Source organism: Strix uralensis, chromosome 2 (assembly GCF_047716275.1).
Source record: "Strix uralensis isolate ZFMK-TIS-50842 chromosome 2, bStrUra1, whole genome shotgun sequence".
In the NCBI taxonomy this organism is placed as follows: domain Eukaryota; kingdom Metazoa; phylum Chordata; class Aves; order Strigiformes; family Strigidae; genus Strix; species Strix uralensis.
Genome location: NC_133973.1, coordinates 38683703 through 38755242, shown reverse-complemented (window position 1 = coordinate 38755242; position 71540 = coordinate 38683703). Strand labels below are relative to the sequence as shown.

General features: G+C 47.5%; 1 protein-coding gene across 1 annotated transcript; it reads right to left on the bottom strand.

The window, feature by feature from the left end:
- Nucleotides 1-51606: 51606 nt before the first annotated feature.
- On the bottom strand, nt 51607-54160 carry CRYAA (crystallin alpha A). Its single transcript, XM_074860914.1, has 3 exons — nt 53972-54160; nt 52905-53027; nt 51607-51816 (listed from the first exon to the last, which is right to left on the bottom strand). The coding sequence occupies exons 1-3, from the start codon at nt 54158-54160 to the stop codon at nt 51607-51609; spliced, it is 522 nt and encodes a 173-aa protein (XP_074717015.1).
- Between the last annotated feature and the right edge of the window lie 17380 nt (nt 54161-71540).

Sequence of the window (71540 nt, the reverse complement as noted above, 5' to 3'; positions counted from 1 at the left end):
TAATAAACTGAAACCCCAGATAAAATCTTTGTCCCTGCTTTTGCCTGGATGAACTAGAAAAGTGTGTCTTTCTTTTCAAGAGACAGTACTGCTACAGATTCATCTGTGCCCATATAGGCTGCAATTGGCTTCTTTGTTTCTTCTTTCAATTTCCCACAAATATAATCTATTACCAATGCCATGCTTTTCTTTTGTCAATATATTACTGGCCTTTATCAGCAAAGCTTTTACTGCAGCTCTCTCTGCTATGAGCTGGTGAATAAAGGTTAAAAAGACCAACCCCGAGCGTATCTGCGAATGTAGCTTGCATAATCAGGGAGCGCTGCTGGTGCAGGGCTTCACTGACGTAACTGGCTGGGGAAAATTACCGAGACGCCTGCTGAGGGACAGAAGTGACTAACTCTCATCAGCAGAGTCCCGGCTTCTGAAGGAGCTGCTGCTAAGGTGATGGGCTAAAATAGACCTGGAGGGAAGCTGTTTTTGAACAGCAAGGGCCTTTTTATTTATTTTTATAAAGAGCACTCTGTGCAGATTGCATGTGGACTCTTTGTGTGTCTCTGTAGAAATCAGAGGAATAAACAAACCTGGAAGCAACTGCTCGTGCTTGACATCCTTTTGTTGGCATTTATCAGCCCCTGGCAGGATCCACATGAGGTTCCCAAGGGCAGCTGAGACCTAGCCAGACTGCAGGCTGTCCCCCAGTCCTGCCTTAGATAAGCAGATCTGTCCTCCAGAGCACCACCCCACTCTTAAAGGGAGGCAAGAATTGTGGCCGAGAGCTTGCGTAAGGTGCCGGGAGCCATTAGCCACAGGTCACTTGCCTCCAGCCAGCTGCGTGCTGCTGAGGATGATGAGTGCTGCCTGAGGCTGTGCAGCAGTGCCTGACTGGAAGCCATGAGATCTCAAGGGTGAGGAGAGCCAGAGCAAAGCCCCGGTGAAAGCCCCACGAGTCCATCCAGGGCCAGGGCTTCAGGGTTTGACCCTTGATCTAATCCAGGAACAACCCCACTCACGTTACATGGGGTGTGCTGCACCTGTTCAGGGCTGAAAATGGGAAAAGTTAGTTTTCCAGCCTTGTCCCATGGCCTTTGCTCTTGGTGGTGGGTCAGGAGGGCCCTCCAATGTTTGCCACAGGGCAGGCAGGAGGAGCCAAGGAGAGTGGGAGTCCTTGGCTATGAGGTCCTCCAGTGCCAGTCTCCAAAGCAGGGGTGTCCCCACGCTGTACCAACCCTACAACCAGAGCTAAGGCACACCTCGACCCCTGGCCCTTGCAGGGGACCATGCTGGCAAGGTCTGCATCCATGCCGTGACTCCCAGCCCTGTGCCTGACCCTTTCACTCTTTGACTTCTGGGCTACAGATGTGCAACGACACTTTCTTGTCCAACACCGTGCAACTGAGAAAACCCATCTGGGCTGAAAGAAATAGGAAATCAGTCTATGTCTCATCCTCTGCCAAGGTGGAAGCCAGTTACAGACACAGAGCAGAAACCTCCTTCCCCGGTTTCCTCTGGAAAGGCAAAAGGGGCTGGACATAAGAAAAGCAGCATATCTGTGCCGCTGGAGCTGGTCACCATCAGGAGAAGGATGCCAGCTTGTCCCAGCTGCAAGAAGTAGCACTGGCTGCTCTTGGCTGTTGATAGTGGAGGCAGAGCATCTGCCCCAGTCCACCCAACAACTGGATGCCAGAACCGAGGGATATGGAGATATCTGAGGTGGGACACACTTGTGCTAAAAGGTACACTGCTGGCACAGTCAGAGCTTCACCTCTGCCAGGTGTCAATCACACAAGCAAGTGGGATTCAGTCACTGTCTAGCTCTGGCAAGACAGACAGAATGAGATCTGAGGCTGGACAGCCAGCCCAGGGAAGCCTGGAAACATTTCCAAGGCTTCATGATCTTCCTCCAGCTACTTAGGAGGCACAAATCTTTTGCACAAGCATTATCTGCAGTACTGAGCAGCATAACGAACAACCACTTTCTACCAAATCCTGTGCACAAACTACGTTACTACCACCATGTGTATGGAAGCTGTAGCTGTATTTGTAGAGTATTGGCTGTTGTAAATGTACCCACATAGGCTTTAAATCCATGCCTGGTTTTCTGATGATTAGTTTAACCAGTGCTAATTGGCTGAAAATGAATGAAGCTACTCATCAAATATTTCTCCCAATGAAATGTGCTTTTTTCCCCTCAGGCAGATCAAAAGGTGCCCAGGGAGGGAGAGAAAAGCCCCAGGAATTGAGGATAGCTCAAGCCATAGCCATGAGTCTGCAGGGAGCCCTAGGGAGCCTGGACGTGCCAGTCATAAGCCCAAGGGCTGCACAGCCCCTGGGAAGCCCTGGCCCCCTCTGTGTCCTGAGCAGTACCAGCTGTCAAAGCACCAAGAAGAGAGACATGGAGCTCTCTCGGTGAACCAGATCAAAACCAAGTTATCCCCACCAGATCTGTAGAGAAACAAAGACTCCTTCTATGCATCTCTACCTTGCATTCATGTAAATCTGATCTCTGCAGGGGAACTGGGAGCATCTCCTGAATGCATCACCATCCCCCATCCACAAGCAGGTAAGGCTGTGGGCAGACATGTGGTCATGGCTTTGCCCTTGATCCCACCACTTCTGTACCAGATCAGTGAGATGTTTTGCCTATTCAGAGTGCACACAGACATGTGCCAAACCACCAGTCTGGTTGGCATCCAGTTTAAGGCCAACCTGAGACCTTTTGCTGTCTGCCCATACACAGTAGCTTTCTCCTGTTAACATGCATGTAGCAAACATCTCTAAGCAAGATGCATACCATACCACAGAAAAATGGTGATTAAAAAGTAGCTTTGCTGGTGTTTCACAGTAGCAAGCAACACCAGCTTGTGCTGTGTTTTGTAAGAGGCTCTGAGAAGCGTATTCACGTGAAAGTGTGGGAAGTATGCGTCGTTGTGCCATGCTGTGATTGAGTTAAGATTTAATTGCTGAGATAACTCCCTCAAGTGAAACTGAAGTAGACAGGACTGAAAATTGTAAGTCAAAGACTTTTTTCCCCTCTTTATAATGGAATGATCTTTTCTACTTAGTTTTAACCCACCTGCTCTCAGGAGTGTGCAGAAACCACAAATTGGTGGAGAACTGGTGTTTTACAGGAATGTCACCAATCTGAAGGGTACCAAAGTCTGCCCAGATGTAAGTGTTTAGGCAGTGTCTGACTGCGTTTTGTGCTATGGACTAGGCAAAGGCTCAGAATTAGTGCACAGGGAAGTGCTGTGCTGCTACAGTCCTTCTGCATGACCTTGTGCTGACCATGTAACTCACTGTGTCTCATTTTCTGGAATAGCACCGCCCATCACTCAGATCTGCTGCAAGCTAACTTGGTAATTACTAGTAAGGTGGTTTAAGAAGCTGTGCTAGCATTCTAGAAAAAAAACACTATTGAAATTATTTCAAAGCTAAGCACCTCAGGCTGTCTGGAAATGGTTGTGCTGGGTTTGTGTGACAGGGTTTTTGGTAGCAGGGGAAGGGGGTACAGTGGTGGCCCCCTCTGAGAAGTTTCTCGAAATTCCCCCAGCTCCAAGTCAAACCTACCTTTGGCCAAGGCCAAGCCAATTAGTGACAGTGGCTGCACCTCTGCGATAAAGTATTTAAGAAGTGGAACCTAGGGGGTGTTGAGACTTGTGAGGAGGAGTTATGAGAAGGACACCTATGTGAACATCAGGGTCAGTGGAAGGAAGGAGAAGGAGGGAGGGGGGAAGGCACACCGGAGCAGACACCCCCTGTATCCCATGGTAAGACAGCAGGGCCGCCCCCCTGCCACCCATGGAGGTCACTGGTGGAGCAGAGGTCAATCTGTAGCCTGTGGATGGACCCCACACTGGAGCAGGTGGCTGCACTTAGAGGAGGCCAGGACTCTGAGGGAAGAAAAACCTCCCGCTGTTGTAGCTCAGCACTGGGAGGACTGCAGCATGTGGAGATGACCCATGCCAGAGCAGCATGAGAACGGCTGCGGCCCGTGGGAGGAACTCACACCGGAGAAAGTTCATGGAGGACTGTCTCCCATGAGAGGGGAGCCATGTGGAGCAGGGGAAGAATGCAGAAGAGTGCTCCCCCCACCTTTAGGAGGAACAAGTGGCAAACTGACTGCACCCCCCATCCCCTGCCCCCTGCAATGCTGGGGGAAGGAGGTAGGGATATCAGGAACAAAACTTTGCTCGGGAAGAAGAGAGGGGTAGGGGGAGGTGTCTGTAAGATGTGGTAACATTTCTCACTGTCCCACTCTGTCTGTTAAGTGGTTTTGTTAGTGTTTGAATTAAAGTGATGTCCTTTTTCTTCCCCTAATGAGTCTGTCTTTTGATCGTGACCATAATGATTGAATCATTCCTCCCTATCCTTATCTCAATTCCTGAGCCTTTTGCTTCATTTTCTCCTTCCCAGTGCTGGGGGAAAGGGTTGAGTGAATGGCTGTGTGGTGCTCAGTTTCCCTCTGGGCTCCAACCATGACATGGTTCAGGACAACAAAAATGGACTTTCATGATGTGGGGGCCCTTTAGGGCACAAGATTTAAGCTGGCTCAACAGTGAAGAAAGGATTTGTGAATGAGCATAGGTGTACTTCCCCCTGCACTGAAAAAGCTCTGCGATTGCTTCCTAGAAAACAGGTAGAAAGAGATTGCCATTTATTTACTATATCTAATGCCACTCCTTGTGCACCTCAGGGATGTTCCCATGCAGCGTGGAAATTCTCATCTGTTCTCAGGGCCTTGTACATCCAGATGACTGATATATGATCTACTCTGAAAAGGGAATATATATTAGGAGATATAATCCATAACAGCAAAAGTTTTCACCACTCTGTTTTTGGTTTTGTTTAAATTACACTCATCTTGGGGGCAATGTGATGAGAGGCAAAAAGATGAGGTTTTTAAAGAAATCACACTTCATCCTTCTCTCAAACAAGTGGCCTGGGTACGTGTCCCATCACAGCAGGTCTGGTTTTCCGCCCAGTTGCATCTCTGGGGGATGTTTTATGGGGGCAGATGGAGCTGGAAGCACAACCTTTAGGACTCCCATCCACCCACCCCTGCCAGCACCCACCTCTTTTGCTGTAGAGTTTGTGTGCCATACTTGGCATGGTTGATTTTTCCCAGGCTTCAAGTGGCAGTTCCCTTAGGGACAGCGGGAGGTATCCAGCTCGAATGCAGCATAACAAGAGAGAGCAACTGGCTGTAAGTAACTCCTAAACAAGATCAGGAGGGCCAGAACAGACAAAATGGATAGCACAAAGTTCATTTTCCATCAATATTAGTTCTCTATTGCTTACCCTCTCTTTCCCTACTTTCTTTGCACTTGGATACACAAGCACACTCTGTCATAAAAGAGTTTCAGAGCTCCAAAATGGGGAGGAGAAGGCAGCAGATTTTTTTCCCTTGCTTGAAGTTTTAAAGCCATCTCCATTGTGCCATCCAAAGGAGTTTTGAGTGTGGGAAAAAATAAAGATAATATTGCAAGAATATTCTGAACTGTAAGAATATTACACCCATAAAAATGCCATCCCAAGCTTATAAAACTTTAACAGCAGTAGTATTAAAAATGCAGAGGGGATCAACAGAGAGCAAAAGGGAGAGCAGTAAAGAAAAAAAGAACCTGGCAGGAGGAAATACACAAAAATATGTGGCTCAGCTCAGGTACTCTAGGCATTGGCCCAACATGAACTAAATACCCTGTCACTCCAGTGTGAACTTTTTGTCAGCAGCAGCTATTGGGGACAGCATGGGGCAAAGGGAAATGGGTGCAAATGCCTGGGATTTATGAGCTGAGAGAGAAGCAGAGAAAAAGAAAGAGCACATCAGGTCAAGCGGACAAGGATATCTCCAACCTGGTGCCCAGAAAGGACCACCATTTGCAATTGCAAGGTTGATAGCTGTGGCTTTTCATGAAGCCACCAAGCCTGAGACTGTGGAAGGGGACAGGAGAAGAACCAACATCATAGCGGGGAACAGGGAAGGAGAAAGACTGGGGAAAACGGTTGGGGTAGTCATGCACCAGTTCATCTGTCCTCCGCAAGAGAAAGGTGTTGGGACAAACTCTGCAGGAAGGATAGGGAAATACAAGATGACACATGATATATTGAACAAAGGCACTGATAGGTTTCCCAGCTGCAGTCTGTGCCTGACTTGCCTGAGTCAGGACATGGGGGAGACCAGGTCTACCTTGTTCCTTGTTGCCAAGCAGGAATATGTTCATTAAGATGAGGTGTCCTGAAGTAGATTTAGTCTGGGTCAAGAACCAGCTAATGGGTAGAAAACAGGCTGTGCTGAAAGGGGATTTAAAATTTGGCAGCTAGTTCCTGGTGGAGTTCATCAAGGAGCTGTCTTGGATGCTATCTTAATCCGTATTTTCTTTAAACAACCCTAGCAGAGAGAGCAGGAATGACGTGAAGTTGGGAGTCACTGCTAGAACTGATAAGGGTTGGAATATTATGTAAGAGGAGCCGTGTGCCCTTAAGGATGAGACTGAGACAAATGGGATGTAATTTAGCAGTAAAAAAATGCACCACCATGTACTTGGACACTAGAAACAAGAATTTCTGCTATATGCTGGCAGCTTATCCACAAAGCAGCAGAGATAGATCACTCAGGCATGAGATGGCTCTAAGCCACGAGCGTCTCACGGCTAAGAAAAGGCAAATGCAAACGGAGGCGGCATCAGCTAGAATATTTCCAGAGGGAAGGGCCTGGAGAGAGCTGTGCCAGGGGACAAGAACTCACTGAGACTTCAGCAGTGCTCGGGACTGTGCCCGAGCTGCTGGGACATCTCCTTGTGCCGGCTCAGGCCTCAGCCCTGCGCCCTGATGAACCCCAGGAGTTTCCTGCAGCTTGCGGGGCTGCATGGGGACCTGGCCACTCTCCATAATCCCTTCTTTTTCCAACATGTCCACTAAGAAGGGAGATGAGTTATTTAAGCTTGAGGATAATGCTGGTCATTGAGCAAATGCCTCTAAACTATTCCTGACTATGTTTAGACAAGAAATGACAAAATTAATGACTGCTGGAGGAATGAAATTCTGCAAAGGCTTTCCTGCAGGAATCCTAATAGCAAAGTGCTGCCTAGTTTTAAGCTGGAGCTTTGCAAGCCTGTGAAAGGGATTGCATAACATGACTACATGTGACAGAAGAAGATGCAACACAACAACATGGGAGATTCTGTCTGGTCCCATGATTTTAAACTCGTTATCTGTAAGCAAAGCTATAGAAATCGATAAAACAGGAGCATCCAGTTAGGCACTGCTATTAAATCTGCAGATGAATCATGGACAGTACTTTGGGGCAAATAAACAAGGTATGGCTTATTTCAGACTTGTCTTGAAAGCCCCACTCACGACCTGAAAATTTAGTCTCCAGGGCAAGGCAAGAAAAGGAAGCCAAGATAGACAAAGCCACTGCATCAAAATGCCTCCTTTGAAGGGCAGTGCAGATCTCTGCTGTACTCCTAAAAAGGCAATATCAGGACAGACACAGCACTTACCTGTCCCACAGGCTGAAGGGACCTCTATTCCTGACAGGTCTGCCCAGACTAGAAAGCCCCAAACCAGCCCATCCTCTTAATCCAACTCATTAGTCATTTAAGTGGGCAACAAATGAAGCCATAACAAGAATCTACCTGAATGCTACCTTCTTCTGTGGTCTGGCCTCAACACGAACACAAATTTTATGGTGCTCACCTGGAGTCAGTTGAAAACCATAAAAGTTCCTATCACACCCTTTTTAATCAAAATGACCAAGAGTCATGACCAAAATGACAGTGACCAACTTTACTCATCACTGCATACCCTGTGAATGAGTTGTGTCATGGTTTAACCCCAGCCAGCAACTAAGCACCACGCAGCTGCTTTCTCACTCCTCCCTCCTCCCAGCAGAATGGGGAGGAGAATCGAAAAAAAGTAGAACTCATGGGTTGAGATAAGAACAGCTTAATAACTAAAATAAAATATGATAACAATAATAAAATAATAATAATAAAATATAATAATAATAATAGTACTGAAAAAGGAATATAATAAAGAGAGAGAAATAAAAACCAGAAAAGACAAGTGATGCACCACCTGCTGACTGATGCCCAAGCAGTGATCTGTCCCTCATGGCCAACCTCCCCCAGTTTATGTACTGATCATGACGTTCTATGGTATGGAATCATTGGCTAGTTTGGGTCAGCTGTTCTGGCTGTGCTCTCTCCCAGGTTCTTGTGCACCTCCTCGCTGGCAGAGCATGGGAAACTGAAAAATCCTTAACTTGGGATAAGTGCTACTTAGCAACAACTAAAACACCTGTGTGTTATCAACATTGTTCTCCACTAAATCCAAAGCACAGCACTGTATCAGCTACTAGGAAGAAAATTATCCCAGCCAAAACCAGGACAGTTGGGAGGGCCAATGTGTATTAAGACAAGCAGGGTGGTCACCCCTCAGGATCAGCAGTGGCTGGAGGGTCCAAGCAGGTCTGTAGCAAGGGGAGCATCCCAAGGGCTATGGTGCATGTCTGCTATCCACAGGGCTGAGGTTTTGGGACATGCTGGGCTTGAGGTAAGCTGGCAGTGACTTGCCAGCCCCAGGCACATCGTCATTGTGCAGGCTGACAAAGCCACCAGCCCCTCTTTTCAGGGACCAAGTGGCACCGGGGGATTTGTCTGAGCAGACCTCCAGCTCTCCCAAGACTTTCTTCTCCAGGGGAGCAAGACCAGGCATCTGGTTAAAATCCTCACTGGTCCTTCCTTTTCCTACCATGTCTCATGCTTTGAGGGGTGCTTGCTGACGTGACAGCTCACCACTGTAAGATGTACCCACCCTGGAAATCATTTTGCCTCCTCAGGGGGCAGGGCAGACTGGAGTACAGAAACAAGAAGCAGGAGAACTTCTTAGACCCTCTCTCTAGCATTAAACCTGAAATGCAGGTGATGAAGGATCAGTTGCTGAACATCAGAGTACCCCCAGCACTCCATCCTGCAGCAGCTGGGAAGATGCAATGACCTCCAGTGAAAAGATGCAGACTAATTCCACTATCTTTGACCCTTTTAGAGGAATTTGGTTTTTTCCCTCAAGAGGGGAAGGATAGATTTAATGTCTAATGGTCAATTCACTCTGGCCTCTAGATTGCTTTTAAAGCACCAGTCCTGTGAGAATCCCTCACTTAAGTTTACCTCCTGCCCTCCTCAGTGCAATGCAGACTCCTCCAGCTCCTCACAGATCAACCTAACAGCCTGAAGTAACACTCCCTTCAGTGGTTTATCTTCTGCCAAACAAAAGCAAATCAAACCCCTTGTTCCTCGCTCAGGAAATGAGAGTGGTTCTGAATAAACTCTACGTGTCAACAGGCTCTGGCCCCGCTAAACCTGGCTGGAGGTATCAATAACTTCCTTGGTAGCTGGCTCCTCTTTTCCCATGGCAGAAGGACATGAACCGCATGGGATGGGCTAACTTGGGGAATGGGTCAGGGTCACCCCCAGCTGAGCTGGAGAGGTATAAAGCAACATACTCTGCTTTCCCAGAGGTGGCTGGGCTGTGGATTTCAGAGCTGGCCTCTTGCTCACACCAGGGGAAGCTTGAAATTGTAAGATGGCATGCAGCAAGTGCCAGCTAGCCAGATCTGCAGCTTACCGGTGAAGGGTATTTACAGATTTTGACTCTACTGGATTTTTAAGTACAGATAGGCTTTGACCATCTCTCAGAAAGGTTGATGGTCCCCTGCTGAGACCCTCTGCCTGGTGTGTAGGACACCAAGATCTGGGCCTGCATCTGAGCAGGGACATAAATTTTGTTCCTCCACATCCTGAGCAAGGGAAAGCTGCCAAGGAGGAGAGGCTGACCTGGGGTCTGGCTCTTCCCAGCCTGGCACATCCTGTTTTGTTCATCCTGAGCTCTAGCTGGCGAGGTGGGGAGGAGCTGTGTGGCACTAACAGGGTGGACCAAAAACTCAGGCAGTGCATTTTGCCCCTGGGGAGCCGCAGAGCGGGAGGGCAGGCAGGAGTCAAGATGTATGGGAGATCCAGCCCTGCGCCAGCCAAAACACAGACTACGCAGAAGCTCCTGCAAAGCCATCAGGCTTCAGCACGTGAAACAGCTCCCCAAGATGACAGGATGATGTTCCTGAAACCATCCAGACTTGTCAGGAACAGGGGAGTGTTCTGTGTCCCTGTGCCCCAGCCTGTGTTGCCTGGAGGAGGCCTTGGGTTTCATTGTTAATCTGCACAGAGTGGGTGTCAGACCCTCCCCAGGCCACAAGCCCCCACCTTTGGGGCAGGAGCCCCATTCCTTCAGCCAGGGTGGGGGTCACTTAGCTCCTGCAGACATCAGAGAGGCTTTAACTTCTTTCATGTGTTTTATTCGGGAAATAACAACCTGCCGGAGAGTCTTTTATCCTTTGTACATTCATTCCCTGCCCTCCCAGCTGTGATTTTCAGAAACACTGCTCTCTGCTCTTCCTGCTTGGGCAAGAAAGTTAACCAGAGTGGATGTTTCTCTTCCATCCATGATGATTGCCTTCAACCCTCAGGTAATTGCAGGTGGGCTTGGGCACCCACCTGAGAGTGCTGATGCGTGGTGACTGACAAAGCTTCTGATCCCTCTTCCACTTTTACATTTGACTTGGACTCACATGATGTCCTGATGCAAGAGACACACTGCATGGAAAAAAATCCACGTAGCTGCAATACGCCTCTCAGAAGTGAGCTGATCAGTCAGTCTAAAGGAATTCAATTTGTTCAGCTTGTCAGATGGAAAGTTGGGAGGTGACTTGACCATGGCTGACAACCCCCCTGGGAAGAGCTATGTGCCCAGTGGATCTGCTGCTCCAGCGAGAAGAGTCATGACATGATGCCGCAGCCGCGTGTGTGCCCGAGTGCCCAGGCAGGCCAGCTTGGATCAGGAATAAAGGCATACATTCACACCGTGAGGATAATTAACCACTTCAACAGCTTACCCAGGGACACGGCGCAATGGCTTGCAGCCTTTAAGTCAGGACTGACTGCCTTTCCCAAAGATTTATTAGATCTCCAATGAAAGTCCTGGGCTTGATGTACAAATCATGCTCTGTGTTAGATCAGGGGTCATGCTAGCCAACCGTAATGGCTCCTTCTGGCCTTGAAATTTATGGCTGGTGTCAGAACGACAAATAACTCCTCCAGCAGGCACTGGCACTACTGGAGGAGAGAGAGCTGTCAGGGCATGGCCATCTTCAAGGAGAGCGTGGCAGAAACACTGCCCAGGCAGACCCTTCGGCCCTGCATGTCTGCGTGGCAGAGGCCTGGCAGCCGTGGATGCTGTGCCGGGTAGCAGTGTGGGGACATGGCCGCCATCCTTCTCTGGGCTTACCACGGAGGGGGAGAGTCCTATGTGACCCAAAGCCCTCACTGAAACCAGGAGCGTGAGTTGTCAGAAGGAAAGGCATGATAAATGTTCTGCTTATCTTTTAGGCAGTCTTTGTTTTGCAAATGATGTTTAAAAAAAAAAAAAGTCTTCTGCCAATCCTGTTTTAATACTCTCACAGCACAAGGATCTGCGGCACCTCAGAAACCATCGTATGCTTTGGGATTGCACAGTGGGACTGGAGGGGGAAAGTCAGGCTCCTCCTTCCCCATCCTGCCTGTCCTTCCTCCCTTGCCTGAATACAAATGTCCATTTCCTAAGCGAGCCACTCCTCCCTCTTGTGCAGACACTTCCAGTTTTCTCTCCACGCAATGATTGCAGCAAAGGCTCTGCAAGGGGGAGGGGGAAATCTCTGTAAAATTATAACCCGGGGGTAAATCTTCAACAGGATCTGCACAGTTTTAGCCGTGCAATGTCATTTACATTAATGGGAATCATGCAGCTAAGTAAGTGTACTGGAAATACCCTGGTCCCCAGCTGCCCAGTCTAAATAATAATAATAAATAATAATAATTAATTAATAATAATAATAATAATAAACAAGCAAGGGGGAAAGGAACAAAAAGGTTCTGTTCTCCCACCACAGGAGGTCAAGAGAAGACCTATGACAGAAGAAGAGATGTCACTCGCTCCTCACCCATCACAGGGCAGGGCAGCAGGGAATAAGCATTCGTGATGCTGGGAGAAGGCCGGCAGCTTTCTGGGCATATGTTACTGTAAATTTGAAATTAGAGCCACCGAGGGGATGCAAAATGACAAATCCAGCTGCCGGTAGGGGTGCTGGCTGCCAGCAGAGTAAAATGTCAATTATTTACCATTTGCTAAAGGACACTGCCTTCTGCAGTCACGCTGAAACATGTGTGAAGCGCATCTTAATCCCTCCAGCATGTGGGCTGGCGGAGGCAGCCCCAGACCTTCCCTCCACTGGAGCAGGGCTTGGGGCTGGGGCATCCCAGTGTGACTCCTGGCCATGCTGGGGTGCAGCACTGCAGGAACAGCCAGAGCTGCCCTGGAGCATTGCCTGCCTGTGCTGGATCCCCCTAGGTCAGCCCCGATGGCCAGGGCAGAGAGCAGGGCTGCTAATCCCCTCAGAGGGGAGGGGCAGGGACGGGGGAGACACAGCTGGCACTGCCTTGCACCCCGTCTCATGAGACTGTGGTTTCCCCAGCGAGAGCAGTGAGCAGGCGGCACCCCGGCACCTGTCATGGTATGGGCACGGCATACCTGCGGTCGGATCCGGGCTGGGACCCATGCTTGGGACAGCCCCGGCTTCGATTGCTCCGCTTCTCCCATTGCAGCGGGATGTGCGGCTTGCAAAAGCAGCAGGGGAGAAATGGCAATCTGTAATTTGTGTGTGTAAATAAAACAGATGGTGAGGGTGTTTACATTAGCACTCACGTGGGAAATGCTTAGATTATCTTCCTTCTTTGCTAAATTAGGGCCAAATTTGGGCTGGGAGCATCGCTTTAAAAAAATCACTGTTCTTCCTGCTGTTGGCGAATGTGGGCTCCCGTGGAAATCTTTATTCATCAAAACTTTCCCCTGGTCTGACCAAAACCTTCTATATTTGGGCCCTGTCAAGTCAAGGCACTTCACAAGCGCTGGTGGCTGCTTAATCACAGGGCCCTCATGAGGTTCAGTCTTCCTAAATAAGTCATCAAGGCCATGAGTCATGTCACAGGTGGGCTCCACAGTGATTCAAAGATGAGATGCTCCATCCTGATTTATTTCATTATATCATTACCCTGAAGAAAACTCATTTAAAAGAAGTATTTTCAAGCCTTGCATCCCACCTCTTCCCCTTGAGCTGGCAGTCTACCCTTACTGACTCCTTGGACAGCCGGCCAGAGGAATGAGAGACACTACTCCACCATCTGGGCTTGAAGGGAAAGGTTTTAGTGGAGGTGTCACTTGACCTCCACTCACTTGCTGCCTACCCAGGCTTTCCTCCAAGAACTGGGCACGTGGCAAGGCTTTTCCCCAGCTGGCTGGGACAGCGTTTTCCTCTGGGGACTTGCAGCAGTCAGGCACAAAACGAGCACTGCTTCTTTGATGGTAAGCCAAAGGGGACGTATGAAACCCATATAAAACTATCTGTTGAAACGCCTTGGCTGAAGCGTTAATACCCCTGGTCCTGTGTCACCGCAAGAACAGCCACACATGATTGATGCTTGGCTGTTGGTATCGGTGGATCATTACTGCTGGCTGCAAGCAACTGTTTGAGAGCTGTTTGCACGCTCTCGGTATGCTCCGTGCACAGTGGATGAGGGTCGGGAGGAGTTTTACGGCCAAACTCCATACTTGTGAATGTTTAGGCAAGGGACTGGAAGTCTCGTGCCTGTCTGCAGTGCTGGGGTCTCAGGGACAGCAGCCCAGGAATATGGGCGTGCTGGCACCCTGCTCACCATGTGCACACCTCCATTTTTTTGAGCGCCACATGTAAGGTGAATGAAGTGAAGACATGAGCTTTCTGCATGCCCCAGTGAAGCAAAAATGCTCAGCTGTTCATTTTCTGGTCACGAGCACACAGTTTCTCCCTCTCTACTTATCAGACTGAGAGTAAAGGAAACATTTCCACCTTTAATCTGTTATCAGAAATATTAGTGATAACTCCTGTATCAGCATTTCTGGTGAAAGGTAAGGAACACCACACCCCAGCAAAACTATCTGGGAACTTGAAAAGAAAGGATTCTTGAGGTGAAGTCAACCTCTTCTGTTACAAAATAAACAGGCATTAAAATAACTCTATTTTATGCTGTGCGTGTCCATATCTGGAAGTGTGCATATGCATATGCAGAAAGATGAGACCAGTAAGATAAACAGCAGGGATAAATGTAACTCCTGGCTATCATCTAGGACTGCACCACAATCTGTGGGAATTTTATCACTGATTTCAGCATGGCTTTACCTGGTATTGTAGCAGCAGTTGTGACGTGGGAACTTTGTACTGCTGAAAAAGGAAAAACCTCAGCATAAGGACCTGGCACTTGCTTCTGGCCTTGGGAGGACCAAAGATGTCAGAAACTGCCGTAGAGCAGAATTCATTTTATAGCACTTGTATGACAGCTGCCATCTCCCAGTGAGACCTGCACACTTGGAGCCCAGGATGACTAAGTCAGCTGGCTTTGCAGGAGGTGAGATCGGAAAAATTGTTATGCTAAAAAAAAGTTAATACGGTAAAACTTCCCTGCAGATAGTTTTCAATGCACTGCAGGTGGCCTCCAGAGAAGCACAGGGAGCTGCTCTCTCAAAAGCAGGAGCAAGGAGCTCTCACGCTCCTCATGAGCAGGGCAGAGAGGAGCTGCACAATGCCGCATGAGGGCCAGGTGATATGGGTGAGCAGGTGGGGGACACCTGCATCCTCAAGGTGCCCCAACACACCGTTTTGCAGTAGCCTGGCAGAGATGCACCCCACAGCCCGATGTTTAGGCCTTGGTGGCAACACGGCAGGAAAGACAAAATGCCATGCTGAGGAAATCCAACATGTGCATGTCATCTCCCTACCTGACTGGCTCTAGCCTTTTTCTCCAGAGCAGTATCCTGCCCCTGGAGGGCTGCTGTCAAGCACCCCAGCAGGAAAAACACCCAGTTCCAGGGGAGAGGAGGGACCAAAGCACTTCTCCCCCTGCTCCCCTACATACCGTTTGTTTCTGTCAGAGTGGCCACATACTTTGAACTACATAAATTTTACTTGTAGACATTTCCAAACAGTGGTGGTCTTGAGCACAGAAAATTTCCTCTATTGTATTTTGACAGCAACCTGAAGCAAAACAACTCAAGAGCTAAGACAGTTCCCAGAGAACAAATGAACACCAGCACCGCTAGAAAAAGAAGTTTAATGGATCACGTGCTGCTGAGGCCTCTCAGGGTTTATACCTGTTCCTTACGCACCTCTGACATGACATCCCATGTGGGCTGTCCCCACTTGCCAGTGACACTACCACAGTCTTGTTCATTCCCCTTGTTCCCTTGCCAGCTGGGAAGATCACTGAATCTGTGAAGTAAGGAACAGGTCTCCTGTCTGAGACTTGTTTGTGCAAAAGGATAGATGGAAAAACCCATGTTTTGTTAAACAAACTTGGCCAGGGGAACATGGGAACCATGCAGAAGAGGGTGATCAATGGAAACAACCAGGACCTAAATGTACTCCAGGCCTAGTAGTGAAAGCTGCTGCTACCCTCACTGTGGTCCAGTTTCCCAACTAGAGCAGGTAAACTCCTGAAGGGTTGATCCGGATCAGGCCACGGTTCTTCAGGGCTTTCACAAGAGGCTCTTTGCTCATGGGAACTCTTTGGGAGGCAGGCAGGAGGCCATGGGGTGGTCCTTGGCAACATCTCTACAGAAGGGAGATGATCATCTGATCACCCCCGCAAAAGCTGAAGACAACTCCAGATACTGCTCTGGGGGTTCATGGCACCACTGACACAAGGGTGGAGAGGGCTGTGCCATGCACCACAAAGTTTAAGGGAGCTCTAGCCCCTTTGCTGCTTCCCTCCCCACTTTAACCAGCCAAGGGCAGCAAGATGTCCATATTCAGGCCAGTTAGCCACAATTTTCTTGACTATCCCACAAATTTTCTTGGTGTTTGATTCATCTGATTTCAGTAACAGTCTCTTTCTCACATAATCTCCTTATTTCGTATATGACAATGTTCCTTTTATATAATAATTCATGGGAGCAGTGGGCTCAGTAGTGTGAGGTGGCTCCCTGCTCTGACCCCTTGCTCCTCTCCTGCCCCATTGCCAAAGCCAAGTCTTGGCACCCATCAGTTCTGACTCACACCCAGGCTCGGAGTGGGCAGGCAGGCAGCATCCAAACGGCTATTGCCTTCGGTGAAATATCAAAGGTGAAAGGTTTGGCTATTGACTGCGAAACACACAGGCAATCTCACAACATTTGACTTTCTCCTGCTTTATATTGACTTTCGTTTTCTTGTTATGATAACAGGTAAGAAATCACCGCCTGTGTTTTCACAGAGACAGCTCTTCTGTCAATAGACCCCAGGTCTCCTGGTCTCCTCCTCCCTCCCTTTTCACAGATTAGCTTCTCACCGAAATGGAAAATTATCTTCAGACAATGTTGGCAGAGGCAAGGCTGACAGGAAGACAAATCAGATGGTAGGCATGAACCATAAATATTGTTAAACACTTACTTCAACTTGTGTTGCCTGACTTCTGGGAAATTATATAAAGTGTTAAAAAAACACAGCTGATGGTGAGTGTGTGTGTTAACGATGGCATGTCAAGAGCACAGTGTCATGTTTGCCTCTCTATATTGAAGTAACACATAGGCACTCCAGCAAAGAAGAACTGAAACTCACCAGGCAAGGGGTGCTCTCCATCAAAGACCAGCATCATATGGTTGGAGAATAGCTTCTATAGTAAAGGCAGGGACAAGAACAGGGAAATCACAGGTGCATTAAACAGTCACACGTGGGCTCAGAGTAATTGTTTCAGGAAAAAATAATTACAAATGTGGTAGTAAAGGAGGAAGATACATGAGTCAGCTGAAAGTCATTCAGCCGATCAAGTTAACCTCTATCTTTTACAGAATTAACTGATCTTAAAATGTTTTTAGGCCTATCCAAAAATGTCACTTCCATTAGAGGAAGGTGAAACAGTCAATGTTGTTGTACCAGTCACCTCTGAGAGTTCAACAGGAACATATAGGGCACATTGTTGGTCTTCCAGTGAAGTGACTTGACTCTGGCACTGGCACACAACAGACTTTTACAGTGACTTCCTTGCAGGAGGAAACTCAAAGACCTGATCTGATGCTTTTTTCTACATCTTCACACTGAATACAAGGGAAGAAGAGATTGTCTCCCTGTGTTGGCCTGCTTTTCTATAGTGAATGAATTAAGATAATCAGAAAAACATGTAGGCTAGAAGTTAGTTTTGAAGACTGAAGAGGTCCTAGAACTTTTTTCAAAGTGGTAAAGGAGACAGCAAGACTCACCCCCCCACCCCAGCTCCCAGCATCCATAGGCTACAACCTGGTAAATTTATTTATAGGCTTATACGACTTGGCTGTCTGTTGCAGCAGGGACATGAATTCAGCAGCCCAGAGTTCCTTTCACCTCTGTGCTTTGTATGTATCTCTAATACACAAAATAGTGATGGCTCTCAGAGCTTGTAAAAATACTTCTGTTAATCCATTAATAAATTCTGCTTAGTACTACTGCCCACAGTGTGGGATCTTAAAAGCTCTGCACTGCTGAGGTTTTCAGCGGGATGTTGTGTTCTGGGCTCAGACAACAGAAGGCAGCAAAACCTGTAAATGTCAAAGGTCATTCAGTTTTGCAGGACCTCAGCATTTCTGGGTTGACTGTCAGGGAAGAGCCTCCTTGATTCATAGACATTTTTATGAACTGAAACGACCCTGCTGAGTGGTCATATTTTCTCTAAGAACTGGGCTTGCTCTCTTTGTAAGAGATAATCAGACACTAGCAAGTGCCATCAAGGTGTAGAGGGGAAAGAGAGACCAGGAAAACTACATTACTTTTTAAAGAGAGCATGTAAATGGGCAAGATGGAAATCAGACACCTTGTCATTGCTTAAAATGCCTGCCTTTGAAACAAGAGAGCAACAAGAAAACTAGAGTTCAGTACTACTAAGCCCAGAATGACCTCTTCAGAAAGACACTCAAACTCAAATCCATTGCTGTCATAAGCTAAGCAAGGTAATGAATCATATTTTGCTAGGGAGACTCTATATTAGATAACTTTATTTTTCTAGGAAAGACATGTAGGAATTAAAAAACAGACAAATAAACCATGCTTTCAAGTGCACATTTTGATATGAAGGACAACAAACTCCAAACATAACTCTTTCACCTTTACTTACAGGTAGAGCCCTTTTTGTCTTTGTAGTGGCCTTTGCATCTATGCTCTCTGCTAACCTTCCTTCACACCTGGCAGAGTAACCTGTCTGCTGCCTCTGTTTCATTCTGCAAAGATAATACATATTCTTGATCCCTATTTTTGAAGAGCCCTTGAGAAAACATGTCTTGAAGGAGGAATAAAAAGCTATAGCAAAGGACTTCATTTTTAGGTAAATTCTTCTAAATCCTGCTTTCAGTTTATTACCCTGACAAAGAGTCTCTCAGTTGCAGAGCAGAGCCCTACGTCCCACAGGGGATATACTGAGGATTATCTACCCTGAAATGAAAGTCTGTTGACCTAGGGAAAACATTTCACTAAATAACAGCAGTTGTGAATTGAAGGGACCTGTGGGGTATTAGACACGGTGTAAAAGCAATTTGAGCAGAGTAAGAAAAATATGTGGAAATAGTTTTAGGCAGGAAAACTAGATAAAGTATGTAAATGAATACATTTGTGGTATGGGTAGAAGTTATGCAGGGGGAAAATACGCTCACTTTTCCACTGCTGCCCTCTGAAATGGCAACTACAGAGGTACTCCAACCTGAGCAGAGTCCCACAGCCTCTAAAGTGTGTTGTCACCCAGCAAGAGGTGACCTGGCCCTGCCACACTTCCCGCTCCCTGGCTCGTGGCTCTCAGGAGGACTCACTGTTCTCCGTGGATCCCAGGATGCTTCCTGCACTGCCAAGGCATCTCCCTGCCTGCAGTGTCCTGGAGGCGTCACTCTGCATTTCAGCCTCTCCATGGTTGTGCATTCGATCCCTGTCACATACCCCCAGATAACCCTGACTTGGCCAGGAGACTCCATGTTTTCAAGAAAATTATGAAGCCACGAATGCTTGAGCTATACCAAATTAAAATTAGAGGAAGGCAAAATCCATAAAAACTACTAGGCCTGAGCCTGTCTTCCCAGACCACAGCCCAGTGGAAATTTGGAACTGCTGGCAACCTTGGCTAAAGAGGTTTCAATGTTAACGAACCAAAGAGACAGGGTCCACAGCACTGTCCCAGCACTGTGACCCTCTCTCTTTGGTTCGCTAACATTAAGCACAGGAGCATGTAATTTCTGGGATCCCACATGGCCCCTGCACCACAGGAATGAAAGCATTTTTTCTGTTCTGAGGAGAGTTACGTAGACCCTGTTGCCTTTTCACCCTGCGTTACAGTGATAATCCAGCAGTTTTTATTACACAGAGAGTAAATTGGTTACTCTCAGGGTAAAGGAAAGTTTCTGAAGGGTGGCATCACAGAAGGAAAAATGGCAGGGGATCCACTAAGCTCAGTCTCCATGCTCATGGTGGGTTTTTTTTTAAATCCTGCATAAAACAGAAGGCGATGTGAAATATGTTATTGGATTGGGAAATATCTCTGTCAGGGAAATCTTTCAGTTGTTGAATAACTGTCCGAGACTGTGATGGAATTGCTACAGCCTGTCATACAAAATGAGGGTGGAAAAAAAGACCTTGACTCTTCTATGGAGTTTCTACAAATCCAGAGCTCAGCAGGTGCTCTGCTGTACCAGGCAATGTAAGTTACAATAGTGACAAAAGCTTTCAAAATTAACCAGTGATGTTCACACTCCTCAGGTTTTAGGGAGCTTCCTTCCAAGAGCCCTTTTTTTTGAATCCTGATTTTGTTTTCCAAACACAGCAGACTAGGGAGAAACAAACACCTCTGTGTGCTAGATGTTGGATACTAAAGGTTCTACAACTAATTGCTGAGCCTTGACCAGAGCTTTTTTTTTTAAAAAAAAAAAAAAAAGAGAAAGTAATTTGAAAAAGGGATGAGGCTGCAGTGCTGGTTACACCTCCCTGGCAAGGCAGGTGTAAGAAATACTGTTACGCCCCACTTCTCCAGACCAAGGACATATTATTGAACCCTCAGTTGCCCCAGTGCAACGGTTTGTGTGTGCATTGAATGCCCTCGGTTAGAAGGAACATACGCAAATGTGTCTTGGAGAATTCTGTATTTTGGGTTTAGGCAATGCAGTGTGATGCCTGCCCCACCAGCCCGTGCCATGGCCAAGCCATGGGATGTTCAGCAGTGGGGAAGGAAGGGTTTGGGAGGCGCAGGCCCCCCGAGGACGGTGCCGATCCCTGGGTGCTCCTCCAGCCCCACCTTCTCCAAGCTGCTTGTTGCTGTCCTTGCTGCACATCCTATTCGGGAGGATTTGCATGACTCAGCCAGGGATAAGTAGGAAAATGAATGTCATCATTTTGATCCAGTTAAAAATAATTTGTCTGGTGATTTCTCTCTATCCTGTGCTCCCCCCACTCCCCGCCCTTTTTTTTTTTTTTTTCTTTTTTTCTTGCAGAGGACTATTAACACATATTTAGGAAGGTAAATTGTCCCCTGAGTTAAATTAGCACCTGATCAGATGTGTGCAAAGTGCTAATTGCACTTGCAAGCAGAAACAACTGAAAACAAGCTTTTAAGGCTCCAGCAAGCAGGCATGAAAATTAAGGCCATCCCAGAGAAAGAGGAGCCTTTTCAGACAGCTGACTGCAATATTACTCAGTGATAAAAGTCAGACTGTTTCATCATGAACAAAGGGAGCAGAGGGGTAGTAATTTCTAAATAAGTATATCGGGCAGCTCTTTTGGCCCGCAGTCTCCACTTCCAGATAGGACAAAATTCTGCTTGAAGGGAGAAGGAGGTCCCTCTATTTGGTCCTAGGCATTAGGCACATGTATTTCTCACAGCCTGTGTAATCTCAGGAGCACTTCCTCGTGGAATAACGTTGGTTGCTTCTTGCACACCCACTCTCTCATTTCTGGTGGTCTCAGCAGGAGTCGTGCAGCAGGAGCTACGGGGAGGGCACAGGGCAAGGCAGCGCCTGCTGGGATGCCCCTGAAAGATAACAGAGGAAACTGCTAGGACCCTCCAACGCCCAGTTTCTAGCAGAACTAAATGTCTGCGTTTATTTAAAGAAATTGGATGGTTTGAAGGTAACCAGCTGTGGCTTTCTGAGAAGAAGAGTATCAAAGCTTTCACATGAGAGCCTCCTTCCAAGATGCAGCATGAGGGGAGAAGATGGCCCCATGCATTTAGGGGGCACATGATGTCACTGAGGACAGCAGAGATGCCCCTGGAGACAGGAGAGATGAAGGCTGCTGGTCCCAGAGGGATGGGGCACCCTGAAAGCCCGTGAGGCTGGATGTGCCATTCATTTGGGAAAGAAGGATGGGAGATCCCAGGTGCTACAGCAAGCCACTGTGGCATCACTGGGTTTTACTGAGACAGCAATTGCTCAAAAGTTGCTTTCTTTTCTCCCTCTTGTGCTCCTTCTAACAAACTGTAACTTTACATTAAGGAAAAAAAGAGCAGCATAAACCTTGGGAATATTCAATCAAATAACAATGAAAAAATGTTGTTTAGATTGCAAAGCCAAACACTCTGATCCAGTTAAAAATAATTTGTCTGGTGATTTCTCTCTGTGCTCCCCCCACTCCCCGCCCTTTTTTTTTTTTTTTCTATTTAGGTAGGCAGGGTGAAGGCTGCCTGCACAGCCTCCTCCTAGGTACACTTTATGAAACAGACTTATTTCTGTGAGTACTTAGGATTTTTTTCTCATCTTTAAATGTTTAGGATATACACTCAAATGTCTAAAGTTTGTGGTCACTCACACAAGCGTAGGTGTGGCATGTCCCACTACTTCCACCTTTCTCTTAATATCATTTTTGTGACTATCACTGGAGCCTCACACCTCTCTTTCCACCAGGAACAGCCAAAGCTTCCCTTTGTTTATTAAAGCAGAAAACTAAAATGGTCTTGTTAGCCACGTGGGACATAAACAGACTCCCCACTGATACCAGTGGCCACACAGAAGAGCTGCTTTTTGTGCCATCCTTACGGCAGTTAGTCTATATGATTGGGTTGATGCTTATGCATTTTTTTAGTCATACTTTCTCCTAATTTGCTTGCTTCAATAATTAGCCAAACAACATTAGTACTTCTCCCCCTCCAAGTAATCTTCACCTTTGTGCAGGAAGCATGCTAATTTGCCAGAAAGCTACACGACATTTGCATGTTTTTCCATCTAATTTGGCAGCATCGGCACTTACAGCAGGTGCGATGCTAATAAGGCAACTTGAGCAATCAGCCCAGGTAGAGATTTGTGGATTGCACAAGAATATGTTTGGAGTGTCTTTCCCTGTCTGTGCTCAGTGCTAATTATAGTTGGGAGAGCGGGGAAGGAGGGAAGCTGAGCAAGTAAAATGGGCTAGTGGAAGGCTGTGGTGTGTGGTTTTTCTGAGAGCCTTTGAACAGAGGGTACCTGAACCTCAACTCAGCCTGACCATCTCCTCCAAGGCTGTGCTCAGGAGCAGAGATGTTTCCAGGAGGAACGGAGGGTGCTTGGGTCCTTGCCTCCTGCCTTTGGTGCTGAGCAGAGCACTCAGATAAAGATACTGTTGGGAGTTTTGGCATCTGCAGTCCTGCAGACCCATGTTTCTCCCAGGCCCCACAGACATTTCTATTCGCTTCCTTAAAGCCCTAACCTGCACCATGTAGATCTTGCAGGAGCTTCTAGCACATGAAGGTGTGGAGGCCAGCAGCTGGTCCTGCTCTGCTCCAGCAGTCAGTGTGATGAGGTTGAGCCCTCATGGGTCACTTCGGCACAGTGCTGCTTCTCAGCTGCCTCCAGCCTGGGAGCTCCCAGTCCCGTCTTGTCCCTGACCTCGTTCCCTCCCACCTGCTGTTCACCTCACTGAGCTGTTTGGCCCCGCAGATGTGTGACCCACACTCTCGGGTGGACGTGGGGTTTCTCCCAGGGGAAGGACACGTGTTGCTTCCCCAGGCTGAGAGCCCGGGTTCAGGACCTGCTGCAACGTGCCACGCAGACAAGTAACAGTGTCCTTTGGGCAGGCAGGGATGTCAGAGCTGTCTAGGTAAATTAAAATCCATTCAATCTTTGCTGTCACATCAGCTGCTCCGCCTTGCTCGCTTGCTTGCTTTTCTCATTCAGTTCCTGTTGGCATTGGAACACTTAAACTAACAGATACCTTGCAGAAGTTTTCCATAAGCAAGACTTCAGCTTCTGCTCTAGGCAGAAACTGCATTTTTGGGTTAAAGAGATTGATTTTCCCTCTCAATTCTATTACTATTTTTGTTGTTGTTGTTGCCATTTATATCATTACTTATACTGTTACTATAAATATTATTGTTATTACTATTATTTTGTTCCATCTATGCTGGGCTACAAGTTGAGAAAGCGTTTAGGGATAACTCCTGCCTGCTTTTTGTAACCCAAGGCATTACAGTGCTAGGATTCTGGGTTTGTGTTGCAGCAATCTATCTCAGGATACGGAAATGAGTTTTGAAGATGGTTCCATTTTGTGTGGATCTTAATATCCCTCACTATTGACAATGGTGGTGGGATCTGACTCAGGCCTGAGTTAACCAAATGACCTCTGTCATTATATTACTGATGAGATGGATCAAAACTCCAGACTCCCATCCTACCTTGCACTGCAGTGTTCACTATCTGGATCTATGAGCACCATATATCAGACATTTAGCAGAGAAAATCTGAGGAATCAGTTGCTTTCAGACTCTCACTAGAGAAACACAGCTCATGTCAAAACCCTTTTGCAAATCAGAAAATGCTCCCACCCCATATAAAAGTGTGGAGCAGCAGGGATATTCTCACTCTTGTCTCCCTGTTCTCTTCTGGACCAGAGCAGCAGCCTTAAATTGGCTAGAAAGAGACTTTTCCCATGGGATTTGTGGCTTGATGCTGAGCAGGGATAACTGGGTATTTCACAGACAACTCCTTCCCCTCCTGCCTCCTCCCAGGCCATGATGGACTGGGGTGAAGCTCGCGCCAGATGCAGGGGAGGTTGTCATGGCCATTGTGTCCCGCACTGCCAGCCCTACAGATGCTCCCACTGCTCCCAGTGCTACTCCAAGATTAAATCTTACTTGACTTAAATTTCCTTCCACTGCAAACATTTCCTTGAGTTAATAGTTTCTCAACAATAGATAATCAAAACACTTGCCTGTATTTTATTTTTAAATAAACCAGGTGAGGGTCAAAACCAGATAGAAAACAGACTGAGTAATGAAAGGGGGTGCTGGGGTTTCTTTAACTTTCAACAGATGGAAAAGCAATTAATTTTCAGTCCGATTCTGTTGTTTTGATTTATTCTTCATGGGAATCCTTATAAAGGCTTCCAGCGAGTTGTGGCCCCAGTTAAAAGCATGGCTGGGAAGGAGGCCACAGCCCAGCTCACTGCAGGAGGGCCAGTACGGTTCCCTGGGGAGGATGAGATGTGTCAGCTATTTGAAGCAAAGCAGGAACCCTCATTTGCTTCAAATACATTCTTTAAACGAGTAAGAGGATCTTGGGTAGGAACACAATTAAAAGGAATCTTTCCCTCTCTCAAGGAAGCCAAATACTGAGAACTTTTACCTCTCTCTGCGCAAAACTTCTTCTCCACATTATCTTGAAAGGTTTGTCTTAGCAAAGGGTAGGCAGAAAACCTGGCAGAGTCCTGGGGCTTGGGGCTTGGGACCTGCTCCAGCCGCATGCCGGCACCCAGCCTGCACAGAAACTCCAGAGCCATGTGGCAGATGCCTGCAGCAGAGGGTGACCCATCCTTGGCTTTATACTGGGAGCTGGGATTTGACTGGGAGCTGGGTTTTGGCTGGGAGCCACCAGCCTTCACTTGCATATGCATGGTTAGGGTGGGGTGAGGTTCCCGACGTTTCACTTGGGAAGTCCCAAATGCATGTATTTTGCCTGCTTTGACTTTTGTGGGGAATAAGGAGCCTGAATACTTCTGAGCACAGGTGGTTTTAAACTGGAAATATTTTTTCCTGGTTGCTTCAGCCACACATACTATCAACCCAGCTCAACACAAACAAGAGAGCACAGCGAGCAGGGGCTGCCTCGCTTCTTCAAAAATTGTCTTGCTGTAACTTCGGCCCTTCTTCAGAGAAACGACATGCCCTGCTTTTAGTGTGCTTAAACTCACTGACCTTAACTGAGATGACCTTGCCCATGACCTTGAGCCAGAGGAATCTCCGGGCTCTCCCACATGATACTTGTGCCCATAAACACCTGGATTAAATGATCCATGTCAAACACAAAACGACAGCAATGTGGTTTGCTCAGAACTTGCCTGCGGCCACGTACTGTGGCCCTTTCCAAGCAAGAAGGAGGTGGTGTTCCACAGGCAACCACCCGTGGCCACGCTGGCAGACCTCAGCAGTGCCAAGCCTGGATGACCGGGGGCAGAAACGTCTGGTGGAGGGTCCCCAGGGACCTGGGTCCTCCCTGCATGGACGGCTCAACAAGCACTAGCTGCTCCCAGCTTTCAATGGCTGGTGACAGGAGCTGGGCTCGTGCTCCTGAGCCAGGGTCAGCACTGTTTTTCTTTTCCAAAGAGCATGAACTCACTGGTGAGTTGTCACAGATTTGCAGTACCAGGAATTAGGGGCATTTTTTTAATGCGAACACAATGTTATCTCATTACATATGCTCTCAGGGCACTGCAGCGTGAGGAAAGCAATGAAAACATCTCTCCCCTTAGGGCAAGGCAATTTTCTAACTGGGACAAGAAAAGAGTTGTCCTGGGCCAAAGCCAGGCAGAAGGGATTGCTGGCCAAGGGAGAAGCTTGAGTTCTCTAAAGTGTCTCCAAAATCCCATTGGCAAAGCTGAGTTACACCATTGAGAAGTAAACATCCTCATTTTAAGATGAACTGCAGCGACCAAAGCAGTACAAAACACAGGCAATGGACATTGTGACTTGACACGCATCCCTCGCATTTCACTTTGCCTAAGTCAAAAACAGTTACGGACCTTTTGCCTGGCTTGACCCAAGGTAATACTGGTTTCCTAAGAACCAGAGAGTTTTCTTAGACTTGGCCCAGACTCATGTGATTCTCACCTCAGGCTTACTTAACCATTATGTGCCAACACTTTGGTAAGGCTAAGGGACTCCAAGGTTAGTAACTAGACCTGAAACTTGCGGACTGTTGCAGAGCATGGCTCAAAACTGAAATGAAAGCTTCAGCCTGCCCACTGGAAGACTCGCATCAAGACCTAAGGCTGCTCTGTGGAAACACACTAAATAAAATCTTGCCTATGCTAAAGCCACAATGCAGATAAATGACCTGTGCTGCTTTGAAAATTAAATATATTTTATCCCTTTAGATTACAACATAGGAATATATCTTTTCCTATCAGTGAAAAGCATCCCACTGTTTATTTTAGTTGGCAGACTTGCTGCCAGAAAGGAAATGAGAATATTATCTCTAATGAGTCTTCTCATAATGGCAATTTTCTGAAAGAGGTACCAATTCTAGGTTTGTGTCAATTCTAGGTTTGTGTCAATAGTTCCTCATCTGCAAGCCATGGAATAAACCTCCCAAGTGTATTATAGTATGCAGCCTCACTTCTCCAGAGCCAATGTGACAGTGTCTTGACAGAGCAGCAATTCCTATTTTAACAGCAATATGGATTCTTCCCATGTGTGTACAAACACATTTAAACCCAGATTGTGCCTCTGGTCTCCTCTAAACCAAACAGTCTAACTCACATTTCCCCACTTATCTGTTGATTCTTTGACACATTCGGGCTGCCCACCATTTCAAATGCAGCCCTGTAAGGATGGCATCCTGCTTCATTTCTTTGGAGGTGCCTCATTTTAAGTAATTTAAAGACCCATGTCTGCCAAAGCCATTTGAGGGAGGCAAGGCATAAGGCAGTCTCAAGAGGTCTCTCTGGCCTCTGTGGGAGGCATGAAGGCACAATGTTCTTCACCGGCCAAAGAGTCCACCTGCCTCCTTCTGTATCTTGGCAGCAGCTGGGTGAATAAAGCCCTGACCAAACAGCCCTCTGGTTTTCAGGCTTTACAGAACCAAGGTTCATCTCCATTTAAGGCTGTTCCCAGGTGTGACTGAGATGTGTTGAAAGTCTTTGATCCTTGCACCATGTGGCTGGTGAGGTGAACAAGCAAGAACAGAGTCTGCAAACCAATCCCACTGCTTTGAGTTCATGTTTGGTAAGCTTTTTGCAAAACCATCTTTGTGCCAGGCCTTTGCACAAAAATGTTGTGTTGAACTGAATGCCTAATTGGTTTTGCTAGCTGCTCTAGCTTTGATCACTCTGGGTCACTTTTCTCCAGTTCTAAAGTGTATGTGTGTTGAAAAATTAAGAAATGCTTGGGGGATACGCAGAAACTTGGAGGTCCTATATAACCCCTTATGGAGAATGCTGTTTAAAATATGGCAACACTGATAAATATATCAGTGTGCAGCTGAATGGGACAGGATTTTAACAGACCACTGAAACAGAAACTTCAGCCATGGAGTACATACTGACCATACACTACAGTGGCTTGTTTATTCAAGCATGCAAAGACCCCAGCAATCTATCTATGGAGCATCTGAAACCTTTGCAGGATGCCCTTCAGCAGGACTTCAAAAATGAGCACTCCCAGTCAAGGACATGCTGGTTAAATATACTCTCAAGGACCAATTAATTCCTGTGCCCTGGCATTGACTGCAGACCCAGGAGATACTTTGAGTTGTCCTGTGGTGGCAGGATACAGAGATCCCTTCAAGAGCACAAATGTTTTCCATCCTCCCCTGGACAAAACTCTCCATGGACATGGGGTTCCAGTTCTGTGTTCAGCTGCATCGCCCTCTTATAGCTTCCTATCTTCTTATAGCTTCCTATCTGCTGTTTGCTTCCTTGAAGAGGACTGTGGTTGGTCTAATCAAGTTTCCCACAGTTCCCCCCCCTTCTCTACCTTAGGAAACTGTGAGTTTGTGTCCAGGTCATCACTCAGAAAGTGTTGAGCCAGCCGCAGACCAAAGAAGGAAGGCACCTTTCCTACAGAAATCTGTGTTTTAAACTTTCAAGGAAAAAGAGATTCAAGTTAAAACTGGAAACCCAGTGCCAGGATCTCCATAGGGATTGGAATCATGGACAAAGGGACCACACAATACTTCCACAACCTCCCAAGCATTCAAGATCCACACTTGCAAATGTTGCACATCCAGTTTGAGCTTCCCCACGCTTCCTACAAACTTCTTAAAAGCATGAGCAACATGAGAGCAGGTTTTCCAGGATTCTTCCTCTGCAGACTTCTCCCTGTGTTTTCATCTCACAAGCATTCTTCTCCTGCCAAGCTGCTGGGATGCTGACAAGGTCCTTGAGCTTGCCTGCCATCCTCCTCTAGTGCAACAGTTTGTGGCTTTTGATCTTTTGCCCTATCGATCTAAACTGGCTCAAGGATGGTCAGGAAGTGGTTTGTGGTCTAGGGTGCATTGAGGCATGGGAAGAAAATGTTCCACAAATCGTGCTCAGCAGGACAGGCTTTTATGTGGTTGCTCATAACAACAGGATGGCGTGACACAGGTGGTCACTTCCCCAACAATGTTCTTAGGTGCACTGGTAGGACAAGCCAGCAGCTTAGAATCTTAAAATCATAGACTGGTTTGGGTTGGAAGGGACTTTAAAGATCATCTAGTCCCAACCCCCCTGCCATGGCTAGGGACACCTTCCACTAGACCAGGTTGCTCAAAGCCCCGTCCAACCTGGCCTTGAACACTGTCAGGGAGGGGGCAGCCACAACTTCTCTGGGGAACCTGTTCCAGTGTCTCACCACCCTCGCAGTAAAGAATTTCTTCCTTAGGTGTAACCTAAATCTACACTCTTTCAGGTTAAAACCATTACCCCTTGTCCTATCACTACACTCCCTGATAAAGAGTCACTCCTCATCTTTCCAGTAGGCCCCCTTTAAGCACTGGAAGGCTGCTGTAAGGTCTCAAGGTGTCCCCAGAGCCTTCTCTTCTCCAGGCTGAACAACCCCAACTCTCTCAGCCTGTCCTCACAGGGGAGGTGCTCCAGCTCCCTGATCATCTTTGTGGCCTCCTCTGGACCCACTCAAGCAGGTCCATGTCCTTCTTACGCTGGAGGCCTCAGAGCTGGACACAGCACTGCAGGTGGGGGTATCACAAGAGCAGAGTAGAGAGGGAGAATCCCCTCCCTCGACCTGCTGGCCGCACTTCTCTCGATGCAGCCCAGGATATGGTTGGCTTTCTGGGCTGCAAGCACACATTGCTGGCTCATAGTCAGTTTTCCATCCACCAATACCCCCAAGTCCTTCTCTGCAGGGCTGCTCTCAATACACTCATTGCCCAGCCTGTATTTGTGCTTGGGATTGCCCCAACGCACGTGCAGGACCTTGCCCTTGGCCTTGTTGAACTTCATGAGGTTTGCACAGGCCCACCTCTCCAGCCTGTCCAGGTCCCTCTGGATGGCCCATCCCTTCCCTCCAGTGTGTCAACCGCACCACACAGCTTGGTGTCAATTGGCAAACTTGCTGAAGGTGCACTCGATCCCACTGTCCATGTTGCCTACAAAGATGTTAAACAGCACCGGTCCCACTACTGACCCCTGAAGAACGCCACTTGTCACTGCTCTCCACTTGGGCATTGAGCCATTGACTGCAACTCTTTGAGTGCGACCATCCAGCCAATTCCTTACCCACTGAGTGGTCCACCCATCACATCCATGTCTCTCCAATTTAGAGACAAGGATGTCATGCAAGACAGTGTCTAATGCTTTGCACAAGTCCAGGTAGATGGCGTCAGTTGCTCTTCTATTATCCACCAGTGCTTTAACCAGTCGTAGAAGGCCAACAAATTTGCCAGGCATGATTTTCCCTTAGCAAAGTTATGTTGGCTGTCACCAATCACCTCCTTATTTTCCATGTGCCCTAGCAGAGTTTCCAGAAGGATCTGTTCCATGATCGTTCCAGGCACAGAGGTGAGACTCGGGTCTCACTTTATTCGCTTTTTAAAAATGGGGATTATGTTTCCCCTTTTCCAGTCAGCGGGAACATCACTAGACTGCCACAACTTCTCAAATATGATGGATAATGGCTTCGCCACTTCATCTGCCAGTTCCCTCAGGACCCGCAGATGCATCTTGTGGAGCAGTTTGCTAACAACTGGCTACGTGAGAAAGGGCACAGCACCGAGGAACTGCTGACAACGACGACGTGATGGGAGAATACCGAAAAGTATCAAAGAAGAACAAAGAACAGAAGCAGGACTATGTAGAAGGCCTTGCAGAAATCATAAGGGGAGAGATTGGTATTTAACCTTAGCAACCAATGTATCTAACCTTAGCAACCTATAAGGAGCTTGCTTTTTGCAATATGTATGAACTAATTATTGTGGATATAAAAGCAGTGTGAGTACTAATAAAGTTGAGCCTTTGTGCATTAAATGATGGCTGGGCTCCCTCTGCGTTCTTTCAACAAATGGTGACCGCGACGTGATACGTGCCAAAGGACGTATAAGGCACCACGAAGGATAAAGACCAGAGAAGGTTGTTCAGGTCCTTAAGCAGCGAGGACGGCGAAAGGCGACTAAAAAGGCCCGCGCCCAGGGTGTCACAAGAGGTGAGCCCTGCTGATACGTGCTGCCGAGACCTGGAAAGGCTGCAACGGAAAAATTAAGGTATGGACAGGCAAGCAGCATATGATTTATTTGCATCCTGGCTGACACAATGCCGGGTTGAGGGAATAGATGTAAAAAAGGATCTTCAGGGGCTTTTAGCTTATGGGGTAGAGCAAGGTTGTTTTATTAATCCACATACAGTTCATGAGTTATCGGAATGGAGAAAATTTGGAGATAAGTTATGGGAATTAACATTGAATGATGATAAGACAGCAAAAAAGTTGGGAAAGTTATGGAGGGTGGTTCATAATGAATTGCTGAGGTATCAGGCTGAAAAAAGAGCTGCACAGGGCGCAATTGCGGCAAAAGAGAAAAACACCAGATATGGGGAGGAGGAAACTAGGTGGCCATTACCGCCTACGTTTCGTGAGCTTGTTTTACCACCTTTACGTTCCGAAGAGACGGGACAGGAAAGCTCAGAACGAGTTCTCCCTACCGCTCCCCCCGCTTCTGCCCTGAGTAGCCCTGACGCGTCCAGCCAGACTGTGACGCCGGAAAGCGAGAATTCTACTCCTGGCTCAGAAGATGGGCTGGGGATAGAGATCGCTAAAGAAAGGTGTCGGGCTTGGAATGCATTGGCACGAGAAGGGTTAGAAAAAGGGGATGAGGAGATGACTCAGATGGCGACAGCAATGGCTTTTCCAGTTCAGTTTCAGCCGAACCCAGCTGGTGGACTAAATGCTACTGTTACGGCATTAGATTGGAAGCTTTTATCACAATTGCGCTCTACAGTGAGTTCTTATGGTGTTACTGGTGAACCGACTCGTCAAATGTTAGATTATCTCTGGAGCACTCAACTTCTTTTGCCTGCAGATTGTCGGGGTATAGCAAAGTTAATTTTCTCTCCTAGTCAGTGGTTGTTGTTTAATGCGCATTGGCAAGCGAGAGTGTTAGAATCGATAGCGGTACAGCGGCAAGCAGGAGATCCATTACAAGGGATCACAATGGATGAATTAATGGGGTTAGGACCTTATGCTAGAGTAGAAGCTCAAGCATTGCTTGGTCCGGATAAGGTGAGAGAGGCAATGAGGTTAGTGAGAGAAGCCATAGAGCAAGTGAAAGAGCCAGGCGGAGTTCCAATGTATATGGGAATTAAACAAGGAAGAGAAGAGACTTTGGGCAGTTTTGTAGATAAGTTGGTAAATGCAATTGAAAGAGCAAGAGTACCTCTCTACATGCAGGGTGCTCTCTTAAAACAATGTATTTCACAAAATGGCAATCCTGCTACAAAGAGTTTATTGAATACATTAAGGGCACATTGGACTGTAGAGGAGGCACTTGAAAAAGCGTCATCGATACCTACTGGACCTCAGGCTTTTCTTGTAGAGGCAATAAAGAAATTAGGGGAAGGAATGAAAGAACAGGCTCAGGCTACTCAAAGTCAGGTTATGGCAGCCCTTGCGCCTCTCCAGACTTCAGCAGCAACAGCAGTTAAAGTGCAAACACCTAAAAAGGGGCAGCTGCGGTGTTACCGATGCGGAGCTCCAGGGCATGTACGAAAGAGTTGTACAGCCAGAAATGTATGGTGTCAAACTTGCCGATCTAACTCCCATAATGAGGTGGCTTGCTGCAGACGGTCGGGAAACTCCACACGGAGCGCGTTCGCCGGCCGCCGCGCAACGACCAAAATTGCAGCCGCAGCGCAGTCCTTCAACCCGCCACCCGGGGAAGTCTCGGGTTGGACCTGGCAGCAGCAGTAGATGTTATTCTGTTAACAAATAATCCTCAAACAATATCTACGAATGTACGAGGACCTATCATTATTAATGGGAGAGCCATGGGAGCTTTATTATTAGGAAGATCATCGGCATCACAATGTGGACTATTTGTTTTACCGGGAGTTATCGATGCAGATTATGAAGGTGAAATTTATATTATGGCATATACACTGAATCCACCAGTAAAGATTGCACAGGGACAACGGATTGCACAGCTGGTGCCTCTGCCACAAGTGACTCAAACAATACGACCAGTAACTGAGGAGAGTCGCGGAAATAAAGGCTTTGGATCCACAGGAAGCCTGACCCTGCTAACACTGGATCTGAGTACGAGACCCAGAAAGACTGTTCACCTGTCATTTCAAGGTAACGCAATAACTGTGGAAGGGTTGTTAGACACAGGCGCAGATTCCAGCATACTGTCGCCTTCTTCTTGGCCACAAGGCTGGCCGTTACAAGAGCATACCACTACCATCACTGGCGTGGGTGGTTTAACTTTAGCTAATCGAACGCCGCCCCTACAATTAACAATTGAAGGACAAACAGTCACAGCGGTGCTTGCTGTAGTGCAATTACCTCCAGGGGTAAATTGCTTAATTGGAAGAGATGTGTTAGCACAAATGGGAATAGTTTTGACAAATGATCACCATTTATCCTAATGGCCATTGCTTGGACTTTCCCGATCCCTATAACTTGGACATCTGACGATCCAATATGGGTAAAGCAGTGGCCACTAAAAAGGGAAAGTCTTGAGCAAGCACACTTGCTAGTACAAGAACAATATCAGCAAGGACATTTAAGATTATCTACTAGTCCTTGGAATACTCCAATATTTGTCATAAAGAAGAAATCAGGCAAATATCGACTTTTGCATGACCTTAGGGAAGTAAACAAACAAATGGAACCAATGGGGGCTTTACAACCAGGTATGCCGAATCCAGCTATGTTACCTTATGAATGGCCTATATTGATTGTGGACTTAAAAGATTGTTTCTTTACGATTCCGCTTCATGAAAAGGACATGCGCCGATTTGCTTTCACTTTACCGGCAATAAATAGAGAAGGGCCAGATCAACGGTTTGAATGGACAGTTTTACCACAAGGAATGAGAAATAGTCCAACTTTATGTCAGATTTTTGTAGATGCAGCCTTACAGCCATTACGTCAAAAATGGACTGATGTTATAATTTATCACTATATGGATGATATATTATTTGCACAGAAAGAACCATTTACAGAAGCACAGATAAAAGAAATTGTAAACACCCTTGCAAAGCAAAGATTAGTAATTGCACCAGAAAAGATACAAAAAACAGCTCCATGGAAATATTTGGGATTGTCTTTGATGAAACAAATAGTAGCACCACAAAAATTGACAATTAATCCTGAAATTTCAACACTGCATGATGCTCAAAAGCTATTAGGAGATTTACAATGGCTAAAACCTATGGTGGGCATCCCAAACGAGCTTTTACAACAATTAAGACCACTGTTAAAAGGAAATGATCCTGCACAGGTGGTGTCTTTATCAGCAGATCAGAAGCAAGTGCTACAACAGATTATGGATCGTATTACTTCTGGACAAGTGCGTCGGAGAGACGCTGAGCTCCCCCTGGACATACTTGTGTGGATGGGTTCACAGCATTTGCTCGGAGCTATTACGCAGTCTAAAAAGAAAACGGGGGAGACATGGGTGCTAGAATGGATCACGCCAGCATTACAACAATCAAAATCTCTACTTCAAAAAATTGAGGCATTAGCAAATTTAGTAAAGAAAGGTCGTGTGCGAGTTATTCAAATAAGTGGAAGAGAACCTCAATTCATATACTGTCCAATGCAGAAGGAAACCATGCAGTGGTACCTGGCAAATAGCACAGCATTGCAGGAAGCCATGTTAAATGGGCCAATGATGTTGTCAACTGATCAATTATCTATGGAACCTTTGAGATGGTTGGGACAATTACATTGGATTGAACAGCCAAAAAGACAACAGGCGCCGATCCCGAATGCCATCACAGTTTATACAGATGCAGGAAAGAAATCTCAGACAGCAGCTATAACGTGGCAGGAAGATAATACATGGAAACACGAGATATTAAAAGCCACAGCACAAGACACGCTACAAACTTTGGAACTGTTGGCAGTAGTTTGGGCGATGGTTAAGTTTAATGAACCATTGAATATTGTAACTGATTCTATGTATGTAGCAGGAATAGTAGCAAGGATAGAAGATGCAGAAGTCAGGGAAGTACAAAATAAGCATCTCTATGAGTTGTTCTTACAATTACAGAGGGCCATAAAAATAAGGGAACAATCGTATGCTGTAATTCATGTTAGGAGTCATAAATGGGATATAGGACTTGGGGAAGGTAATGCTCGAGCGGACAAATTGGTATCCACTGTTATACATGTTCCCATGCCGAAAGACAAATTGGCAAAAGAAGCACATGACATATTCCACCAGAATGCAAAAGGGCTAAAAACACAATTTGGCATCACAATGGCGGAAGCAACAGCCATAGTAAAAACATGCCCTGTTTGTAGTTTTCACAATAAAGGGGTTGGTATTGGAATAGGAGTCAATCCTAGAGGGATGAAATCTAATGAAGTATGGCAAATGGATGTGACTCACATACAAAGTTTTGGTAGACTTAAATATGTACATGTTACTATAGATACTTATAGCAAATATATATGGGCCTCCGCGCAGAGTGGAGAAAAGGCCACACAGGTAATCAGACACTTAACATGTTGTTTTGCAATAATGGGAGTCCCGAATACTATAAAGACAGACAATGGACCAGCATATGTTGGAAGTCGAATGCAAAGATTTTTAAACAAGTGGGGAGTGAAGCATGTAACAGGGATACCGCATTCTCCCACAGGACAGGCCATAGTTGAGAGAGCAAATGGTACCTTGAAACGTTATGTAGCAAAATATCAGGAAATACAGGATGTACAGGAAAGATTAGCAAAAACATTATTTGTAATGAATCACTTGTGTATATTTGGAGACGCAGAACAACCACCAGCTATGTTACATTATGAGAAGGCAAAAGTAAGTGAGGGAAGGAAAGAGATATGGGTAAATTATAAGGATCCAAAAGATGGATTGTGGAAAGGACCAGCTAAAGTGGTAATATGGGGAAGGGGATATCTTTGTGTTTCTACACCAACAGGCACCACATGGGTTCCAGCGAGATGGGCAAAACCTGCCGCACCTCCCAATGACGCCAGAGGAGAGACAAGCTCATCGACAGCGACTGATTAACCTGGGGCAGGGGTTATGCTTGTGTCTCTGCAGATGCCGGCCCTCGCTGGGTTCCTGCTCGGTGTGTTCGGCCTGTGTTGGAACCTGCATCAGGGTGAAGGATGGGTAGTTCCACAACCCAAACAGAATGTCTGGGTGACTCTGCATTGAAAAAACTAACAAAGTTGGGATGTTGGCTTAGCAAACAGACTAACGCTACTTCTTTAGCCTTAAGTGGTCTTTTAACTGATGTTGATAGTGTTAGACATGCTACTTTACAGAACAGAGCTGCAATTGATTTTTTGCTTTTAGCACAAGGCCATGGATGTGAAGATTTTGAAGGAATGTGTTGCATGAATTTGTCTGACCACTCAGAATCTATTTTCAAAAGCATACAGCAGCTAAAGGATGGTGTCAAACATTTAACAGAAGATGATGGATTAGATTGGTTAACAAGGATGTTTAAAGGTTGGGGACTTTCAGGATGGTTAATATCTCTGATCAAGTCTGTGGGGGTCATGATCTTGGTAATTGTGGTTGTGCTTTTGATGTTGCCATGTATTGTCAATCTTCTGCAAAGGGCCCTGCAGAAGACTGCCTCTGCAATATTTTTAGCACAAGTGCAAAAAGAAAACGGGGGAGATGTGGAGCAGTTTGCTAACAACTGGCTACGTGAGAAAGGGCACAGCACCGAGGAACTGCTGACAACGACGACGTGATGGGAGAATACCGAAAAGTATCAAAGAAGAACAAAGAACAGAAGCAGGACTATGTAGAAGGCCTTGCAGAAATCATAAGGGGAGAGATTGGTATTTAACCTTAGCAACCAATGTATCTAACCTTAGCAACCTATAAGGAGCTTGCTTTTTGCAATATGTATGAACTAATTATTGTGGATATAAAAGCAGTGTGAGTACTAATAAAGTTGAGCCTTTGTGCATTAAATGATGGCTGGGCTCCCTCTGCGTTCTTTCAACAGCATCTCATCAGGTTCCATGCACCTTCAGGTTCCTTAGGTGGTCTTGAACCTGACCTTCTCCTACAGTGGGTGGTTCTTCATTCTCCCAGTCCCTGCCTTTACCTTCTGTGTCTTGGGTGGTGTGACTGGAGCACTTGCTGGTGAAGACTGAGGCAAAAAAGCCATTGAGTACCTCGGCCTTCTCCATATCCCAGGTAACCAGGTGTCTCATTTCCTTCCAGAGAGGGCCCACATTTTTCCTAGTCTTCCTTTTATCACCAATGTACCTATAGCGGCTTTTCTTGTTGCCCTTGATGTTCTTGTTGCCCTTGATATCCCTGGCCAGATTTAATTCTATCAGGGCTTTGGCCTTCCTAATCTGATCCCTGACTGATTGGACAATTTCTCTGTATTCCTCCCAATCAATCTGTCCTTTCTTCCACCTTCTGTAGGCTTCCTTTTTGTGTTTGAGCTTGTCCAGGAGCTCCCTGTTCATCCATGCAGGCCTTCTGGTGTTTTTACCTGACTTCCTCTTTGTCAGGATGCATCACTCCTGAGCTTGGAGGATGTGATCCTTGAATATTAACCAGCTTTCTTGGGCACCTCTTCCTTCCAGGGCTTTATCCTATAGTACTCTACCGAGCAGATCCATGAAGAGGCCAAAGTCTGCTCTCCTGAAGTCCAGGGTAGGGAGCTTTCTGTGTGCCCTCCTTGCTGCCCTAAGGATCTTGAACTCTACTTGCTTGGCAGCCTCCAGTTTACCTTCCCTATTGATGTGCAACTACCTTCTCTTTTTTGCCCATACCATTCATTCTTAAAGGACAAACAAGGAAAATCTTAAGTTACTGTTGATCTCCTCTAAGCACAGGGGAGTTTTGTTGCCAAGCAAGAACCAACTGCAAGCAGAGTAAATGTACAACCAGGGTCCAAGGGGAGCACTGAATGCCAGCCAGCATGTCGGTGGCAGCCAGTAACTTTGCGGGCTCAGGAAGGACATTACTTGGAAGTGTTACCTTGATGACTCCAGCCATCTCTGGTGCATGTGTGTGCAATAGTTACCTCAGTAACAGATGTTAAAAAGTCCTAGCTTGCTCGGGAGTAGGCTTTTCCACCTCCCTCTCCTCATAAAATCCTATTCTTGGCATGCTGGCAATAAATAACCTCCTTGTCATGCACTGTGGACACACCAAGTACTCAAACAGGGCCATCCTTTGGAAGGGAGGGTTATTTTCAGCAGTGGATTTTAGCTGAAAAAGGGAAGCTCTGAATAGAGGCTCTGGCATTTTGCAAGGCTTAGCTGAATTGTTCTCGCCTGCTGGTTCCCACAGTCCTCCTGGCGTGGTGGTGTCACTGTGTCCACACAAATGAGGGTAAAGTGATAGTTTGATTAATGTCAGCAGTCCAGCACTTGGTGAAGGTGCAGTCTTTGCTCTTTCCTCAGCTGAAAAACAATACGGCTTTGTCGCTCTCCAGCAGTCAGCAGGGGCGCATCCTGAGAACAGGCTGAGCCCAGCGACTTGGTGAGGGGAAAGAAACAGGGGTGAAAACTCCTTATTGTTTTCACAGACAGATGCTGTCTCTAAGATGCAAGGAAAAGGAGAAGCCAGATGCCTTGGATGGTTAATGGTCAACAGTAAGTACGATTTCAATCTGACAGGCATATCAAAATAGGCCTCTAAAAGATCACCAGATCAGTCTCTTCTTCCTAGAGGGGATGTGTTTCTTGGTTTCCCATTGCAGCCTGAACATATTTCTTCTATATTAGAGGCTTTAATAAACCACACTGCCTGCAGGGCTATTTTCTTGCCTTGATTCAGTTGAGATTAGCATGAGGCCAGCTGCTCTTCACCATCCTCTTATTTTCCATGGCTCCCGTACACCTCCATCTCATATGTTTCTGGAGGGGAGGCTTTCTGCTTTCCAGATGGTGTCCTACAGTCTGGTCTGCATTGCCGTGCCTCTGTCCTGGCAGGTACGGTCCCACCACGGCTACAGCATTAAGTCCAAGCACAGACAGCCAGAGCCCTGGCTGCACTTGCAGGCAGGCGTGTTGTGTGAGCTTTGGTCTGGCAGAGGTGCTCTGGGGACCTGCAGAGGCATTGCAAGGAATGCCTGGAGAAACTGTACTGGGCAGGGCTCTGCACAAGGGCAGATACATGGTTAAGCTAGCCTTGCCTCCTGGACCTGGCAGCGTTTTAGGAGTGATCTGCTGCACAGGCATAAAGCGGCCATGGTTGGGGAGAATCTGAGTCCTTTGCGGGCAAGAGGGTGTCAAGACCGTGGGTTTCCCTGGAGATGCAACCCTCGTTGCCACCAATGCAGAGTAGAGATGCATTGTGTATACTTGTAGGTACATTCGTGATATCGCTATTATTTCTTTGGCATTCCTACTGCATGTGTACAATATACAGATCAGTGCCTTCCATTATGCACACCAGATGTGTCCGTTCATTGGTTGCCATCTTTTCTTCCCAGCTCAGAAGGTAAAGGCTCTAGTCTTTGGAAAGCACTGCTGCCAAATTCACCCTGCGGAGCAGTTGCCCCAGGGGTGCGGGATAGAGCTGCTGGAGGGCAGCTGGGAGCTGGCTGCAGAAGAGAGGTGATGCAGAGACAGAGTGAGAGCTGGAGTCAGAAGGGCTGTGCCAGTTCAGATGCGGGGCAGTACCAGGGACTGGTGGGTGGATCAAAAGGCAATGGCCTGTAGGGGGAAGATGCTGGCCAGAAGGAAGGTTCAAAGGGGACCCAGTAAAACAACCCCTGAGCTTTTCTGGAGCAGGGAAAGTTGGTGCTTTTCTGTGGAGCACATAGCACATAATAATAAAAATAAGTAGGTGTTGCTCCCTCTCTTTGTGCTCTCTCTGCAGGAGCACAGCTAATGCCCTGGAGATGCTCCAGGTAGCATCACTGTACCCTCACCTACAAACCCAGCCCAAAGTCAGGCTCTGGCCCCTTCCCTTGGGGTGGGTAGGGGGATTTCCACCTATGCACAACTTTGTCTTCTCCCTTGAGGCCTCTCCTCCACTGCCTCATGCTGGGGATAGTCTGGGGCTTTCCCAGGAAGTCTCTGAATTGCTAGGTACAGGGACTTTCCCCAGAAGCTTTTTCTCCCCACCAGGACATTTCTGAAGTTCTGGCCACCCTCTGCGAGTAGATGCTGCCAGAAATCTGACAATAACAAGAGTAACAACACCCACAGTTTTTCCCAAGGCACCCATCCACCAGGCCCAAAATACCACAAAAGCCATGCTCCACACACAGATGTGCCTGGCTCATGTGGGCGCAGCAAACCCCTGCGAGCATCGCCAGCTGGCATTTGTGCTGGTGCCCCATTGGCGCTAATGAAGTTAATAGAGGAACTTCAGCTCAGTTGGTCTTTTTCTTTAATATCCTCCTGAGTGCTGGTAATCAAATAGTTGTTCCCCATCTCTGGTACCTTCCTGGGCACTGGGTGCCCTTGGCGAGAGCTAACTCACAGACTGGCCCTGTAAAAGAAAACACAGCTGCCAGGAGACCCCTTCCGGCCCATGCACTTGCTCATGCAACCCCTCTTTTGCCTCTCCAATGGCTTCTTAAATCTTGTCACACTTAAGCTTTGGTCCCTACTGCCAAGGGGCTCAGTAATTCCCTCTCCCCAACTTGACCCTGCCCACACAGGGCTTGTGCAGCTGCCTGAGCTCCTGTAACCTCCCTGCACAAAGCCACCCGAGCAGAAGTGCTTCATGCAGTTTCTGTACCCAGAGCATCCAGGCTTAAAGCAACCCCGTGTGCAAGAATAGTTTTCTCTCCAGCACCTGTATACTGTACACCTACAGAGCACTTTCTAATATAAAAAATTATGCTTAATTTTCATGCTCATCTTATCAAAAATAATACAGTTTAACTGTATCATATTCATCTTTTTCCCCCTTTGTATTCCCCAGACTTTCATCTTCTCTTTAAGATTTATCAGAGAAGTGAGTTTATCAGAGAAGAGATTAAACCAGATTTTTGCTGCTGTTGCATGGTCTCCTAATTCTGCTGCTGTTTACTGACAGACACCTTGTGTTACCTGAGTGTTGACAGCGCCTGTGAACCCCTGGAAGGGCTGCAGCGTAGGCATTGCACAGAAAGATTTTGGCAGATAGTCTGGCAAATCTCGCTGCTGCCGCAGGCCCCCCATGCACTACCCTGCCGTCTGAAGAGGCGAGTGCTGAAGACCAGAGAGTATAGCAGTGGAAGGGGGTAATGTCTAACCCACTGTAACAACCATGGTCAAGGCTTGTATCTCAAAGCCCTCATTGACTTGTAGATTGGCTTTGGTGCCCAAAACCTCCTCTATTTTTCCAGCTCTGCTAGAGGATATAATGAAAAATATTCCCTCTGTTTACAACCCTTTGACCTGGCTGTGTCCTGAGACATTGCAGCTACAGCAAAATATGCTGGAGACCTCGGTGTCTGGTTCTCTTCCAAGGTAAAGAGAGCATTTCACCTCAGATGCTTGAGAAACATGAATTCACTCCTGATTTATTGGGGGACTTCACTTTGTGGTGAAATCATGCGGTAACTCTTCTGTGCCCCGAGTGCGGAGGGGGTCACAGGGAGAGGGGTTTTCGCCACAGTAACCGCTCTCCTCAGACTGACTCCCTCTCGGCAAAGTATCCCTGCATAGAAACCCCTTCTACAATGGTTGGTGATGAAAGGCTCATGCAAATGAAACCAAAATGCTATGGATATGTGTTTTTCCTTTGATTCATGCTGTCTTACTCCAAAATTTACAGGTAAAATGCTGTCAGACTCTGCTGTCTTGGTTTTCTTGTTTTGTTTTGTTTTGGTTTTTTTTAATATCTCAGTTAAATGAATTCATTTTCAGCTGCTTGATTAACAACCTGAATAGTCAAGTCACACAGTGAGGCTACCTTCTGCAATTTGCTAGGCACAAATTTGAATGAGAATCTTAAATGACAGTTAAGCCCCCATCAGCAGCAGACTCAGAGCATCAGCTGCAGGGAGGGAGAGCAGTACAGTCCAGTCACACAGCGATCACACGCTGATTTCTGCTATACTCTGCTGGAGAACATTTACAAGTATTTCAGATGCCAGGGTGGCTCCCGTGCTTTATCTTACCAAAGGAGGAACTAGATGAAAAATGCATATAGCCTCTGTTGTGGATTTTTTTAGATTGTGTTGCTGAACCATAAATTAGTAGATCTATACTTACTACTTTAGCCAGAGACTTTCTCTCTGAGATATCTCCCTGGGGTAGAAGGTGGAATGTGGTTGGGCTGCTTTTTCAGAGGAAGATGGAAATCTTCATTATAGCCAACTTCACCAATTCACCCACTGGTACCATTTCTTGTTTGGGTCTTCCATGCATCCCAATCTGTATCCCTCTTACTCCATGCTCCCTTTCTTAATAAGTTGAAATGAAAAGGCATTAGTAGTGCCTGGAAGAGAAAAGCCAGCCTGGCAGTCTTACAAGTCACCTCTGGTGTGTACTGCTAGGGAAACTACTGCCTAGAAAAAAAATGTGAATGATTGCTTTTCTTTACAAAATTCTTTCCCAGACTCCACTGAATCACCCTGCCATTGCTAATTAAGTTCATTGTATTCCATTTTCTCTGTGTTGATGTGACAGGATATTTGTTTTGCATTAAATTCAGGTGAGACTTTGAGCTGACAAGTTGAAAATCAATGAGAAGCAGAAATCATCAGGGGTAGCCAAAATGCTACAGAGGCTGAACAAGCCGGTTGGGCTTCCTGGTTTCTGACCCGTGGACAGGGTCATATATTCTGGAGTCATGAACCTCACAAGGGAAATAATGACATATCCAGGGACTGAAATAAAGCTATGTATATATTTTCTTACCCCTATGGCCTGCTGAAGCACATAAATAAGTCAGGCACTTTGCATTACTGTTTCGTGGACTGTTTGGAAGTAGTTCCTAAATTATTGGAGTAGAAAGGTCAGGCTCTTAATGAATGCTTTGGAAAATCAGCATCTTTGGGAAGGATTTGACACGCTTTGTTTACAGTGAGAGAGAGTTCAACATACAAATCCTCTGAAATGCCCAAGGACCGTTCCAGCAACACCAGAGGAGACAGGGCTAGACATCCCAAATATTTCTCCTTAAGTAAAAACAAACAACAACAAAAAAAGCAGGAAATTAAACCCCAGACCTTCCTTAGTCAGCACTGAAAACTATGAAGCAGGCTTCTTTTGAAGGGCTTTACAGCTCACCTCTGAGCTCTGGCGACAGAGGCCCAGTGAGCTATCTCAATATAAACACCGTCAGCGCCAGATGCCGCTCTGGTGTGAGACCTCAGCCGGGCGCCCCAGGCTCATGCAAGGGACAAGGGAGGATGGAAAGGGACCTCTTTGACCTCCTGCATGGCAATGGCCTGCATGCGGGCAGAGCAAAACAGTTTGGGGGGGAATTTCCCCTTTCGGCTTCCCCTTGTCTCCACCCCGGTGGCTTGGTGGCAGGGTGACCCCACATGCCCCATCCTCCAGGCACCAGCACAGCTCGGCACGGCTCAGCACGGCTCAGGCTCAATGGGGAGGAAAAGGGCTGTCAAAGGTGGGAGCGAGGCTTCGGCTCTGAGCGACTTCTCCAGCGGAAAGAAACAAAAATAACGGCGTTGCAATTAGCAATTTGGAGGGGAGACAGCAGTGCATTAAGTCCTGCGGTGAGGGGCTGACATCAGCCTGAGTGGGTGGAAAACTGAGACAGCGCGGACAATGGTGCTGCTCTGCTTCCTTTTGAGCACATTGTCAAAGAGAAAGAGAAAAAAGAAAACTAAAATAATTACTGCTGCGGGGGGGGGGGGGGGGGGGAAAGGAAAAAAAAAAAAAGAAAAAGAAAAGAAACCCCAGTCAGTCTCTAGAGAAGCTCAGCAAAATACCGAGCGTGACCTTTCCGTGGGGTGTTTCCTCCGGCGCAGGGGGGGCGCTCAGCCCCCCAGACGCGGGGCTGCTGCCACCTCCCGGCCGCAGGGGCCGGTCCCGACCCCCCCGGCGCGACGGGGCGGGCGGGCGGGGAAAGCATCAGCCCGGCGAGAAAGGACCTCGGGGGAACGCCAGCGCCCGGATTTTGGCAGAAAGCAGGAACGGTTGGATGAGTATGTAAGAATCCTTTGGTACGGCACCTCCGAGCACAGCGGTAAAGGCGTCAAGGATGTAAAACTGTACACGTGCAAATATTATGTTAGATAGGCAAAGTTTTGTCTACGTTGAAATACATATGTGTTTGGATCTTTACTACGCTGATGTCCTGGCTCTGAGTTAAGCTGTGTGCCTTTTTCCCTCATCGGAGGCCAATGAAATGATTGACCAACTATGAAATCTTCACAGAGAAAACACTGCAAGCAAAGCATGGAAATTCCCTTTTTCCCAACAGGGATCCAGCTGCCATCTGGGTCGTTGGTTTTCTTGGGACCTACCAGTTCACCCCACACAATTGCACGCTGTCCATGAGCCCCTCAAGAGCTCATGTGCTGAACCTACCCCACGTAGACCCTTCCTACCTCTGGACGCTTACACAGACTGAGTAGCCATCCCAAAATAGCTCCAGCAAGACACGGCAGCTCACTCTGGAAGCAATGAGTGCTGTAAGGAGGGGAGAGTCCCTGCACTGGTCCCCAGGGCCTTGCAGCTCAGCCTCTGCCTCTACCCCAGGGGTAACTGTGTCTCTCCCATGACCCCAAAGCAGTCAATTAACTGGTACTGGCCTGTTGCGTTTGGACCTCCTCGTTACTGTCACTGCAGTTGAGGTAGATCACCTCTTTTCAGGCTGTGGTTTGAGAGCAGGGAATGGGCGCAACAGGAAGCACTGTTCCTTTGTGCCAGCGTCTCAAAGAGCTCCTGGGCTAAAGCCCCCGTCGTGTTCTGCGCCTGCCCAGACAAGGAGATACATCTCCTATAGCTGTGTGCTCTGCAGCAGGCTGGAGGTGGCAGCCACCCTGCCAGGCATGCCAGGTGGTGGCCAATGGCTCTCCCAGTGGCCCTGAGCTGATGGGTGCTGTGTCCCCCCCAACCCTGCCCCCTCCTGCGGTGGCACCCCCCTGATTTACAGCTCCCCCAGCTCAGCAGTAGTTGCAGTGCCCACTGGCACCCGGTCCCCACAGTGGTCTGGGCAGATGTGGGCTGTGAAAGGGCAAGCCGGGCAGGACATCAGGCCGGGCCATGGGGCGATGTGGGGCAGCTGGCAGGGATTTCCCCAGCAATACCAGCTGTTGCCAAGCCTCTGCCCAGCTGCCAGCACCTTTGCTGAAGCAGGGCATCTTCTCCGGACCAGGCTGAGCCCACTCTTCCTGAGCAGAAGGATGATTTTTCTGAAGAGTCCAGGGCCCTTGGTGTGTGATAGGTCTCTGCAAGACAGCTGGACAAGGGCCTTTGAGGTGGGGACAAGTCTCCTGAGTTTTGGTCGACTTACATGACTCCATCATCTTGTCTCAGCCTCTCTGACTGAGATTTCATTTTCACCCCGCTTGTGCTGCACTCTAAGATATGCCACAAATACCTGCGCCATGTCCCAACTTCATATTTTTCCTTAAAAGTGCCAGTTAATTGCAAGCTAAGTGCCAGCCACGTAACCCAGCTCCAGCCCTGCTGCCTGGGCTGTGTACGGACCCGACCGCACTTCCCCTGGGAAAAGCCCTGCGGCTGGATCAGGAGCTGGGAAAAGAAGGACTCAGCAGTTACCTGCTCTTCTCACGCCAGCTGGTGGTTTTCCAAGCCAGTCCTGACAAGAGGTCACACCGGAGGGACAAAGTCCGGGTTTGGGGGGCAGAGCCTACATCATCATAGTTTCCTCTGTCTGTGTCTCCCAAATCTATGTGCCCGACACAGCAGCAATAAACCGCAGAGATGTGTCCAGTGTGTCAGTGTTAGGCGTTTTTGAGAGAATACTGGGGTTTTTTGGATGTGCTTGGGAGCCCTTTTTGTTGCCAGTGGAGGCAGTTACTTTTTTAACCTCGGATTGTAGACATCTGTGTGGCAAAGCCCAAATCTTGATAACGATTCCAAGGAGATGAGGGGTTATAGTTATTGCATGTAAGAGAATTTGCTTTAAATTTAAAAAAAAAAAAAAGGACAGGGCGGCAGGGGGAATGCTGGTAAACTTTCAGACTACTCCCGACCTTTATGTAACACTGGCTAACTTGCAAATCAATCAGAAGTCAAGACATGCCAGAGTTGTGCAACCCTCGCTGGGTCCATGTGCCTGCTTGCCTTGTGCCCTGGGTTCCCACCTCCCTGAGGGGATGCCGAAACCCCGGGAGGGGGGGGGCGAAGGGAGCCCTTCGGTGTGCCAGAGAGCAGGAAAGGCTGCCACCCTGTGGGGACACGGCTTTGCCGGGAAATCCCTCCCTCTCTCCCGGGCTGTCCTTCTGCCAGAATCCGGGGACAAAAGTCCAAAATGAATGGATAAACCGGGGGCGAGAGGGGAGAACGCGGCATCTGCTGATTGCCCTGTGTGCCTTCACCCGAGAAGGGTGAGAAGGATCCTCCTTATCCCACTTGATATAAGGAAATGATCACCTACTTTGCAACTTATTTACTTTAGCAACTTATAATGATTTCTGAATATTGCTTAATAATCCTGCTTGCCCTGACTGTTCTGTGGAAGCTTTACCAAGGGCTACTGCTACTGTGTTCATCAAAACAAACCAGTTTTCTGTGGAAACTTACCAAGAATTACTATGTTCAGCGAAAATATGCTTCTTGTCCTTGGAAAGCAGAACTAGTTTAGTCTTTGTAATGCATAGATAGCCATATATGGACGGTAGGAATTGATACACTGGTACTTTTAGATAAGATAGAATGAGTAAACTGGCTGAAACCACTCATGTTGTTCAAGAAATTGGCCAAAAGAATCTGCGCATGCTTCGAGGAAAAGTACAAGGTGAGAAAGCCTGTGAGCCTTCCTCCAAAAGACTCCTGAAGATGCCCACCAGGAGGCAATGCGCAGGTGCAAAGAGAACATGAACTGCTGACACCAGCCTTTCGAACTAACCCAGCCTTACTTATTGAAGTGCTAAGGCTTGGACAACAGGCCCAAGCCAGAGTTGACCTATAGATGAATCCTGTATGTTTTATAACTGATAACCATTGTGCTAGTAGGTATTGTACTAAGTTATAACAACCCACTTATGCTGATGTAAAAAGTGCTAAAGTATTGAAATACTGAACCCTGAACAACAGGCCCAGAGCTGAAGCTGTTAACTTAACATGTAGTCATTAATAAAATATGTAAACTCGCTAGTGAAAGATGCAGTTTAGACAGAATATAATCCGTAGTGAGGAGAGAATGTATCCAACTTCCCTTGTTTAGCCTTGTTCAAATCTGAGAACCCACATATTCAGCCTTGTTAGAAAGTCCCTTGGTTTCCCCCCCCCCAAGTCCTGGCCAGGCTTTGGGTAGAATCCAACAGGAGAATGAAACCAGAAATTTTGCACTCAAAACAAAGGTGCCAGCTATTCTGGCCTGCCGATCTCTAGTATATAAGGCTGGACCCACTCACAGTGTCTTGGGAAGCCTCACCTACGGATGGACGCATCGCGTAGGACTTCCCACTTGCCGGGACAGGCTCTCCAAATCCTCGCTGTAACCGGGGCTCCCCAGCGACTGCGGATCTGGATGATGGTAACATATGCAAGTGGTGATGTATCTTTCTTAATCACTATTCTCTCTCTCATGTAGTAATGATTTGATGCATTACCCTGTATTTTCCTGTTCGTTGCTTTAGGTGTATTACCTGCCTTTTCTTACTGCATGTTTTCTGTATTACACTGTTACATTATTTGGTTATCACTAGTAAAATACGCCTGCTCTTTTCACTCTGCTGTCCGAGTTTAATTGGTATCTTTAATCAGCAAAACACTTATGCATATGTATATTTGTGTTATGTAATCCAATGAATATGTATATCCACACTCTATAAATTTTTGGTAAAACGTGCTGTTGGTGTGCAAGATTTGTGGAGAAATCCCCTTGCACCCCGGCGCCAGAGTAAACCTACCTGCTTTATAACTAAGTTGTAGAGTCTATTTCCCCAAATTACCCTGCCAAGAGGGACAACAAGGGGAGAGCCCAAGGTTCTCAGGGACAGCTGCCCGGCCGGTGGCCTGCAGGTCAGATCCTCCCAGTCCTTTCTCCCAGCTTTTTCTTGGAGGAAACGGGATCCCGGCAGACGTGATGTACCCTGCCCAAGCAGTGCAATGCCAAGGAGGTGAGAGGGCAGGTACAGCAGCAGGACCCGCTGCTCTCCCCCACGTCACTGTCACCACCAGCAGGTCATGGGGGCCTGTGGGAGAAGGGAGAGTTGCCCAGAGGAGGATGCGTGCCCCTGGACCAGCGTCTGGCGCATCACCCTCAGGACCCTCAGGTTAATGCTTTAATGATGTCTCTGGAGGGGAAGATGAAGTTGTTTCTGCTTTGCTATAGGCAAGCATGTTTAGCACTCTGAATGGAAATGGTCAGCCGGTAATAAAAATGCAGTGCGATAAGGATGAATAATCACCCTGAATGGAAACCTCTGGTTACAGGCCACACTACACCAAACTGCCCAGATGCTGGAAGGTACCCTGTCTGCAGGGTCCTCCACTGCCTTTCTCTCCATGAGAAAAACGTCATCTCAGTTTCTAACCAAAAAACTTCCAAGAAATTTTGTTAATCCTTGAAGAGTCTTAGCAACACCTCATTAACAGGTGATTTTGTGTAGAAAACTGTGGTGAAGAGCTCCTTCTTGAAACAGTGATCATAGGCTATGAATGGCAAGACTTTATTTAAATGAAAATTAATCTCAGCAAAGGGAAACAATCATTTCTGTAGAGCCAAGTGCACAGAAGAGGAGGAGGAGGAGTATCCCAGAGTGATGTGACTAGGAAGACTTCGGTGTGGAAAATGTGAAATATTTTGAGTGACACATAGGCACTAGTAAGCAGGGAGGTGTTATGACCCATGCTCAAGCTCTGCTGTGGGCGGACGAGCCCCTTGGAGCTGGGGGAGCTCTGGGGCTGGGAACAGTCAGGGGACCCTTAGGTGACACATTCCCCCTCCTACACAAAACACCACCCAGACCTCCGGCATGTCCTTACGCAGAGGCTTTTAGCAGCCGCTCATGTTTTTAATTAGCTGATAGATTGCAAGGGCTTTAAAATCAGCCCTTCTCAGAGGAGCGAGACACTCAAGGTCTGATGTCCCCAGGATTTGCCCCAAAAGCAAGGGGCTGCACGGGTCCTTCAGCACACGCTGCATTGCAGCACCAGAGCTGCTGCAAGAGCCACTACCCCCTCTGCACGCCTCCCAGCTTGCCCCAAACTGCCGTGATTTCCTATCATCAAAACTTTCCCTTTCTGCCATCCAGACAGAAAAAGGTGTCCAAAACCGGTTCAAATGTCATTTCATGGGACAGACAGACACACATGCTGCTCAGACACCTGCAGGTAACACCTGTGCACAGATCACGCTCAAATTAGGTTTCCCTATTTTTACATCCCTGAGTGGTTGGAATGGGGGCTAAATGTTTGGGGCTGGGTTTGGGTTTTTTTTCCTCCTGGTTTTGCTGGGTTTGTGTCAGGAAGGAGAGAGATGTCAGGACACAGCAGGGAGGCACCGAGGCACTGGCGGGGAGATGCCTCTGAGGGGAAAGGAGCAGAGGTCAGGGCCCTGTTAGCGCCAGGCAAAGCAGCAAGAGGCAGCTTCTGTTAAAATTCCCTTTCCCTGCCTGTAGTAATGGCTCCCTCCTGTTATGAAATTGCCCTTTCCCCAAATGCGCTCATTCACGCCTTTTCCCCTGGAGACGAAAATGCAACAGGCTGCACATTTTTGGTAGAAAGCTTTGGGATTGCCCAATAATTAATCTCAGTAAAAAATAGGTTTAAAATAGTGTTAGACGCCGATGGGATTCCTTGCTTTCTAATTACCAGACAGTAATCTCCTTCCTTTCCCTCTCACCCCTGCTTCTGCAGCACTTCCCCCCTCCTGCAGTCTTGCCCCTCTCCCTGGCTCTCCCCCAGCCACCCCAGCTAGGGCACTCTCACTTTCTCAGGATAAGGGGCCATGTCCTTGCTCCTGACTCCCAGCTCTCTCTGGGTTTTGGCCTAGATGTGGCAGAAGAAAGAGCTTTTTAATTTTAAATAGGCCCAGAGCTCCTGTGTTTATGGCTCATATTAATATTTAAACCCATGCCATTGAGAAAAAAGAACTGCCTATATTTTCTCTCTTTTTCACAGCTACCAGCATCAAAGGGGAAGAGGTTGGTGGGCTCATCTTTTTGTCAAGCAGAACACTCTCCAGCTGTCCTCACCTCCCATTAAGGGCATGGACCTCTGCTCTCTCCTGGGAAGGATGCGCTTGTTTTGTTGTCGCTTTGCCTTGTTTTGTGGGTGTGACCCAGGAGCACACAGAGACATGTTGATTGAGACAAACTTTTGTCTGGTCCCGGGGAAGCAGTGACATTCTCTACTTAGGAGCCAAGGTGGACCTCAGAAGTTCCACCTCACATTGCAGGTCTTGGATGTGAAGACCTCTACCAAGAGGAAAAGCACTTACTGTCCAAGCTGATTTTACCTACGGGGTTATTTATGGGGATGCAGGGTATGCAGTGATGCTATGTTTTTCCTAAACACCCCAGATTTCCATCTGTGTGGAGAGCTATTTGAGTCAAGCATGAGTGCTGAAACCTTCAGTCTTGAGCACTCACATCTATGCAGGCTTGGGAGCCATGGATTTTATGTGTGGCAGTTGAAGGGAGAGCTAGCACCTACGCCCTACCCACCCTGACATCAAACAGCTTTAATCATTCATTTCAGATTAAATCCTTCACATCATATCACGCAAATGAGTTCTGCATTGCCGTCTTTACTGACGCAATGATCTTAAGAAATGGCATAGTTGTTGGGCTGTTGAATTTTGTTCTTTTTTTGATCCTTTTGTTTTGTTTGCATGAAGGATAACAGGAACGTGAAAGAAAGGGTAAGTCATCATTCCAGCCGTGGAAAGCACATCCTCCACACAGTGTTAGGCACCATGCTAACCTTTCAACTTCATAAGCCTCAGAAAGAAACAAATGAAACCCCCAAAGCCAATTGCGTGTTTCCTATATCTCTTTATTGACCGCCACTGACCGCATTCTCAGGTTGAGTGACAGATACCAGTGAGAGAGGTGGAGCTACCCTAGAATTACAGCGAGAGCAAGGGAGACAGTGTGTTACACGCAGGCTGGGGAGAGCTGGCTGGGGACGTGAAGCCTCTGCACAGCGGTGAGCCCCCCTCTCTCCCCCGAGGACCTACTAAGACAGTGGAAAGACGTGCTTGTCCTTGTGTCAGTTGTCCCTAAGGGAAACGACAGAGTAGTGATGTGAACAGATACACTCAAACACTTTGCTGAAAAAAATATACCTTGCAACCCCCGAAGGTAAGATACTGTTTCTCCTGCAGTTGCAAGGAACTCTGGCACGTTCATTGCATGTACATAGGATCTCAGGTGTGGGGCTTGGCTCTGTTGCTTTCTTTTAAGAGTAACCAGTTTAACTCTGCATGGGGTAGAGCAAATCTGCAGGGCTTTTCCCCTGCTCCACGCCTTGACTCAAGACTTGGTGCACCAGGAGCCAGTGTTACTTGTGCACTCCCTCCTACCTGATGGTTATGGACTACAGCACCAGAAGAAGACCCTTTCAGCAAGTACAAGAGCGTGGCAGCATGCGCCATGCATGCCATCCCCACAGCACAGTTTGCAGGTTTAAGCTTCAAAGTCCACCAGCCGCTCACCCAGCCCCTCATCCCATCCAAGGGAAAGGGGAAAAAAAAAAGAAACAAAGGAAGGGAAGGGGGGGAACCAACAAAATAAACCCCTCTAGATTTTCACTGATATCTATGCAATGGCTCTGGGAATGAGACCTGCAGACAGTGGCAACCTGTGTAGCGCAGTGGCAGGCGGGCTTAGGAAGAAGGCGCGGAGGTGGGCTTCTCCTCCCGGGACACAGGGATGGGCCTCTCGCTGTGGCCGGCGTCCATGTTGGAGGGGACCTTGGGGCCCGAGAAGGTCAGCATGCCGTCGTTAGACAGGGAGCAGGTAATGGCAGCCTGGTCCACGTTGGCGGGCAGGCGGTACCGGCGGTGAAATTCACGGGAGATGTAGCCGTGGTCGTCCTGAGGAGGCAGTGGGGAAAAGTGGGACAGGCCCATCAGAAACCACCCAGCACCACGCCATGCCTCCCTCTGCCTGACCCCATGGTTTCATCGGAGGGGGGTCCACATTTGCCCTGGCTTATCGTGACACTGTACTGCCAGTATCACTGGGTGCATCTCTGCTTTTTATTCTATTTTACAGGTTTGTAGGGGTAGGTGTCCCCGTGTGATGCCCCTGAAGCTGCAAGAGCTGAGCAGAGCAGCAGGATGTGATTTTGGTCATAATATAGGTTGAGATCTGATTTTGACGGGGGCCCTGCCAAGGCGTCCGATTGCAAAGGATGCTTAGAGAGAAAGTCTGGGGTGCTGCAAAGGTAAAAGCAATGCGCGCATGTGTGCCCATGTATTTCCTTACTAGGCAGCAACACTGTGACAGCCAAAGTACACAATCCTGGCCCCCTGGTTTTTTTGGCTAGAAGAATGAGAAATGCAATTTTTTTTTTTTAAGTCAGCCATGAAAATGGCTGCTCTCTTCCTCTGCAAAAAATAACTATATTAAAAAATACATACTCTTTCCACGCTAGAGCTTTGTCCAGCCAAAAAAAGTGTATGAGAAGAATTAAACCCCTGCTGGTATAATTCACTTTTCGACCCCCACAGATATTTCCATGATATACATGTTAAAAGTTTCCAAGCCTGAGGCATTCAGTTGTTTTTCTTTTGTTTTGTTTGCTCTTGCTTTTCTCTCCCAGATCAGACCATGAAAACTGTTTTCACTAATGATTCTGGCTTATGAAAACTCAGCCATGCTTTAGCAGCGCCAGATGAAGTTTTTTGTCTGGTCCAGTGTTATTAGTGAACAATGGACATCGTCATCTGATGGTTATGGAAGATGATGATTGAAAATAAACAAAAGATGAGTGGATTAGCTCGTTATTGTCAGATATCAGGTTGGAGCTCTGTGGGAACAGGCCATGCCAATAATGCCAATCGATAAATAACTTCTTCTGATATTTTTTTTTTTTTTCCTCCAGCTGAGGACCATTGGAAAGAAAGAAAATGGAGCTTGACTCCCCAGTTGCTCCACCATCACCATCACTTCCACTTACCTGTCTTTCACTGTGCTTGCCATGGATTTCCACAAAGTCGTCGATAATCTTCACACTCAGGTCTTCGGGAGAGAAGTGTTTTACATCCAGCATGATTGTAAACTTGTCCCGGTCAGACCTCACCTGAAACGAACATTATTAGACAGTAAGACCCAAGCTCTAAGTGTGGAGGCAACACCAGCATCGTGGCAACTTAAAAGCTGAAGATGGGGTGGCCTGGCAGCGGCATAGTTTCTCCTTCTGTGACTACGGGCCTCTGTGGGGGTCTTCCCATCGCAGGGGCCCAGGGACACTGGGAGGCCATGGTAGGTGTCTGTGCCATTGCTACTGCTCTCAGGAGAGGCGTCACTTCCTGCCGCTATTCTTGTGCTGGGAACCCCTTTGCATTCAGCAATCTGCCAGATGCACCAGGCGTTTGTACGCAGCAGCAAGAGGGGATGGAAATCAGTGTAATATTCTCTGGTAGCACACGTTTCGTCCTTTCAGCAATTTATAGTTTCTTTGTGGTCTTAGCTCTGGGAGGAAACCAGTAAGAGAGGACTAGAGAAAGCAGCAGTTCCTGAGCTTCGGACTACAGCCCCCATGGCTACGCACTCCTCCTACACGCTGCCTTCAGAGAATTGCTCCTGGGTCCTCCAGCGTGGGCTTGCAAAAACCACCGAACTCCTGAGGCGAAGGAGGGGGCCAGAGGAAGCTCCCACTCACCAGGGTCCTCTCCCACGCCGAGCTGCCCTCATGGGCACTTACTCTAGGAGTAGCCTAGCTCTTCCCTCGCCATATGGCCAGCAGGCATGAGGGCAGCAAAGGCAGCCTTTTATGTGTCGGAAACAACCATCAGGAGCCAAAATGGTTTCCATTTCTCAAACGGAAGCCTTCTCCCCAGCAAGGGTTTCCCTCAGTGCCCAAGAAGAGGCAGGCGGGCTGTGCTTGGTGGTGGGCCAGAAGTCCTCCTCGCCCCCTTGCACCCCAGTGCAGGGCTACAGTCGGTGAGCCACGGGTGAGGAGGAGCAGGCGGAGGCGTAAGGAGGGAGAGTAAGGAAAAGGAGATGAAGCCGAAGGGCCCTTACCTCTGAAATGCCCGACTCCAGCACGCTGCGGAAGAGGGACTGCCTGTAGTAGGGGCTGATAGTGGAAGAGAACAAAGGCAGGAGATCATACTCGAGGAGACCCTCTCCAAAAAACTGGTCGAACAAACGGCTTGGAATGAGGGGTCCCAGAGCACGCTTGAACCAGGGGTGCTGGATGGTAATGTCCATGCTTGCTGCTGCTGCGACCTGTGGCTGCAAGGGGAGAACAGTGGGGGCAGTGCAGCTGCTGGGGAGACAGCGATGCCTTGGCTGGACTGCGCAGTGCAGCTCCAGGGAAGCTCCCCCTATATATACCGGTCTCGCAGAATGAAGGCATTAGCGGGATTTCTCTGGAAAGACATGATCTCATGATGGAGGCAATGTGGTCAGCAGAAATGCGGAGACTGACCTGGAAATGACAGTCTGGTTGGAATCGGTGCCAGATCTCCTGGAGGGATGATGCCAGGCAGCAGGCTGTGAGACACGGGGTGCCCAGGGGTACTGGCAGTTCCTCTATGGGATCAAGCAAGCTAAACAGGACACCCTGGTGGGCATCTCAAGGATGCTTGTGGAGGAGGTCTGCTCTGTGGATCTTTGTAACCCACCCCTGGCTTTTTGTTAATTTGCTTCGTTTCTGCCCCTCCTTGAAACAGAAACACAAAGTCCCTTCCAAATAAATGAAACATCTTTCTTCCAAGTGAGGAAAAAGGATTTGATTCAGGTTGAAGAAAGGGAAACTTTTTTTGTGACATGCTATAAAGTGTCTCCACCACTTGAGTGGGGCCTGACAACCCTGACACGAGGATCCTGGTGGGGCTGGCAGGGAAGCAGGACTAACGCATGATGCAGAGCATGAACACAGGTCTGACAAAACAGAAACTTTTAACGAACAAATACTTTGCCAAAAGCAACAAGGAAAAATAAGTTTGGTCACCAACCGTAACAGCAATCCCAAAGCTGCTCTTGAGACTGTCCTTGTTTTGATTCAGGAGTGTTGTGGGAGGTTCATTTATCTGCCGGTGTCACAACACAGATCCTGGTTAACATGCATTTCTGGTTATGACTGTTTTGCATTTCTGTTTCACTTAAAGCCGCCTTTAAGGGATTGTCCGCCATCCCGGATGGACCAGGGATAAGGGCACGTGGACAGCCCACTGTGGGAGCAGCAAGCTCTGCCAGAGAGCTGAGGCAGCTGGGCGGTGAAAGGGTAGCAGGGCTGCCCAGCTCCACAGCCAGGCTCGGCACGAGGCCACGGCGACAGCTGAAACCCCATTTCCCCTGGAGCCAGTGATGCTCCAGTGCTAGGACTGCATAGTAGGGGCCTTCTGGGCAGCAGAAGCACCTATGTCAGGAGTCTTGTGTGCCTCAGCACCTTTTGCAGTCAGCAGAAAGTGAGAGAGAGAGAGGAGAGGGCACCTCCAAAAGGCACTTCGGAGCTGAGGGGCTGAATCATCCTCTGCTGGTGACAGGGACTAAAGAAACAGAGGTTGGATGAGACCCTGCCATCAGAGCTTTGGGAGAAATGGGACCAATCCAGGCCAGAGGAGCTAAATTCAGAAAAACACTGAGCCAAAGTGACATTCAGCTGAGCATCACCTGGCATCTACGCTCCACGTGGTCTTGGAAAGTCCTTGGCCTTGACTCCCACACATGACCCCTCCCCACGCAGTGCATAGAGGCAGGAGAGGAAAAGTGGGAACCAGAAGATCCCATTACAGAGGCTTTCCAGAGGCAAGCAAAAAGTTGAGCAGAAAAACACCCAAAAAGGCATCAGAGACCACTATGACAGACAAGAGTTTAGGTTCAACCTCACCTAGTTCCAGCAGGAAAAGGCCTTGTGGTCTGGCCATGGTTCTTGGGCATGAAGGCTTTTCTAAAATCAGGTGCCAAAATGAGATCAATCCCTCCTCAAGACATGGAGAAAAAAACGCACAACAAACAGACCGGACACCCCATTCAATCTCGTTGTCCCAAATCTGTCATTTTGCTTGAGAAAATTAAGGGAAAGCAAGCAGAAGTCATAAAGCACTACCAAGATTTTTCTTGAAGAGCTCTATCAGATTTGGGTCTTTGCCCCAGGATGAAGAAAATCTCTCCTCAGCCACTCTGTACCAGAGACCTGCTAACCTGTATTTAACCAACTAGCAGCAATGACATGATATATGCAGAATAAAAAGAAAGATAGAGGAACAGGTTCAAATCCCAAGCCACTCACTGGAGCACACAGAGCAAATTATTTATTTGGCTGGTAGAGGAGCAGGTGGGAATGGTGCCCTGACACAGAAAGCGAAACAGATTTGGGGGTCTGACATACCATTTGGGCCCCAGCCATGTGTGAGGGGTGGATGCAATCCCTGCAGTGTGTTGGGAACATCCTCTTTTTGTTTCCCAAACCAGGAGTTATACCAGGAGCACAGGGAACTCCTCTCTGGGCATCTTTTAGTCCTTAAGAAACTGCCAAACCCTTGAGCTCTGACCTCCAGCATACTCCCTGTGCAGGAACAGGGGCAGATTATTGGGACAGGGAGGCAGAAGGGATCCCAGGCAGGCTGTACCTCTCTCAGCAACACCAACCAGCAGCACATTGGTGCTCTTATTTAGGCACCAGGAAAGCAGCTGCTTGCCTACACACCACCACTTATCTCACAGGGAAGCCCAACAAAATCCATCAGCTACCCACAGCCTGAAGCTTGCTCCAGGATTGGTGCACGTGTGTGTTCAACACATGATCGGAGCACCCCATATGTTCAGCGGGATGATGGGAATGGGCTGTTGAGAGAAAAATGTCAAATACGTCTTCACTTAAATTTCATCTAAAATTATGTATATTACCACACATTCAAATACTTGAAAAGTGACAGCCAGCTTTCTGGGTTTATGCCTTTAGTTTCTTCTGGACCCACATTTTCATGGCTCTCCCTAGCATTAATCATATGCATTTTGCCTTGAATGGACATTTTTGTCTTTTATGGGCAAAACATTCCTCTGAAATGTAAATTTCATTCACAGAAGTTTTTTCTGATACAGACTTCGCACTGCCTGCATGCCTCTGGGCAACAAGCAGTCTCCTGAGACTCATCACATCTAACTTCCAACGATCTAAAAACTTAGATGTCCAGTCCAAATGAGTTGTCCAGGCTCCCTGTCCAGTCAGTGGAGAGAGACAGATGCCTCCAGGTGGCTCACATTAGGTGGGTAGGAAAGGTGAAATGAGACATCTTTCAGCAGTGCCTACATCTTGACTAACAAAGGAGGGAGCCTGGACACTTGCCTTAGGGGAGGCCATTCTAATTCTAACCTCCTTCTGGGCAAGCAGAGTTGGTGAGATGAATCCCATCCAGTGAAAATTTGGGATGAGAGGAGAAAGCAATCATTTTGCACCAGTTCAGGGGGCCAGACTTCTCACAGGATGCACAACATTTGTGCATCATTATCACCAACTGAGCAAAGGCAGTGAGATTTGTTGGTGTTGCTATAAAGGAAAAAAAGACTAATGCATGTGCTCATGAACACATCCAAAAGCAATGCATCAAAGGCAGGTTTCCCAAAGCCTCATTGAAAATTTAGAATGCAAGTCCAACTCAAAAGGTCTTCCAGTAGGATCTGCTGTCTAGCTTACCTTTGAAAAAATCCCTTCCTAAACTATCCTGCATAATTGCCAGCACAGGAGACATTTAGTAAAAGATGTTACCCAGGACAAGCTGCAGAAATCCCAGATTATGTTTCTGAGTAAAGCAGACATCAGTGATCAAGAACAGCCCTTGCTTGCGTTCAGCTGCAATTAGTTTGCTCACATAACTGACTCTCACCTGCCAATTTCTAGGTGAGTCCAGTGCTGTTTCCAACCCCCATGACAAGCTCTGTACAAGCCAAATGTGAAGAGAAAAGCAAGCATTTAAGTGGAGCAGTGACTGGTCACGTGTAACTGTGGAGGGTTTGTATGCGATTCTGAAGTGCTAATATAACTGGGATTACTGTTTCCAACTGGTGTGTTGCAGCCCCGGGACAGCCAAGAAAGGCAACCTCTCTGCTCTGATCTGCATGTCCTCTCGAGTCAAGTGGTCTCTGTTAACCTGCAGAGTGTGCAACTCTTCAGATAGTTCTGATAGAAAACAGGAATGAGTTCCAGTGCTTTTTCTTTTGAATAGACCTGTCAACCCAAAAAGGTAGGACTGTACTCATTTAGATGGTCCTCTGCATTTAGATGTAAGCTGCTTAGTGACAAGATAAGAGAGTGAATAATCTCTGCCAATATTTAATGATAAAATTGTTGCATATTGATAAAAAAGTTTTCCCTTCGGAGGAACATTTCTATGAGGTACAAAAAGGAGTTCATGACAGCCACACAGAACTAGGGCAGGTAATAATATGATTTTGTTGCAAGTTTTCTTTCTACCAGTCTTGCTGTGGTGGAAAATACTACATAATGGGTGTGAGGGAGCTGGTGAGTGGGAAAAAACGACCGTGCTTTTCTTAATCTTACATAGACCTATCTTTGGAGAGGATGTAGATATAAGTCAGTGTGCAAGCAGTCAATCTAAAAGGGCAGGCTCACTAGGGAGCCAGCATTATCAGTTTTGGCTCCTGAGCTGCTAAGCACTTACTAAAAGCTCTCCCTAGAAATGAACACAGAGCTTTTTTTTTTTTTTTTTTTTTAAGGAAAGAGTCCTTTCTTTAGAAGACTCATTTCCTGTTCCTCAAACATATGCGTGCCTTCCAGGGCAATGTCATAGTCAGGAGCTCAAACCTTGCTATCATGTCTGACCAGGGATGCTGATGGAGGAAGGAACAACTGATTATAACTGCAGCTACACTCATTTTCCTCTGCACTCAACCCCTACTAAATACCATGGAAAACACTAAAGTAGTGATTTCTGCCGAGTAGTTTTGAATGTTGTTGATACCTCCTCGCTAAAGTTTATAATGGTTGGAGGAGGTGAGGCCGTGTTATCAGTGCAATTTGCACACTGTGCTTAACTGTGGTTGGGGCTGCAGGGCTAACGTAATGGGAGGGCTGACATGAGAGAAGGCAGATGTTATATTCTTTTTTTACTAGATGAATAAGAGTTTCTTGTTAAAAGCAAAGAGAACACTTGAAAACCCCTCTTTGAGGATAGTTCATAGCAAGAAAGAAGCCAGTTAGTGGGAGGGTTGCTACATGCTGAGCACCTTTGAAAATCAGGCCATGTATTAAGAAGTTTAAATATAGATTTAGGAGCCTAACTTTCAGCAAGTGTATTTAAAAAAAAAAATCCAAACCTTGGCTTGCTTTTCTTTTAAAAGTGATCAGCATGTCCTCAGAGAATTCTGAAAATTCCCATACCTCCCAAACAGCCATCAGCTGCCCAGCTGGGACCAGTGAACAACCCCCTGCACACCAGCAGCTTGGCTTAAAGGGTGAGGGGCTAAGACTGTTCTAGTGTAAGTGATCATAGCTCTCCCTTCCCTCACTTCTGAAACTCTTGCTTAACGGTCAGCCCGTTGCACAAGTTTTGTCCCAGGTGGTCCCCACTCTTGCTCACAATAGTTTTTGTCCCACAGGAACCATGGTTGCAAAGTTGCTGAACACCAGAGCCAGGGAGAGAGCAATCAGAGAGGGAACAACTTGTGGAGGTGACATTTCTAGCTTTCTACCTAAAAAGAAGTCTTTGTCCTACTGTTTTTAAGGCACAATCCTCTGTTTTATTACTGGCCTTGGGATTCTTCTTCCACTCCAACATCTTCTTCCATATTTTGGAGGGATGGGGCAAATTTTATTTCCTGGCTTATAACAATCCACAGTCAGATTTACTATTCAGCTGTACACTGAAAAAGTTAAATATCCACTCTCCTCATACAAAGGCTGATATTTATTTTATCTAAAGAATTTATATAATACCAACAGTCTGCCTTGGTGCAGCCAAAGAGGCTTAAAAAATTACTAGCAATCCCTTTTTTCCACCTCAGAGCCCACATCCTAAACACTGAACAAATCCCATCAGTGTTTAGGGCACATAACATCATTGTTGTCAAATCAATGGTGAATTTACGTGTTGTTAATCCTTGGCATTTATTCAAACAAGCTCAGCAAGTTTTAGCAGCACAATGCATTTTATGTTTTCATCAATGGATTTGCATAGGGAATGAGAGATGCTCTTTGCTTCCCAGTCTGTAGCAGTACGCCCCGCCCCGAGAGTAGGAGATGCGAAGAGAGCATCTAGCACACCCAGAGAGCAGGAGAACTGGAACAGGAGCAGGTTTGGAAATTTACAGCTGCTAAGCAATGATGCTTCTCCCCATCTGTAGATCTCAGAGCACTTTCCAGCAGAGGTAAGTATTATCATGGTGACTGGGAACAAGTAAAATGACTTCTCACCCAGAAAGGCAGAGGTACAGTTTGAGCCCTTTTCACTCCCCTAGTCTTTTTTTGTGAATAAAACCACCTCTCCTGAAACTCCACAGTGCTTACTGTTGAGAGTCCCCCTGCCTTGCAATGAGATCTCATCTCCGTGAGCTTTCCACGGCCCCTCTTCCTGCAGTATAAAATATTCCCTTTGCTATGGAAATTACATCCATTTTTCTCAGACCAGAGAATTTGAGAGTGTAGAGTTGTTTTGTGACAACCTGTTTACTCATCTAAAGCAAATAATTATGCGAAGTGATGTAACAGTTTGAGGAATTAAAACCTTGGCTATTTTTCAGAGGAAAAGAGAAACCATGTCCATTGTTTTTATGGCATGAACCTCTACCAAATAAATATCTTCAAATTGAGACCTCTTCTTTTTAAAAAAAGAAAAAAAAGAACATGAAAAATTGCTATATAGTTCTTTGATTTTATAATTTTTTTTTTTTGTTCCAGTGACTAGAGGCAGTGTCTGGAGAGGGGGGAAAAGAGATTGCAGGAGGAGTTAGCCAGGAAAAAAGTTGTTTTATCTGCTAGTCCAGGGAAAGAGGGAAATTGCACAAGTGGTGCTGATGTAGTAGGGAAGGAGAGGCAGGAGGAGGTCTGTAGGAGCACTGGAAGAAGGCTGGAAAAATAGAGATGATATCATGGAAGGAGGGCGCTCTGACCAGGACAAGCAGCTCCGTAAAGGGCATTCTGCAAACCCTGCAGCCACTTGGTAATCCTGCAGTGAACCACACAGTCCTGGTTTGAGTCTGCCTCTCACTGTCTGAGCAGGGCGTGGAGGGAAAACACCAGACACCGAAGGTAGATGTCATTGTGTGAATTGTTAAACCACCCAGGACAGCTCCAAACACTGCCTAATCTCAGGCAATGCTGCAGTGCTCAGGTATAACCTGGCACTGGTGATTGAGCTGTTTGCCAGTCCTAAAGTGTCCGTGGAAGTTGGCTCACAGAGAAGACAGGAGGTGGACAGGGCAAGAAGGCAGTATCAGATCTAAAATGGACACTGATGGAAGGGGGTTCGGGCAGCGAGTCATATTACTGATTCAGGTTAGAGAGTGAGGCATTGGAGAGACCTGTTGGTACTACAGAGGCTGAAACCAACATGATTCTCCACCAGGTACTGTGTGTACACAGGCTACCTGTATAATTAGGTTATTTAAAGTTAACCTAGACAGCATACTGCAATTGCACAGTACAAACAGAACCCAGATACTGCTGCAGGGAGCACATCCTTTAACAGGCAACCACAGGGATGAACCTCTCTGAACGTCCACCAGGTTCAGAAGTACTTGTGCAGTGCCATAAGATCTGCAAATCTCCCTGTGCTGAGGAGAATTGTGAAATAACCACAGCTTTCATCTAGCTCAAAGGGATCGGATCTGTTCATACAGCAGCCTAACTGAGAGCAAAAAAGCTAGCTCTTGATGGGATAATGAGCCCCATCCCTTACGCCTGGATGCCAGACGAGTCTGTTACGGTGGCAGCTGTCTGGTGACTTGGAGAATTTATTTTTACAGTAGCTCGGTGATGGGAACCTTAGAAAAAAACATTACTTGGCAGAGAAAGACCCCTAATGAACCGTTTGTCTAAGCTGCTCCCAAATCCTCTTGCCGGGTTTATGCGCACTCATGTGAGGATGAGCATTAGTATGAGGGTGGTGGAGGTTAGCGGCAGAAAGATTAGTGTGATAGGCTGGCAAACAAAATGCTGAGACCGGCTCTACATGCGTCACTGTGTGCACGCACTAACAACACCAAGGCCTGCTCTCCACAGTTCTCAGCTGTTATGCACCACAGGTTTATGGCTGCTTTGCATCACAGGAGGAGGGGAAGGAGTTGGTATGTGCCAGCAATCCCCTTTATGTCTCTTATGATCTTGCAAGGTAAATAGAGCACACAGGCCAGGGACTGGAGCACACTCCTGGGTAGAAGACTGCAAACTAAGGGATAATCAAGCTGAAGAGCATCACATTTCCCAGACTTTAACCCACAGGAAAGTGTTACGCTCAGGCACAGCAGGTGAAATAAGACTTAAGTTGATGCAACACCAACGACCATGGCTTTGCTGTGTATAATTAAGGTTAAATGATAAAGATAGTCACAGCATCTCCAGTCTAAATCAACCCCTCTTTTCCCTTTCTTTTTCTTTCTTCCCATGTTTTATGCATTTTGTCAATAGGTCATAGCCAGGAGACCAAATACAGTGAGGGAAAACAAACAAACAGAAAAATCCATGCTGCAGCTGTTGAATAAAAGAAATAAAGGAATTTTGTATGTTACAGCTGGGAAGAGGGGTGCAGAGGAGGGGAGTTGCAGCTGTGGGTGCGATAATAGGAAGGAAATTTAGAGCAATCATTTTTAAATGCAGGGCCCCAAATCTAAACTCACAGCATGCAAACAAAAAAGTCCTTGCATAACATTTCTCACTTACAAGGGTGACACAATGACCTGTAGATGACAGAGGAGCTTTTAAGTGACCCAGTGAGGATGCTCTCAGTTATAAAGGTTTAAGTAATGCACTTTATGAGCAGCTGTGGATGTAGGAGAGCAGATCTGGAGGCTTCTGATAGCATTCGGGCAGATGAGCAAATAAAATTTTGCACTAAGTAATGTTGCCCAGTGCTTGGTGTTCTTTCTCCACCTACTGCATGACAAGAGGAATGTTCCACAGCCTCGCTGAGCTACCTGAGAAGCAACTCTTCTAGTGCTGCACACTGTTTTCCCACTGACTGAGTCCAACCTTCCTTTCTCACTGAAGTCTTGTCCAGCTTCTCCCCTCTGACTCCCCAGTCTTATTCACTGGGATACCTCTGTGTATTTGTGTGCTGCTGAGTGATTGAAACCTTCTGTCAATGCTGTTCAGTCTTCCTCTGGGCCTGTGTTGCTTTACAGTTCTATTCCAGGGTACATAAAAAGGTTGTTACTTCCAAAGAGCTGCTTGCTCTTCACAACAACCCAGCAAAAAGCAGGCCATCGTCCTCTGAAGGGCGTGAAGATTTGGCTGCTTTTATGGCCCTGTTGTGGCCATCCTCTTTCAGTGTCCCAGCCTGTGTTGGAAGCTGGCTCCTGCCCAGGGGATGACCTGAGGGTAAGAGGGATAATAGAAAGTGGGTAGACACTAAACCTTCTCTGGGTAACAAAATGTGGTCCTGGGGGCTCCATTAGCTCTGCTCCTCTCTAGGATGGGCAGTACTTCCCAGCTGAGAAGGAGACATTCAGACATGGGTACTAATTACCCTGGAAAGGAAAAAAAGGGGAACCAGGAATGACCATGTTGGCTATAATACTGGACCTGCTTACTGCCCACTGTCCTCCCCCCAGAAGGGGTAAAAAGAACATCCACATAGGGCAAAGGGATGTTTCCTGATGGGAAAAGTATTCCCAAGAGCCTCACAACTCAGCCTGGCACACAGCACCCTTCCCCCTGCTCTTCCAACCCATGCTGCTAACACCAGCCGTCATGCCAGTCCCTGTGCACTCTGCTCCTCCTCTCCTGCACTTCCTTCTTCTGGAATTTGGGGGTTTCTTTTTTCTGAAGACAAGAGTTTCAGGAGGCTGCAACTTTGAACTCGCCAGTCCTTCAGCCACTGTGCACTGCTGCGGTTGTGTCACTTCATTTCAACTCTCTGCCCTGATCCAGGGGGCTGGATTATCTTGACCTGCAAGGATCCAGCTTGATTGAAGAAGTAAACAATCAGCAATGGGAATACCTGCTGTAATCAATAAATAATCTATAATAATAATCAATAACCAATAAATATTGGTATATATCTTTGAGAAAATGAGGACAGCCTTCCTGAAAACTGCTCCCCTCCCTTTGGGATTCCCAGAGCCTGAGAATTTCAGGCCTTGTAAGTAAAAATGCAGCCCTTGCAACACCATGTAATAAATGTCTTCATACAAAGCAGAAGAGACGTTGCCCTGAAAAAACCTGCCCTTCTTTGGTGAATGTTATTGCAAGGGTTTTGACATGGCCACTCCATGGCTTACTGCAGTTGGCAAGTGCTTTTTATCTCCATAAACTGTAGCACAGGCAATTTTTCCAGTGTGTTCACAGCATATCAGAAGCAATGTGCAGTCTTTGGTTGAGATCACAATATGCTCTACATCCATTTAGCATCTATTCCCATAGGTTGCCACACTGCAGAGTTGGCTTTTCCTTTACAAAGCATTCAGGTAAAAACATGTTCTAGGGTCTAAAATTTGCTCAACTCTGGAAGAGGTTGACCAGGGGCCTTGTTACCATTCCCAGTCAGATGTAAAAGACTTTTTTGAACCTCTGAAAAGCACCAACACCCAAACTGCCTACAAGATGGCCCGAGTTAGTCAGGAATCTCATCCATCCCATCAGCTTGGTCTATCAACATTATTCTCTACATAAGGGACAGACATAGGTGCTCATTTTCAAATGAATTTAACTTTCATTCTCACTCTTAAACCAGGATCTGATTTTCAAAGTGTTCATCTTCCTGCTCATTCTGGACCACAGGCAACTAGATTTTCCCAAGCAGACCCCAGGCAATGTGTCATATTCTTCTAAAACCTGGCCTATGGCACAGATAGGCAAGAGGAGGGAAGGAATGTTACCAGCCAAACAAAAGAAGGTGCAAAGGAAAGAGCTGAGGTTTCACAGGTGCTGCTGCCTAGCTTCACACCTCTTTAGCTTACTATCTTCCAGGCAACAGTAGTCTTCGGAGGTAAACATTGGTTTTAATTTGTTCATGAATGCTTACTTCTCAAGCTGAGTGCGTTTCCCTGGCCTAAACAGCCAAAGCTAAACCCTTCCAACTACAAAGGGAAGCTCAACTCCAGAGCAAAGCCATGTTATGTGACCCTCAGTCTAAAGGCCCTATGTTGTGCAAAATCCAGAGCTAAAATGTGTAGCTTACGCTCTCCTCAGTTCTCTAAGCTTGGCTGCTGCACCCATGGCCAGGAAGGCTCCTGTTCTCCCACATGTGGCATCTCCTGACCTTTGCACCAAGTCCTCCACTAGCCCAGAAGCGGCACACACACCCTGCACTACATCCAGCATCATGCCTTTGCATGAAGGGGGTAGCAACGGGAGGGGACCTCACAGCAGCCCATCAGCTCTTGGCTGCTGCACAGACTTCCACTGTCTGCAGGCAAGGGGTGCGCTTTAGGGCAATGGCCCAGGGACTTGGTGCTGGAAGAGCAACTGGCACACCATTGGCCCCCTAATCAGAGCGCCATATTTTCAAGGCTGCTCCACCCCCACCCAGTGATACATGCTGGAGGTGGCACTCTGTGCTCGACTGGTCACAGTTAACAATAGTCTGAGGACAGGGAATCACCAGGAAAGATGAACTGAGCAGCAGTTTCCTCCCCAACCTTTAGCTGGACTGGAGGAGCGCTCAGGACCAGACACACAGATTGTACCACATCAAAACAGAGTGAAGAATGACAGCTGTATGATTTGACCTTGTTAATCCAGATATTTAGTAGAATATGTAAGTCAACAGCAGCTGTTAATGAGCCTGCACCAATATACCTGCTCAATAACCAAGCAATGCTAACAGTACATATTTTGCAGCTGTGACTTTAAAACCACTTCTGGTCTAGAAACACAGTACAGCAAAATTCCCATGGCATTCCGGTGAAGACAACTGCTTAGGAAAGCAGTTTATATGGGGAAAAAAACAAGCAGGCTCTTTTGTAGGCATTGGCATACTGATAAAAGTGCCATGTATCTTGCCTTAGGGTGCTCATTGTAGCTGCCAATTTGTTGAGAGAGACAAAGGGCAGAGAGAGCATGCGTGGAAGAGTGCACAGAAATGGGCTTGGGTGGGTATCTGCTGCTGTTCAGCCATTGCAGAGATGGAAGTAGTCCGTTTTAATGACTGTTACAAAGGTAGACCAGCAATCCCTCTTCATCTCGTGGAGATGCCTACCTCCACATCCATTTCAAGGTGATGAACACCCCGATTACACATCACAAATGCCACTTGCTTCAAAATAACTTTTTTCACTGTTCTTTCAAAAGCTGTAGCAAGTGTCTGCACTTCTTGGGCCAACACTTCAGCCATTTTCCAGTAATTTCAAGTGTCTCATGTCAGGTCAGGTTACAGCCAGCCATTTTCAACCTCTGGATAATAATGTCTTCCCTAGAGGTGTGTCAGGCCCACAGAGGAGTCAGGTGGAGCCTGGGAGCCCCCTGTTGCAGGCTTCTTCTAATCTAAGTGCATCTTCAAGCATGAGCAGTAATTTTATCTCTTGTTTTGTTGAGGAGAGCAAAGGAATACAATTCAGGCCTTTTTTGTGGTAGATGAGACTGGAAAATCACTGGGGCCTGTGAGACCAGCTCACTGCGACTGCAACACCATGGCTGTAAAGTCTCCTGACCGCTGCAGCGTGCTCCTGGCCCACCCATGCAGTCCCTCTGAGGTCAGGCTGGAGGGTGTCTGCAGATGGGGAGCTAGGGGGGAGCGAGGCGTTGGCAGCTGAGCCGAGGGACCCCCAGGTCCCTATGCAGCTGCCAGCCCACTGCTGGCAGCTGCCGGGGCTCCTCCGCCAGGTCCACAGGGAGGCTTTTAGCCGTTCAATGCAACAAGAAGCAATATGGGCTAGAGAACTGAAATCAGCAGCATACAGCTGAGCCTAATGAGTGCCAGGGACTACAGGAAAGCTGTTCCAAGTGCCAGGAGGTGCAACAGTAAAAAACCTTTCAGCGTTATCAGTGAAGGGATAGGGGAGCCTCTTTAATTTAGGATTAGCTATATGCCTGAGTAGCTTCATGCCAGTTGCCTGCTGAGCTATGCTGTGGCTTCAGCTGCCCTGTTCTAGCAGAGCTCAGGTTCCCTCTTCATGACACTGTCACCTTTCAGCTCTCTCACTACCTCATACCAACAAAGTTAGCAGAAACTAATGCTCTTACTGTGGTTGTTTCAAATAGATTTTAATTTTGTGGGAAAATAGTTATCGAGTATTATTCCAGCATTCAGTATTGCTTAGGTCTGTGATACAAGGAAATGATCACCTACTTTGCAACTTATTTACTTTAGCAACTTATAATGATTTCTGAATATTGCTTAATAATCCTGCTTGCCCTGACTGTTCTGTGGAAGCTTTACCAAGGGCTACTGCTACCGTGTTCATCAAAACAAACCAGTTTTCTGTGGAAACTTACCAAGAATTACTATGTTCAGCAAAAATATGCTTCTTGTCCTTGGAAAGCAGAACTAGTTTAGTCTTTGTAATGCATAGATAGCCATATATGGACGGTAGGAATTGATACACTGGTACTTTTAGATAAGATAGAATGAGTAAACTGGCTGAAACCACTCGTGTTGTTCAAGAAATTGGCCAAGAGAATCTGCGCATGCTTCGAGGAAAAGTACAAGGCGAGAAAGACTGAGCCTTCCTCCAAAAGACTCCTGAAGATGCCCACCAGGAGGCAATGCACAGGTGCAAAGAGAACATGAACTGCTGACACCAGCCTTTCGAACTAACCCAGCCTTACCATGCATATGTATGTTTGTGTTATGTAATCCAATGAATATGTATATCCACACTCTGTAAATTTTTGGTAAAATGTGCTGGGGGTGTGCAAGCTTTGTGGAGAAATCCCCTTGCACCCCGGCGCCAGAGTAAACCTACCTGCTTTATAACTGAGTTGTAGAGTCTGTTTCCGCCAATCATCTGAAAACTAACTCTAAAACTGGGCTCCTGGGAAACTCCCTTTGTCTTTTGCTAATCCAGACGAGGAAGGTAGATCCTTTCCAGGACCCTGGTTGTGCTACAGCCAAAGGACATTTCAACAGCTACCCAGTGTTGTATAGGTTTCCTGCAGCAGATTTACACCCCTAGTGTTACTTACTGAGCTAGTGTTATTTCAGCTAGAGCTACTTTACAGTGCTAAAACTAGCACTGTAAATACTATCGATCTTGGCCCCTGCTCTCAAAAAAACAGTTATGCTGGATGTTGTGAACATTTATTTCTTGCTAAGGTCCAGGGAAGTGCTTTAAGATAGCAAATAACTTAGCATTAACAATACTGACCTTTTTTTCTAAGCCTCATCAGTTCCTTAGTCAGGTGGTAGCAAAGAAGCCTGCTGTTGCAGTTACTGCCCTGAAATTAAGGGCTAAAACAACGATGAGAAGAATTCACACGAGGCAACACAGCTCTTCAGCTGCGTCAAAACCAGCAGCTTTGATGCTTGTGCTTTCACAGGACTGACTAAACAGATCGATTAGGTCTGCATCAGCCATTCTGCAAGTCATAATTGGAAAATAATATTTTCACAGGATTAGAGCTTCTTGCTTTGAAAATAAGCAGCTTGGCTTTGGGTAAAATTTTCCAAGACACCTATGTGATGCAGAGAGCAGAGCCTGATTTCAGCATGGGTCAGTAGACCTGTGGCAACTTACCTTGGTCTCTAAAGGGTGATGGTGGCAGTGCAGAAATGACAGCTTGGGCTTGGGCTTCACCTCACACTACCCCTCAGAGCCTGCTTGCTGGCAGCTTTCTACTGCAATTGCTTTTGCAGGGCGAATCTCCTCCTCTGCCTCTGTGGTAACTAAGGCTCTCTGACAAAGGCCAGAAACGCAGTCCCACGTGCAGGCTTGTCTGCCGTCCATGTCATGTACCTGTGCATTCACACTGGACAGGGACAGCCTGACCAGGGCTGGCCCCCACCTCTTGCTCATGTCAGGGAACGATTTGTGTGAAGGCAGGATGAGCACACCACAGTGTGGATACTTGGAGAGTGCAGCTGCGCAGGGCAGAGCAAACCCCTGGGAGCTGAGCAAAACCCCATGGCAAAACCACAGCCTCCCTTGCCCAGCTCTGGCCCCCAGGGGAAGCGAGAGGGGTTGCAAGCAGGCTCCATTGCAGCCCACTGGCCTCCGGAGGGGCTGTTTGCTGCTGCAGGACTCTGCAGGGAGCAGACAGAGCTCACATGCCACAGACTCTTTAGGCCAGGCACACTGCACAAAGCAACGGGGTCCTGGTTTTCTCTCATGAGTTCCCGAGGTGTCACATACTGTGCTGGGTTTGTGTGGGAAGGTTTTTGGCAGCAGGGGAGGGGGCTACAGTGGTGGCCCCCTGTGAGAAGCTTCTCAAAGCTTCTCTGGCTCCAGGTTGGACTCACCTCTGGCCAGGGCCAAACCAATCAGCAATGGTGGCTGCGCCTCTGCAATAACGTATTTAAGAAGGGGAACCTGGGGGAGTTGTGAGGAGAACACCTATGCGAACACCAAGGTCAGTGGAAGGAAGGAGGAGGAGGGTGGGGAGGTGCGTCAGAGCAGAAACCCCCACCTGTATCCCATGATGAGATGGCAGGACACCCCCCTGCCACCATGGAGGTCCACACTGGAGCAGAGATCCATCTGCAGCCTGTGGAGAACCCCACACTGGAGCAGGTATCTGTGCCCGAAGAAGGCTGGGACTCTGAGGGGAGAAGACCCCGCTGTTGTAGTTCGGCACTGGGAGGACTGCAAGATGCAGGGGTGACCCACGCCGGAGCAGCATGGGAACAGCTGCAGCCTGTGGGAAGGAATCACGCCAGAGAGAGTTTGTGGAGGACTGTCTCCTGTGAGAGGGGAACCATGTGGAGCAGGGGAAGAATGCAAGGAGTCCTCCCCCCTTTAGGAGGAAGAAGTGGCGTACGGTTATGGACTGTTGGTAACCCCATTGCCTGCCCCCCTGCACCACTGGGAGGGGGAGGTGGTAGAGATATAGGGAACAAAACTGAGTCCAGGGAAGAAGGGAGGAGTGGGGGGAGATGTTTGTAAGATGTGGTAACACTTCTCGCTGTCCCACTCTGTCTGTTAAGTGTTGTTGTTACTGTTTGAATTAAAGTGATGTTCTTTTTCTTCCCCTAATGAGTCTGTCTTTTGCCCCGTAATGGGTGAGTCAGCCCCTCTCTGTTCTTATCTCCATTCCCAAGCTTTTTACTTTATTTTCTCCCTCCCATTCCTGAGGGCGAAGGGGTGAGTGAATGGCATCCTCGTGCTCAGTTGCCCTCTGGGCTCAAACCACGACATGTACCCATCCCCTCTCAGGGCCTCCCTGCAACCATCCCTCTCCTCTCTCTGCACCAGGAGTTTCCCCAGAGATGTCACCTCACAACTCCAGCTGGTCTGGTAGCACTTTCCCAAGCACTCCCATGCCAGTATAGGGTCAGATAGACTTTCCCAAGTTACCTCCCTCCCCCAAAGTGGATCCCACATTTGAGTCCCCCCTCACAGGCATCTTCTGTCCCCCCAAGATCTCCACACCTCCCAAATGATACCTCAGGCTCCCCCAGCATCACCCAGCACCTATCTACTCAGGCACAATCCACGGCGCCCTGTTTCAGACACCAGCAGAGAGCTCCCCCGTGCGCGGTGCATCGCCGGGGGCTCCCTGCTGCTCAGAGAGGGTCCCAGGGGCGGACAGGGCAGCAGCACCCATGTTGCAGCCACGGCGGGGAGAGGCCACGCTGCAGAAGAGGGAGAGGCAGACTCCAAAGGAGAGAACTGCATGCTTACGTGCAAATACTGGGGCAACCTGGGTCTCCCACCCAGGTTGTTGGGGCTCACAGGAGGGGAGCCTGGGCCCACCACCTTGTTGAAGTGACTCTTCTGTTTCTGGAGCGCAGGGGTCACACGCCACCCTGCGCTGGGCCACGCGACACATTCTGCCAGCCCCTCGGCGGCCATCCCGAGCGCGTCAGCAGGGTCATGGTGGGAAACACTGCCCTGGATTATGTCCAGCTCAAGTTCTGCCGAGGATCTGTAACGCCGCGTTGGGTGAGCCCTTCCAGCCGAATGCCACCGGAGGGAGCCCCAGCAAAGCAAATGACGGCTCACGAGAGCGCCTGCACCCATCATTTAGAGCATTGGCTTTCACCCGGTCATCCCCGGGCCCTTCGGAGTCAGGGGATTATTTCGTGGGGGGATCATGGAAACCAAACCGAGAACAGCACGTCTGCTGTCAGGAGCTGTCCATCACTGCATGTCAGTCTGCTTCTTTACTAGACCACAGGGCACGGTGATCCAGAAAAGCTCTAGAGCACCCGTTGAGTACAAGTGCCCCAGGGTAATGGGAACAGCCTGTTCACCTGTGATTCTTACCCCCATCTGGCCCAGGAGAACTCCTGCTGGATTTGGTGGGAGGTTGGTCTGGCACAGGGAAGCAGCAAGAAGCTTGTTGTAGGTGTATTGTGCCTTGCCTTTCTGCAGT

Excerpts from the sequence above, each read along its gene's own strand:
- CRYAA (XM_074860914.1), bottom strand. The coding sequence starts at position 54,160 with ATGGACATTACCATCCAGCACCCCTGGTTCAAGCGTGCTCTGGGACCC. Across the intron at positions 53,028-53,971 it reads TGGAGTCGGGCATTTCAGAG|GTGAGGTCTGACCGGGACAA; the intron begins GTAAGGGCCCTT and ends TGTTCGTTTCAG. Across the intron at positions 51,817-52,904 it reads GCAAGCACAGTGAAAGACAG|GACGACCACGGCTACATCTC; the intron begins GTAAGTGGAAGT and ends CTGCCTCCTCAG.